This window comes from Dermacentor silvarum, chromosome 10 (assembly GCF_013339745.2).
Source record: "Dermacentor silvarum isolate Dsil-2018 chromosome 10, BIME_Dsil_1.4, whole genome shotgun sequence".
Classification (NCBI taxonomy): Eukaryota; Metazoa; Arthropoda; class Arachnida; order Ixodida; family Ixodidae; genus Dermacentor; species Dermacentor silvarum.
The window spans coordinates 34,846,216-34,918,099 of NC_051163.1; the positions used below are offsets into that span (position 1 = coordinate 34,846,216).

General features: G+C 45.8%; 4 protein-coding genes across 4 annotated transcripts in view; 1 reads left to right on the plus strand and 3 right to left on the minus strand.

Annotated features, from left to right (window-relative positions):
* The first annotated feature begins 11,973 nt into the window (after positions 1–11,973).
* LOC119465998 (mitochondrial import inner membrane translocase subunit Tim9) lies at positions 11,974–12,530 on the plus strand. Its single transcript, XM_037726478.2, has one exon. It carries the CDS (start codon positions 12,003–12,005, stop codon positions 12,276–12,278), a length of 276 nt encoding a protein of 91 aa, XP_037582406.1. The 5' UTR covers positions 11,974–12,002; the 3' UTR covers positions 12,279–12,530.
* Positions 12,531–22,682: 10,152 nt separating this feature from the next.
* On the minus strand, positions 22,683–51,134 carry LOC119465954 (regulator of chromosome condensation). The gene is made up of 8 exons (XM_037726435.2): positions 50,945–51,134; positions 47,003–47,105; positions 44,925–45,115; positions 35,760–36,023; positions 30,606–30,786; positions 29,016–29,208; positions 26,557–26,774; positions 22,683–23,008 (listed from the first exon to the last, which is right to left on the minus strand). The coding sequence occupies exons 1-8, from the start codon at positions 50,963–50,965 to the stop codon at positions 22,851–22,853; spliced, it is 1,329 nt and encodes a 442-aa protein (XP_037582363.1). The 5' UTR covers positions 50,966–51,134; the 3' UTR covers positions 22,683–22,850.
* A 5,370-nt stretch (positions 51,135–56,504) lies between these two features.
* On the minus strand, positions 56,505–66,732 carry LOC119431336 (glutathione S-transferase Mu 5). The gene is made up of 7 exons (XM_037698823.2): positions 66,575–66,732; positions 62,510–62,650; positions 61,518–61,599; positions 60,444–60,544; positions 59,211–59,306; positions 57,625–57,735; positions 56,505–56,671 (listed from the first exon to the last, which is right to left on the minus strand). Exons 1-7 carry the CDS (start codon positions 66,608–66,610, stop codon positions 56,567–56,569), a joined length of 672 nt encoding a protein of 223 aa, XP_037554751.1. The 5' UTR covers positions 66,611–66,732; the 3' UTR covers positions 56,505–56,566.
* Positions 66,733–70,004: 3,272 nt separating this feature from the next.
* The window catches only part of LOC119431281 (ethylmalonyl-CoA decarboxylase), a 26,958-nt gene continuing 25,078 nt past the window's right edge, over positions 70,005–71,884 (minus strand). Inside the window, exon 4 of the mRNA XM_037698748.2 lies at positions 70,005–71,884. This exon is cut by the window's right edge and continues 3,479 nt beyond it. The gene's annotated coding sequence lies outside the window, so the exon portion shown is untranslated.

Below are 71,884 nucleotides of genomic sequence, written 5' to 3' on the forward strand. Positions count from 1 at the left end.
TTGATACAGTTACCCACTCTAAACTTTTATGCAAGCTTGACTCGATATTTAACAATTCCTCTCTTGTTAACTGGATCACTAGTTTTCTCAGTGACCGTTCACAAAGCGTTCGTTTCAGGAACACCAACTCTGCCGCTGTTGACGTAACTTCCGGTGTGCCGCAGGGTTCTGTCCTGGGACCCTTACTCTTTTTGCTGTATATTAATGATTTACCTTCCAGCATACCTGTCAACATACGCTTATACGCGGACAACTGCGTGCTTTATCAAACTATAAACTCACCTAAAGATCATATTCTTCTTAATGATTCTTTTGACTATTTCTGCCAATGGTGTAAAACCTGGCAAATGACTATAAATTTCAAGAAATCTGTGTACATGTCATTCGGTAGGCGTTTGTTTCCATCCACATTTTCTTATGCATTTAACGGTTGCGCACTGGAAAGAGTGTCCGAATATAAATACCTGGGTCTTTATTTTACTAATAACATGTCTTGGTCTCATCATATAAATTATATTTGCAACAAAGCACTTAAGAAGCTGGTCTACTTACGGCGTACTTTGCGCACAGCTCCTTTAAATACTAAAGTAGTCGCTTACAAATCAGTTATCCGGCCACTTATGGAGTATGCTTGTGTGGTATGGAATCCGCATAAGAAATCAGCTGAAAACGAAAGTTTAGTCCCACCTGCGCTACGGTTCTGATTAAGTGGGGATGTTTTTCCGCTTCGGGTGTCTGCTTGAAAACACTCGAAAGCACTATAATATAGGTAGTGGCTACCTTTGAAGGCGTCTGACATCGTAGGCTATTGCTCGGTGCCGCAGTGTCGGGCGCGTACGCAAAGGATCCCGGTGTCAGCCTTCACACATACCCGCGGGCCAAGAAGCTGCGTGTAGCTTCGATTGTGAAACTTAGAAGCGCAAGTAGCCATCGGCTACAACTCGGGTGTGCAGCAAGTAATTCCGCGAGGAAGATTTCTGCTACGGCGTTGAGGCTGCGATGTTCGGTGAGTAGCAGAAAGCACGCACCGCGAGAAGCTCGCCTGCGCGGCTGCCCGGTTTATGTAATGAAGATTTGGTTATGAACTTGTTGATGCTAGCAAGTTCACCGGAATGAAAAGGGAACGGTAAAAAGCGCATTAAAAAAAAAAGACATGGCATATGCATGCTTACGTTTGTGTTAGCCCCAAACAACTAATATACTGTATTAAGAAAAGGAAGCAGTGGGAAATTGATCGCTGAGAAGACGAATAAACGTACGGTGCGACGCAACTTGAAAAATAAAGATATTTAAACTTTCGGGAATTTCGAAAAAAAAATTTAATCGTTGCGATGACACGTCACAAGTCGCCGTATAGGCGTCGAAGTCTCAGTTATAAGGAAATTATGTTCAACAGTTTTGAAGGCGTCCACACGAAAATGATTCCTTGTGTACTGTCAAATGCTCATATGCTGCTACCTAAAGCTCACGGCACGGTGCGAAAACGCGCCTGCAGCGAAAGCGAAGCATTGTGCGCGGACATGGATGCAGACATGGATGCTCAGCCAGTCATGCGCTCCGATGTTCCCGCAAAGTATTGCTCCCCCGGGGCAAAACAAGTTCTCCTAGAGTAGGAAATGCTCATAGACCGTTGACCAGTTGCTTACAACTTTCGGTAGATCGTCTTCCAGTTATAGGCATTCTGCATAACTAGGAAGACAAGGCGTATACAAAAAGGTTGAACAAACTAATGCACCAATGCTTTATTGACAAGTGAATAAGAAATGCAGGGATTATGATAATTGAGCTGTAAGAAACTGTTCAGTCCTTTCAGACAGCTGTTGAGAAAGCAGCATTACCAAACCTGTCACTTTAATAAAGCGGCAGTTAAAATAAGAATTTGGATTGTTAAATTTTTGTGCCATACTATCAGCATAAATCCTACAACAAAATGTAATGAGAGTTGACGCACATGAATTGAAACCGCTGTTTTGCGGAAAGAGTGCTGAAATTTGTTCCTGCAATAGCGTTGTGTGTAAGCATAAAAGTTATTACTTCCTTCCTTCCTTGCTCTTTTTTTTTTTTTTTTTTTTTTTTTGTTCAGACCACAGCTCCAGTACGGACAACTCTACCTCGTCTCTGGGTATGCGAAATGTGCTGTCTTCACTCTTTCAACTGGTCTCACTTAATGGTAATTTTGGCATGACTAATCACAGACAACTGTTGCGACAAATGATCTGCCTTGGTAGGATTGTCTCATGCAAAGTAAAAGAACATGACTTTTGCTAATCAGAAATTGTAAGAAGCTTTATGTATATGCGCCTACAGAATGTCCAGTTTGTATTGTTGATGCGAGATATTCATGTCTGAAATATTCTTTTGTGTATTCTATCTCTTGCTGTACAAACGTTGCTAATAAAATTGAAAAATTAAGCAAATTTTCCTGCCTGTTATTGCCGAAGCGCAGTAGCCGTACGCGCTTCGGCAAACCGTTGCCATAACAGCAGTAATTTTGTAATTTTTTTTTCTCAGAGGTATGGCCTACCAAGCACCAGGGGAGAAACTGGCACTCGCGGCCCAATTTCCGTTTACCTGGAGGGTATACCAGCTGACATAGCCGTGCCGCCGCGGTCACCGCACCTCCCATGCAACTGCCGCAGCTGCTGCTGCAGTCGCGCCGGCACCTATACGACCCTTTTCGCGGAGCAGTTTGTTCTCGAGAAACGAGACGGTGCTTTCGGCGGCGCGCCACACGTTGCCTCGGCGAATGCGCACGATTACGAAACCATTACCGCTTCTGCCCAGTTTCCGTGCAAACAGCTGTCGGAAATGCAACTGGGTTTTCGCTCACGCACTGTGCCCCATTCATGCTGCAAAATGTGGAGCGGTGGATAGAAGACATCTGCAGTAGCTGGCTGCCAAAATAGTGGCTGGCATATTAAGGAATAGAATGAATATGTGTGTCCAAGTTCATGGACCCTTGCTACATAATGATAACCCTCTATTGCCGGCCCTTCTCAATGCACGAAGTGGATAAAAAAAATCACTTTACACAAAAATTCCTGTCAGCCGTTGTATCGCTAACCTCCAAAGACTTCAACCTCCGGAACGTCGGCAAGAGTGAGTACCGCTCGTTAAACAATGACAAAGAGAGTAGCGCCACTTCATGGCATAGTAAGTTTCGCGCACGTTATCTACACACATCTACACCAACTCGCACGCAAACTTACGCACACTCTATCGCCATTGTATCAAGAATATGTGAATGGGCGCACACTTGGATCAATGCGCCAAAGCATGGGTAACAGCGACTATACCGACAGCACAAGAATGATCGAAGCTGAATGTTTCGTGACGGTTCACAGGAGTAAGCGAGTTACTAGCGACACTCCATATTTGCTACAAGCTATTGCAAACAGCGATGGAACGAAAAATGTTAGGCCTGACGTTAACAGACACAGAGCGGTGTGGATCAGAGAACAAATGGGGATAGCCGATATTCTAGTTGACATTAAGCGAAGGAAATGGAGCTGGGCAGGCCATGTAATGCGTAGCATGGATAACCGGTGGATCATTAGAGTTTGTGTACACAATGGATACCAAGAGAAGGGAAGCGCAGTCGAGAACGGCAGAAAACTATAGGTGGTGTGATGAAGTTAGGAAATTTGCAGGCGGAAGCTGGAATCAGCTAGCGCAAGACAGGGGTAATTGGAGACCACAGGGAGAGGCCTTCGTCCTGCAGTGGACAAAGATAGGGTGATTATTATTATTATTATTATTATTATTATTATTATTATTATTATTATTATTATTATTATTATTATTATTATTATTATTATTATTATTATTATTATTATTATTATTATTATTATTATTATTATTACAAAGAACAGAACAGCTACAGTTCCAAGCCTCATGCGCAGCAAGAACAAATCTATTGCAACTGATCGAGCACACCCGCGAGCGATTAGGCAGAAAATAACCAGATAGTGACCGCACCGACGAACTTCACTGAGTCAGAAACGTGACAAGCCGCTGCTTCTAAGTATTTGCCAAATAAAGAACGAAGAGCAAAACACACTGATCCTGATGCAATTCCAAAGCGGAAAGCTTGAAATACATTTTTAGCCTTATATACGCTGTGGCCAAAGCTTTGTGTCGACCGTCTACGATAGTCAGCGTCTACGATATCTCCCGAAACAGAGGTTTCCTGAGCCGCACCGGGCGTCATGTACTATCGGCCAAAAAAGTTTACGCACCAAGGGATCTGACAAAAAGCTGAATATCTCCGCAGCCTCAAAATGCAGCCATGGTATTGCCATTTCAGCCTCTACTGCGGTATATGCGAACAGCATTAAGATGTATGGTTTTACTGGCTACATTTAAATGCTGCGCGGATATTTAGCGTTTTCTGAGATCCCGTGGTCCGTAAACTTTTTTTGGTTGATAGTACATCCATTGTAAACACGGAGGCAACGGAGGCAGCTGAGGCAAGCAATGGACGCGGCACCACGTGATCAAACATGGCAGCACCCACGGGATCGCCGCGTAAAGGGCGGCGAACAACAGAAGCGCAGGCCACGTGCACAGGCGTCGTCGCCACTCTTTCCCCCTCAACCCTACCCGTCTCCATTTGTAGCGCCGTCGCCACACTTTCCCCCTCTCCCCTACCCTACCCATCCCCATTCCTGTTCACGTGCCGCGCCATGTCCCCGATACGGACGGGATGATGATGATGATGATGATGATGATTTAATTACATCTCCTTTGAAACGGGGCGGTGACAAATAGTCACCTAGCCTGCTTGATGATGATGATGAAATAAACTTTAATTTTCGAGACGGTGTTCCCGAGCGTTTGAGCTGTGGATCACTCTAGGTGGGAGGGTCCCTCATTCCAGGAATCCTCTGGCCGCGATAGCATCCCGGGCTCTGGCGACAAGACGTCGTTGTTCGTCCAGGGCCGGGGTGGAGATCTTGGCCTCCCACGTCTCGGCGAGGAGGTTCACGTCTTCGGACGTTGTATGTTTGCTAACGGCATCTTCGGGGCGCCACGGGCACTCGAGTAGCAAATGAGCCAGAGTGTCTGGCACGGCGCAGATCGGGCAGTTGTAGGTGTGTAGTGTCGGGTGGATGCGATGCATGAGGATCCCATGGGTGTACGTATTGCTCTGCAGTCTTCGGAATGCGGTACTTTCCTCTTTCGTCAGTTTTGGATGAGGTGGCGGGTACACCCTGCGTCCCAGTCGGTAGTGTTGAGGATGGCGTTATGCGTGGGGGGTATTGTCTCCGCTTCCGCTGCGTCACCAGGTGGTCGGGGGTCTCGCGAGGTGGCGAGAGAGGCCCGGTTGACGTGATCGCGGGCCGCGGCGTGTGCCGCTTCGTTTCCCTCGAGCCCCTCGTGCCCTGGTACCCACGTGACGCAGGTGTAAGGGAGCGGAGTGCTTCTTTTCTGCAGAATTTTGACTGCTTCCACCGATATTCGGCCTCTCGTGTAATTGCATACTGCGGATTGGGAGTCCGTGAAGACTGCGACCGCGTTCGTGCTCGTGGTGGTGGCGAGGGCGATCGCCGCTTCTTCCGCTGTCTCCGAGTTCCGCACCCTGACTGAGGCGGATGCCAGTTCTTTGCCTCTCGAGTCAACCACACTCAGGGCGTAAGCGGTTCTTCCCGGGTATTTGGACGCATCTACGTAGCGAGCATCTGGATCGTGTTTGTGGCGTCTTCGGATGGCGTCGACTCGAGCGAGCCGGCGTCCCCGATGATGCTCGGGATGCATGTTGCGCGGTAGTTTGTCGATGCTCAAGGATTCTTTTAAGCATGGTGGTATCTTGACCTTGCGGTCCGCGTCGGAGATGTAGCGTTCTCCGTAGCCGAGGCGCGCAAGGACCGATCTGCCCGTCGGCGTGAGCTTCAGCCTCTCGAGTTGGTTGATTTTCTGGGCTTCCACCAGCTCTTGCCAGGTGTTATGAGCACCCATTCTGAGAAGTCGGGTTGTAGATGCCACGGGTGGTAGACCCATGGCGAGCTTCGTAGCTTTGCGGATGATGACATTGAGCTTGTCGACTTCGCAATTCTTGAGAGCCAGGTACGGGGTTGCGTACGTTATTCTGCTGGTCAGTAGAGCTTGAACGACTCTCAGGGTGTCTTGCTCCTTGAGGCCACTGCGTCGATTGGCTACTCTCCTTACGAGGTGTGTGAGTTGGGAGATTGTGCGTTGGAGCCGTGGGAGCGTGGTGACTCCTGATCCATCTCGGTGCAGGTGCAAGCCTAGTACTTGACTTCATAAATTATGCTATACAGGCGAAAGCCTTCTCTGTCTCGTTTTGAGGTGACCTTGAAAAAGTTCCAAAAATCGGAAAAATATGTACAAAAGATCGATAGCTCCTTAACGCAATTACAAACCCCATAACATTATATATCAATCGATAGGCAATTAGATTATGAATATAAATATCAGTAAACAATTATGATAGTCCTTAAATTAATTATGATAATTAGCATGACAAAGCGGGAAAATGGGTCAAAAAATACGAAAAGTGGCAAGAAGAAGAACGTAAACTTTATTATCAAATCGATAAGATTTGAGTCTGGCGTATTTTAGTGGGTCTGGGCACCCACCGCGGACGCGGTTCCGAGACCTTGTCTCGAAGCGGCTTCCTCGGCTCGCTGGACGGCCCAGAGCTGTACTGTCAGGTTCGAGCTGAGCAGTGCGGTCTTCCAACGCGAGCGTAGGCTGGCGATGGAAGAGACGGAGGTGTCAGAACCGAGAATTATTTATAGTAATGGGTGTAAGTATCGTTATGATGGTAATGATAATGATAAAAATGGGTATACAGGGAGGTGAATTAAGAGTGAATTGATGGTGAATTAAAGGGGTTTGGATGGGTGGTAGGAGTCAAACGAAAGGTAACGATGAGATAGAGGGAGCTAAGATAATGAAGAGTAAATGAAAGTGAATTAGGAGTGAATGAAGGTCAATCAAGTGGTGATAGGTTGAATCAAGAGTGATGAAAATTGGAAATTTGGACTAATAGAGCAACCCAAGTGGGATGGAAGTAAAACCGAGATGATAGAGTGAAGAAGGTGAACCAAGCAGTGATAGGATGAATCAAGAGTGAAGGTTATGGAGTGGGGGAGTGACGTGCAAAAAAATAGCTAAAACAGAAAAACCGGTAAAAACAAAAAATGCAGCTCCACTAGCGTGAAACCTGACGAGGTGCAAAGCATGCAGTGATGCACCACTAATGGGCTCATAGTGCCTTAAGCAGTGGCTCATAACCCCGTAAACCCGGCCTCCCCATTACGATGACAGAAGTGAAATTCTACACTGGAGTATTGAGCGGCAACGCAGCCAGCTGTGGAAGACGACGACGATCGCGGAAGCAGTGGCGCGAGCGCGTGCCGAGCGCGAGCACGAACAGCTTGCTTCAACGCAGCCACCTGTGGACAACGACGACAATTACGACAGGATACGCTGACAGTCCAGGCGCATAAGGTGCTTCGCACCTAATATATGTGAGATTTGAGTGTCCAAGTGTTAGTGCCAACCACGGTGTAAGAAGATAGGTGCTCCGACGGCGCGCCCGCGCTGGGGCGAGAGAGCGGCCACTTTGTGTGACCGGAAGTGAGCGCCGTCGCTAGGGGCAGCACGTGTTCAGGAGGCCTTGCAGCAGCGGCACAAGAGTGGATTTAAACACCCATACCTAAAAATGTGCAAATTTTCGTTATTCAGACGCCAAATCCTGAGCAGGTAGAAGGTTTCATGCCACTTACTGTCAAAATACCGTCATTTCCAACACGAGAGAGACGCGTCGTCTGCTCGAGCAGACGGCGCGCTCCGCTTGCCGCTGCTCGCCGCATCGGAGTCAATCGGAATGTCGGCAGAAATATGAAGGGACGTTCCTCCAACCAAATAGAGTCGTTTTAAGCAGGCTAACGACATATATGCATCGAAATAAAGCACCTCTGCCGCGCGTGCCCATAAAAGCGCCAGCAAAGCGAGCGAAAAAGTGGCCCCCAGAACAGGTGCTGCCCCTTGCGGCAGCGGCGTGCGTAGAGACACACTAAGTGGCCGCGCCTCGCGCCGCCGTCGGATCACCTATCTTCTTCCACCGTGGTGCCAGCCTTTCAACGCTTGCACACCGTGTGCGCTTGCATCCAGCGGCCGTGGCTGAGTCACGGTCCGAGTTTGGTGAAATAAGGATGACTTGTAAAATAGACTTTGCAAAATATGGGTTCGGAGTGAAGATGATCCACTGAGCAAAAAAGTGGTCGTCATGTCATTCAGTTAGCGGCGCTTGGGCGGCGCTCAAGTCGTTTTAGTTGTAGCATAAGGGACCCCTACTAATTTTTAAGCTAAGCTTTATATGCTCAAAATTTAAGCGGCGGTGGTGGTGGTGTCACGCTGAAAAGTGGGCCGATCCTGGTGATAGTGCCGAAAGGGTCCAAGCTCAATGCTACATACCAAGGACAAAAAATAAAGAGAGAGAGAGAGAGGAAGAGGGAAAGAAAGCAAGAGAGAAAGAGAGAGAAAGAAAGAAAATCACCAGCCCTTCCCCTGTCGAGAAAATGGGGGTAAGCGAAGCTTGTCGTGTGTGTACTTCACCTACTACTTTCCGTTCCCTTTCTTACTACTTTCCGTTCCCTTTCGTGGTACTTTTCGTTCCGTTTCCTTCTACTTTTGTTTTCCTTTCGTGCAACTTTTCCTTCCGTTGCGTTGTACGTTTCCTTCCCTCGATGTATACATTTTATACACGTTTATGTTTTATTACCATGACATGTCGTGAACTTTACGTTACCCTGACGAAGGCCAGATAGACACAAGACAAGCTTCACTTACCCCCATTTTTTTGACAGGGGAAGAGCTGGTAATTTTTATCTAACATTTTTGTATACAAACGCCTTAAACTTTTTTTTTTCAAAACCTGCCTTGTACCGCTAGCTATGACTGAAGAGATCCGGTCATATCAATTCCTTCTCTGCTTTTTTTTTTTTTTTCCACCGATACTCTAACCGTCTCTTGCTTACCTCGACTGCTGACCGGTTGACGCTTCCGTCCACGTTAAACCCAAGCGCTTCTGGAAGGTTTATGTTACCTACGGTTCTCACTGGGTGAATCCCTTTGCATTCCATTAGGATGTGCTGAGTGGTGTCCGCATTTTTGCTGCAGCATACACACGCCTCATCTAGTTCAGAATATTTGCTCCGGTACGTTTTATTGCGATAGCAATTATATGGACACTCAAAAGCAGATTTCTGCCGTCGGCGTCGCCGTCGCCGTGAGGTTCCGTATGACGTCAATGGAGATGAAATTCTCGCCGTGCGCCGAACGCTGTATGTGCGAGTGAAAGGGCGCGAGGGGCGCGCGCTTTCACGGGGAGTGAACGCACGGCGGAGAACAAACGCGCGTTCTGCGCCGTGCTGCTGCAGAAGTAGGCGTCTCTTTCCTCCTTTACAATCACCATATATGTAGAGCAAACGCGCCTCTTCCTACGCGCGAAAGGCCATGGGGGAAGGGGGGGAGGGAAGGGAGGTGACGTTTAGCTGCGGCACCAAGTGCCTATTTATATCAGAGGCTCCGGCAACAGTCACCAACGCCGCACGCATTTTGAGCGAACGCGGGCATAACGCCGACGGCGTCAACAACAGTTCTGCGTGTTGCCGGTGCTGCTGCATGTTTAAGTTTACACAGCTGATAAAGCTAATATCATTACTCCGTATAGCTCTCTACAAATTTGCTATCGCAATTGATGCTTCGCCTTTCAGGTGAAACTGCGACAACTTTTTTGTCCTTAGGTAACCGGCTCGAGCTTCAAATAGCAAGGCACTGCCCTTTGATGATGATGATGATGATGATGATGCCTCAACACTTGGCACAACCCACTGAGGGGGATAGGCCACGAACCGGGTGGTATTATGATAGAAATTTGAAATAAATTAATTTATAAATGCATAAGTATAAGAATAAAAATAAATGACTAATTGAAAATGAGAAATAAAGCAATAATAAAAGAATTAAGTAGTGTTTACTAAGTTAGTCAGCCTTGCCTGAATAGGAATAGTAATATGAATTTAATAATAAATTGAATACAGCAAAGGAAATACGTAGATTTTGAATAATAATAATAATAATAATAATAATAATAATAATAATAATAATAATAATAATATCAATAATAATAATAATAATAATAATAATAATAATAATAATAATAATAATAATAATAATAATAATAATAATAATAATAATATAATTGTGGCTTTATGACTTTACTTTTTGAATTTGCTAAAGCTATAATTTATTGAAGGATAAATAAAGCAATCACGTAACAATGGGAAAATATTAATAAGGCAATCTTTTTGTGTCACATAAAAAGTTATAAATGGCTCGGCAAACATTCCCGTGGCCATATCCTAACACCGTGGCTCCAAGTGAGAGTAAAAGTGAAACTGCTTAACGGCAGTCCTAGATTACGAAGTGGGATTTCTAAACATGGTTGTCGATGATTAGAAAACCGCCGACAGGATAGTAAAAAGTGAGCAATAGATTCTGGTTCATTGCAGAAGTAGCATAATGGTGATGCCGCCAGACCACATCTGTGCAAGTAAAAATTTAGTTGTGGAATACGGCAACGCAGTCTTGTAAATGTTACTTCGAATTGCCGGTTGGGACACCACTGTCGATTCCAAGAATAATTTAGATGTATAAAGTCTGTTGATTTTGCTAGTGCGAGGCTTTTCTTGTCTTCAGTCAAAGCAAACTGCCTATATCTGGCTGCAGTGATATACGCAGTTGCCGGCAGCACAGATATCGCCGGACCCTTTAAAGAAGCTCGTGCTAAAGAATCAGCTAAGCTGCCCTTTGTGTTATAGTACGGATTTTCCCTTCTAACTTCTTTCTTCTCATTCTTGTAAATCGCTATGGTCCTTTTTGTTTCCATTCTTTGCATCCAATTAACTGTTTCTGTTTCTCTCACTTTCTTTCTGATGGCTCCTGGTTGTCTATTTACAGTTTCAATTAACCTATACTTAGTTGCCAACTTTCTTGACCTCTTCCTCCATTCTGTGTCCACACTTTTCAAGTACAGATACTTGTGCACTTTAGCCGCCCATTTATTTTCATCCATGTAACTGAATCTTTCTTCAAAACTAATTCTGGTATATGCTTCTCTGACTTTGCTCTGTGCTCCTCTGACGTAGGCCACCCAGAGTACTCCCCTGGTTAGGTTGGCTACCCTACTAACCCTACCCTGGTTACAGTGGCCATTCTAGCCACTGTACCCTGGTGGTCGTGCAAGGAAACCAGAGGCGCGCGCGGCGCACCTGCTCCGCTGTGATTGGTTGGCCTATTCGGCAAGAGCCAGGCTAGGCCGTAGCCAGGGCCACGAAACCCAGCGAGGTTCGCAAAGAAAAGCTTCGCTTTGAAAAATGTGAATGCTCTGGAAGATGAGTTATGCGACAAAGCTGTGACCATCAGAGCGATTTGTGACGCTCGTGATCGAGGTCCGACGCCCACGACGGTTGTTTGTAACTGGCGGGCATGAAACGGAAGATTTAGGCGCAAATAATGTTTTACGTCATTACGAAGGCAGTATTCAATGAAGCGAGTTTACAGCAGTGACGATAATAGGTGGTGTCCTAATCCACGCCTCATAGGGTGACGGCCTCTAAACTTAAAATGCAGATCTTAAAGGCTATGCTATTTCCGGTTTAATGCGGCGGAAGCGATTTTGAGCACCTAAAACCCGTCATACACATCGGGGTTTAGACACCAACTATTCGTGTTAATAGAACGCTAACCTTATTGAAGTGATTTACTTTACCAGTCACTATACACTTTCGTAGTTTTCCACAACGACGTCGTATGTTCACACCATCGTTAGAATCTAGTACACTCTACCATCGCGGTTCATAGCGCCGGCGGATGCTATCGAGCAACGCCTCCTAAATAAACGGAGAATGTGAAACTGAAGCTGAAACAAGCCAAGCCAAGCCAAGCAGAGCCAACACGGACATCTTAAAATGGCGGCGACCATGGCAACTGCGGACCCGCAAGCCGAACAGATCAAACAGTTCAAAGACTTTCTCGTCTCCTACAACAAGCTCTCGGAGCTTTGCTTCTCCGACTGCGTGCACGACTTCACGGTGCGGCACGTGAGGGACAAGGAGGACAAGTGCGCCATGAACTGTATGGAGAAGTACATGAAGATGAACCAGCGCATATCGCAGCGTTTCCAAGAGTTCCAGATTCAGACCAACGAAGCGGCGATGGCAGCGGCGCAAAAGGGACTGCACTAGCCGTCCTCACGACTCGGGGCAAAAGGACGCGTCGAGCGAGTGACATTCCCGACCGTGCGTCCGCCTGTGGATCGTGCTGTTCTCACGGCGTTCCTTTGCTGTGTTCCCTACACGTGAGCCGGTCTTCGGGTCAAGATGCGCGAGGGAACGTTTGCCAAGTTCCTTGATTTCACGGTCCTCCGACATCATGTGTCATCTTTCGACATAGGTTACTCGCTGCGGTAGTATGTAATAAAACGTGAAGTACTGTTTCGCGGAGACGTCATCTTTTGTTGCCTTGCGTGAAGGCCTGCTGCTAACCAGCCTTGTAAAGCGCCGGCCGCCCAGCGAGGTTGCATTTGCAGAGTTTATTATTTATTATTAATGGAGGCTTTCAAAAACGCTGAGGAGGACAAACAGCTAGTGCAGATGTCCTGCGGTCAACTTCTCATGGGGGTAGTGTAAATTCAAGAGCGCACCCTAAACCGAAATCTGAAATACTAGCCCGGTCGACATTTCACCCAGCTCGGCTGACAAAACGGGTAGACTAGGCAGACACAATGATTGCACTGGGTCCCCAAGAACTGTTACCTCAATCACTTTTTAAATAGCACTTACCATTTGTGCTTTATTTCAAACCCATATATTCTTCATTATACCAAAACATCAGGCTCATCAAATTTCCGTACATTGAGGAGAAACTCGAAATGACCAACAAACGCCATATAACAAGTCCAGTTGGTCACCGACGGAAAATAGCTTTGTTTTAAAAATACTAGGAGGAAATCTTGTGCTAGTGTCTGCAGCATGCACTGTATTCAGCATGGAAATTATGGGAAAAATCCATATAATTTTCTTTAAGCATCTTCTCCCTGGCTTCAAACAACCTTCCGGTTTGTTATATTAAGCTTCTTGAAGTTAATTTTTCATTCCATATTCTTTGCACGGCAATCATACGGCTTGCCATTACCATTGGGCTGCTTTAAGAATATGTCTCAGAAGGGTAAAATACAGTGGCGCACCGATGGGGGGGGGGGGGGGTTCGGGGGTTGTAACCCCCCCTGAGGCCGACTTAACCCCCCCTTTTCTCTAACCCCTTTTCTTTCCTTGCGCATTTGAGTACTGCAACTAAGATGTAAGACGCGCAATTGTCTGCACATTCGCAAAAAGCGCATTTCTTGACACTTTCCCGTGAAGAAATTGAAAATAGTGCTGTTTAGATGGTATCGGCAAACTGTGAACCCCCCCCTGGCAGAGATCCTGGGTGCGCTACTGGTAAAATATCAACAATAATTACCCCATGGTAGTGTTCACTGCCTATAAATATCTAGATGGAACTATATAAGAACACACAAATGTGCAGACACATATTTGTATACTGGAAATCGGTACAATGAAGTAGTTGTAAACATAAAACAATGAGACACTAATGATATGTTGTAAGACTAGGGCACAGCACAACTGAACTAGAAATATACTTGACCATGATCGTGCGTGTATCATTTTCTTTCTGGTGTCCTTGTCCACAACACGCTACATAATCTACCAATGGCATGCCAACAGGTGCAAACCGCACCCTTAGTCGAACTAGAAGGAAGCATAAAACATGTTTCAGTGTGCCTTTAGCAATGAGGCCGTGCCAGATCATATAAAAAAAAAACGGGCAACACTCGTTATTCCTGCAATGTTTGAATGACCGCAATGCTAGATATCCGATAGGAATTTTAGTGCAAAACTCCATGGGTTAAGACAACCGTATCTTGTCCCAACACTTTATTCTGTTTGAATCCTTATCCGAAGTAATATCTACAAAATTATGTCTTACAGAAAACTTGCCCAAGAAGTTATTTTGCAGTCCTTATTATGTTTCTTTCATTCTTGTTGAATGTAGACCAGTTTTTCCTGCTGGGTATCTGACCATTTCTGTGGGCTGATCCCAAAGGCAATGCAGTCTAACACAGTCTAACAATCCTAGTGACCTAGGATTTTATTTGACGTGCACAGCTGTTATCAAATGCCCAGATGAAACAATGTGCAATCACTTACCGCTTGACACATCTGCTCTCGGATTATAGGCACAGTGCACTTGGGTTCTTCCATAAGCACTTGCGCAATGAATTGGCAATGACACACACGGGGCTCGCTTCGCCCCAAATGGTGAATCTACCAGTGATGTCACCATTCGTCACACCGTCAGAACCACAATTAGTTAACCAATGGACATCGAGTAATCTCAAGATTGCGGCACGCAAGTGTACATGCTTGGCTGCTTGTCTGACCTGGTCACAATTTTTTCCACAGCTGCTCATGTGTTGAAATAGCTTTATTGTTATTGGGTGACATGCAGTGAAATCAAGTCCCCTGTCGTCTGCACAAGAAAAACAGATGTACGGTGTCGTTATGACAATACCATTATTAGGCACAATCAACAAGCTCTTGTACAAAAAAAGTTGTAAGCAGCAATGCCTGTGGAAGAAAGCATGTCGGGTAGTCTTTCATTAAAACGGAATGCGAGCTACTGGCCGATTGAACTAATACACTTGTTACTATGTTCAAAGAAATGCAAGACTGTCAGGATGATCTGGATAATCGCTGTGATCACAAGAATCTGGGGCCAAATTCACAAAGCTCTTCGTTCATAACTGCTCTTTGCCATTGGCTGGCAGCCTTCGATAATAACATGTCCAACATCAGGATTGGGTGGAATTTGTTCTTCCGAAAAATTATAGCGCAAGAACTTTTTGTAAATACGGGCCCTGATCTCTTAGAGGAAACATGGGTGGAATCAGATAAAAAGATTATTTCGTTTTGTTCAAATCACCTGTATACTGTCACTGAAACTTCCGCTTTAGAGTGAGCTCACAGACTTGGCAGATTCGCGTAAACGAAAACCCCGTCCTGTGATTGCTTAATTTCTCTCATTCAAAGATTAAAAAATGCGTGCTCAAAAATGCCACGAAACTCGAAGGTGCCCGTTTCGGTATAAGCGAAGATTACTCACCAAAAGCAAGACTCGAAAGGATACAACTAATAAAATATGCTCAAGAAAAGGGAGGAACCTAAGTTTGCTTTCAACAAGCTTATCATGGCTGGCCAAACCTCCTTCCAATATGCTAATGCAAAGAGTGCAGTGAAGATTGTGCTTCAATAGCCACCACCAGGGGCCATGCTGTGTCACATCTGCCAAGAAGCGCGAGCTTATGTCAATCATGGTTTACTGCGAAAACTTAAAAACAAGAAATTAGAATTCACCTCATTATTAGAAATGACTAACCCGCATATCATTTTTGGCAATGAATCTTGGCTTGGCAACGCTATAGGCAATCACAAATATAATTTCCATTGACCTACTCGGTGTATCGAAAGACCGTACGACACACGGCAGTGGTGTTTTTGTCATTGTACACAATAGCCTCAGCAGTGCGCATATGAACACCAAGAATGATTCATGCGAGGCTGTATGATGCAAGATTATATTGGAGAATGACGCCACATTGGCTGTTGGCTCTTCTTACAGGCCACCTGGGAGCAGTACACTGTTACTGCTCCTCAAATTAAGCACATTTTGTTAACTATATATACAACTCTAGTGGTAATAGCGGGTGATTTCAACCTGCCCGACATTACGTGGGCTTCCTTGAGGCCAGTATGCCACAGTACATCATTGCTCCATTTTGCCCTTCAAGAAACAACGAACGCTTACAATTTATATCATTTTGTGACTGCCCCTACAAGGGTAGCCTGCACTTCTGCAAACATATTGGACTTGTTCTTTTGCAACAGCCTGCAACTTTGTCTCGTCAGTGCCGACAGGACCAGGCATTAGTGATCATGATGTTGTTACGTATGTCTTGTGTTGTACTATGGAATCGAGTAGCAGAACCCCGCAGTCTTTTGATACGAAAGAGCGAACGAGGGGACTGTGGTTCAATTTCATGCAAGCTCAACCTGTACCTCTCGGAATTGCAATTGATAGACCTGTCTTAAATGCGAACATTTTGTGGAATGTTTTTAAAACAAAACTTCTGTCTTTAACTCGAACCTTGATCCCATCGCGAGTCTCATCAGTGGAACTACGAGAAGATAAACCCTGGTTAAATAAACAACTTTGAGCACAAATCAATAGAAAAAAAAAAAAACTGCTTATACCGAAAGCACTGTCATTTGCCAGATGCTCACAGGTACCATAAAATGAAGGAACTGGGAAAGAGAATCGCAAAAGGTATGCGTAAAGCGCAACATGCGTATTTGCACAACCTAGGTAAAAAGGTTCAAACACACTTAAAGGTTGTATGGAAATACGTCAAGAAAAATAAGAAAAGGGTAGTGACCATTCCAGACGTCATCGACAGTATCAGTTTTGCAGCAGATAACACGGACAAAGCTGCATATTTCAACCGATACTTCGAATCAGTGTTCTTGCCATCACCTAATGTTACAGAGAGAACCTTCAACGAAGGGATTCTCAGAGATGGTCAACATAAGCAATTTCAGAACAAGGATGTCGCTTCCCTTTTAAAATCAATTATTGTAAGTTCAGTTTTTGACCCTGAAAATATTTCCAACTTCGTGTTAAAAACTGTGCTCTTTCAATTAGCCTGTTCTTAACAGTTGCTTTCCAAAAATCTCTATCTTGAAGTGAATTACCTTTTGACTGGAAAACAGCGAATGTAGTCTTAGTTCACATAAGTGGCAACAAAGCAAGCTCCTCAAACTATCTGTCGAACATGCGGGTGCTGAAAAATTTGCTAACATATTATTTAGACAAACCTAACAAAACAACTTCTGGCTAACAACTTTTTTCGTCGGGCACGGCATGGTTTTCGAAAGGGTCTCTTGTGTGAAACGCAATTAACAGAATTTATCCATGACATTGCCACTGCATTGAATTCTGGTAGCCAAATTGAGTATATTCTTCGATCTTAGAAAGGCTTTTGACACTGTATCCTGTGTTCTCCGTTTACTAAAGCTATCTAATCATAAAATTCCTACCGACATACTTGCATGGCTCGAAGGCTATCTTACTAACCGACAGCTATGCATTGTTCTAGACAGTCGGTTTTTCGTCACATGTAACAGTTCTATCTGTAGTCCCAGAAGGCCCACTTCGTTATTGGTTCATATAAATGACCTTGTTGACCATACTTCCAGCCATGTCCGGCTATACACTGATGATTGCTGCATTTATCAGGAAATCAGCTCCACGACTGATCCAGAACAGTTACAGATCTCAACACTGTACTTTCGCAGTCTGCCATGTGGAACATGAAACCTAACTTCTCCAAATTGCAACATCATTAGGTGTACTAATAAAAGGACACCATTGGTTACTGACTATTACATGAATGGCTCGATTCTCTCAATTGTAACCGAATACAAACATTAAGGAGTGGTTCTCACGAACACTTTATTTTGGAATGCCCATTTGATAGCAAACGTGAGTTGACTACTGAACTTTCTGCAAAGAAACTATTTGTCAAACGTCCGCCCAGTCCTAGAATACGCTTGTGCAGTTTGGGACGTTGGTACTAAACCAAACACAGAGTGATTAGAATGCGTGCAGGAACGTACAACCCGTTTTGTGCACAATAATTATGACTTCAAGCTAAGATCCAGTGTTCTTGTCAAAGAGCTCAGATAGCCTTTACTATCCAAAAGACCTAGGCAACTTATGCTGTGCCTCTTCAACATCTTTCATGAAGTAACAGGGGTTTACAAAAACGTGTACATAAAAGCTCCAAGCTATATTTCACCTCATAATGACCACATCTTGAAATTGACTTTAACTTTATTTATTTATTTTTATTTATTACAAATACCTACAGCGCCCGAGTTGGGCATTATCGTAGGGTGGTTAATTACAAACATAAAGGTCATATATTGAACTTCAAGAAAAACAGCATCATATCATTTATGGTATTACAAATACAATAATCGTAATTACAGAGAAATACAACACATCGAAGAAAAAAAAAATCGACACATTCGATTATAAAATTTGCTACACAATGCATGAAACGGTACACTAGAAAATATTGTCTACAACAGATTCATATAAAGTTCTCTATGGCAGATGAAAAATTGGGTGCAGACACTATCTCATCCGGGAGCAAATTCCATTCCGCAATTGTTCGCAGAAAGAATGAAAATTTAAATACATTGATACGACTTTGGTAGGCCCTTATTTTCTTGGAATTGTCACATCTCTTAGACTGATAATGAGGTGGTTTTAAATATATGTTCTTATCGATTCCTGTGTTACCGCTGTTAATGTTGTGTAAAAGCTTTAACCTGATTATTTTTCTGCGCGTGGACAGCAACTTCCACCCCAGATTTTCCCTGATTTGCGAACCTCTAATTTTGTAGTCGTAGATGCCCGTGACGAATCTTGCAGCCCTTTTCTGAACACGCTCTAACTTATCTTCGAGAACTTTTGTGAAGGGGTCCCATGCTGTGCAAGCGTATTCTAACATCGGCCTAATATTTGTAAGATATAAAGTTTCCTTCAAAGGTTTGGGCGCATACTTGAAGTTCCTCTGGAAAAGGTGCAAAAGGCGGCACGCTTTAGCGCTTGTTATGTCAATGTGGGATGTCCAGTCCAATACCGCCGTTAAAGTGACGCCTAGGTATTTGACTTCATCAACGCATTGCACTAAAACATTATTTAGAGAGTATGAACTAGGCACTTTTTTCCTTTTGTTCGTAAATTGAACATGATAACACTTTGCTACGTTCAAATCCATCTTCCATTTAGCACACCAGGAACATAATTTTTCGACATCAAACTGAAACACACTCGTATGTTCGGCACATGACACAGGATGGTATACAACGCAATCATCCGCATACAGTCTGATATTTGAAACAACGCCGCCTTCACTTAAATCATTGATAAAAATAAGGAACAGCAACGGCCCAAGGACCGACCCTTGAGGCACACCTGATAAAACATTAACCGTTCTCGATGTTGCACCGTTCAGAACCACTTTTTGCTGCCGTTTATGCAAATAATCTTTAAGCCAACCATAAAGTGAATCGGGGAGGCCAAGAAATGACAGTTTGTACAAAAGTCATGCGGGACTACGTCAAACGCCTTTCGGAAATCAATGAAAACAGCATCTATCTGCGTACTATTGTTAAAGCCGAGTGCAACGTCATGTATGAATTCAGTAAGTTGAGTGGTACAGGATAATCCCATGCGAAATCCATGCTGGGTCGGGATGAAGAAATCATGGTTATGAAGATGCTTAATAAGACCAGAGTAAATAACACGTTCTAGTGTGCTGTACCAATGCCTTAAAACGGTCTTTTTTTTTTTCCAAGAACAATACACGCGTGGAACTGCTTGCCACCACACATCGGTTCTCCAGGCTTCTGCAGAAGTTCATTTTCTGCCATCTATGAAACTGCACTCGTTACCAAGCCTGTTTACGGCTGTATTTTGTTTCATGCTAATCCAACTTTTGTACTAGTGCTTTTCTTTTTTTCATGCTGTTGTAATGAATTATGGCCTATACGTATGATAGTAAACTGGCCTATTTCAAGTGTTTTGTGATGTCTTCGCATACTTTTGTGCAAACCATGTGAAATTATGCCTTGTACTTTGTAAAACTATTTTGTCTAACAATAATGCACCGTACGGACGATGTAGGATACCTGTATGTACATATATAAAGGTAATACACAATGCTCACTGACTGATACTTCAAACGCATGGTGATTGGCACTTTTTCCATCATCGGTGAGCGCTAGGTAATCGCCAAGGGGCCAAATGCAGTCATAACACATCGCAAACACTCTCACTTTCGTGCAATATAATACTGTATTGGCTCTGTGTCCCCCATGCCCTCCTGTGGGGTAAAAAGTGCTGGCAACCACGTGTTCGGAGTATTGCGTTTCAATCGCTGAGCACTGTACATAATTGTACTATCATGCTCATTTATGAAATACAACGCAAAAGCATGTGCCAATGCAGTCACGTGTTGTAGCTCAGACTGAGCACGACAGCACATATTCTAACAATGTAAAATTGTACACAATCATTACCTAACATTGCAATGTCATATTAATATTTCATCTGCACAATTTGCAGTGTAGATTTCGATTCAGAAGATTACCACAGTTAGCGAGTGCCCATCCGCTACCAAATAACAATGATTCACGTTTTGTAGCATTCAACTGGAGTTGTGGCTGCCAAATTCTTTGAAGGATACTTCCACTCTGGACTATTCGTCCTTTGCCGGAAGGTAGTGGGATGTCAGTGTTGGTTACCTAGGTGGTGGGAGAGTGATGCAGAAGTTGGAGTTGTGGCTACCAAATTCTTTGAAGGATACTTCCACTCTGGACTATTTGTCCTTTGCCGGAAGGTAGTGGGATGTCAGTGTCGGTTACCTAGGTGGTGGGAGAGTGATGCAGAAGTTGGGCTTTGCCGTTGCCTTGACAGTGACGGGACTACATATCTCCTTCCCAGCTAAAAGCCCCCCCCCCCCCCCGAGGGATACCCACACAGGAATCAGGATCTAACAGGATCTAAAATGTGGCCGCCATGGCCAGCATGCCACAGACTTCCCCCGTCCCATTCATTGGTGATGAAAGTAGTAGAGACTTACCTGTACACTCGATATCATTTATTTGAAACACCCTACACACGCATGCTCTCCAGACTCAATTTACTGATCCAAAGCTACACCTCAGCTGCAGAAAGCTTGAGGAATAGTGGATGCAAGTGCCGCGCAAGCATAGAAAGGATTTTGGTCCACCCAGAAAACTTACATCAGTGCCACAGAAAATAATTAGAAATCCCAATGTCACAATTCGCATACAGACACTGCACCTTCGATGTGAAATTCAAGAGCGAGAAGCTTGGCCTCCATTTTCTTCAGCAATAAATGTCCTTTTCTCCACCAAATGTAACAAACTTAAGAGTTCCGAGATTATTTTACTAGTCCAAACCGATTTAGGTTTTATTGGACAGCTGTCAACCTAGTAATTATGCTGTGGTACTTCAGTTCTCAGAAAGCACAACAAATTATGCAACCTGTTCAAAACGCATGCGAAGTGCAGCAGATCAGACATAAAAAAGGAGACTCGCGTCATAGAAACCCGTTGTGCCGGTGTAATCTCGTGGTACCGTTGCCACCGACACATACAAAAATATGACCGTGCTGCCAAAACCCACCTCCACTCAACACATGACATGAGAGGGAAGAGTGCATCCACTGCATTTCTAAGAAAAGCAAACACTTGGAAGGACCAACTTGGAAGCTTTCAGCGACACGATCACTGCATTGGCCCTCAACCACCAGGCTTGATTGGCATTCTTTCTGGGGTTTTACGTGCCAAAACCAGTTCTGATTATGAGGCACGCCGTAGTGGAGGGCTCCGGATTAATTTTGACCACCTGGGGTTCTTTAACGTGCACTACAACGCATGCACACGAGCGTTTTTGCATTTCGCCTTCATCGAAATGTGGCCGCCATGGCCGGGATTTGATCCCGCGATCTCGTGCTCAGCAGCGCAACGCCTTAGCTGATGCTCGTGAGCCACCCCAGCGGGTAGGCTTGATTGGCAGGCTAGTTAGTTCGCAATATTTACAATACCACAGGATTGCCACTTCCACCTTCAGTGATCTGAAGAGACTGCTTCACGTTTTGAGTGGGTTATATAAAAGTTATACATAAGCCCTATTCAAGTGCGCTTCTCTGCAATGCACATTTGCTCAACTAAAGGCGGCACTGGTCATTGTTCAAATGAAGACAGAGTGCAAGCTGCACATGCTGGTGCTTGCTTCTTGTGCAAAAAAGTTATGAATCTTAGTGGGCGGGAGTCGGGTGAATTCACACCATGTTATGCCGAAACCACGTCCGACACAAATACCTTCATTACATCCCTTATTCGCTGTAAGCATACATTCGTTACATGCTATATGGTGAGAAACATTTTAGCTTCATTTCATTACATAAAATAATTACCGAGGTTTGACTTGCATTTCAAAACTGCGACAAACTTTCTATACAGGAACACACAGGAGGAAAATAGCATTTTCTGTACTCGGACGGTTTTTCGCCTTCAAAGGTGGCTTGTGTTGCCAGAAGTGAGAACAATGCACAGCATACTACCGCCTTCGGGCACTAAGGTCATGCATCAAAAAGCAAAAGCACTCGTGAAAATATTTAAAATGAGTCGCAAGCACCTTGAAACTCTTCTGACTGGATCTGTGCTTCAAGACTGAATAACATGTGTAGAGTGTTTTAGTAAAACGAGTTGGAAGGTAGAAATCTGGGTGTTTGCTTTTCGCAGTACGTTCTCTCCAAAGATGTCGAGGAACCAGATCTACCACTCCAATGCCTACCTGGCATCTCCTTAACAAAAAATCAAACCCACAACCTTGTGCCGAGTAATAGGACACCACCGCAGACGCCAAGGTAATGGCAGTAAGTGAAGCAGATTTATTCAAAATGTGAACACTGCCTTGTGCTGTTGGGATGGTGGTGACATTTTGTGTAATAAACATGCCTTCTAGCATCAGTCGATAAAACTTTAAAATCTTTAAAACTTTCAATGTCAATGTGGTGCTGCCACGTACAAAAATGCTCATGTGGCGAGAATGACGGCATGTTGGCCACCTCCAGACACGACCAGCGCCTTCTTGCCTGCTAGCTTCCCTGCGACCACCTTTGGCTCGAAAAGATCGTCGTCGCCACCATGGCCCAGCTGGCCATTTGTGCCAAAGCCCCAGGAGTGCAGGCGTCCTGCAAGTTAGTAAACCATCGAGAGAGAGAGAGAGAGTTGGGTTACAATTCAGAAATGAGAGTCAAGCCTCAGTATAACTATGTACACTCCATTTCAGATATATCGGAAGAACAATTTTTACAAATCACCTTTGCAGGCGATTTGACCTGCAAAGGCGTTCATCTGGGTCCTGCTTTCGAAAGACCGGGGTACTGAGTGCGTGCATGTATATTTCTTCACTGTGTGTGCTACCGTAATACGCAGCGACAAGAAAAAGACCAAAATGTGCATGCAACTTTCTGGGTCTTTATTCGACGCGAAAGGAAAACAGAGCACTCAACAATAATTATGCGGGTCAAACAAGATGAAACAAACGATACGAATAAAGGAATGCTTTAGGTTAAGACAATGAGCTGGAAGCGATTCTTCTCGACAATAGTTCATTAACCAGACAGGTGTTAATCGTGTTTGACCCGCATGGTTATTATTGTTGAGTGCTTTGTTTTCGTACACGCAGTCAGTGCCCGGGCCTTTCGAAAGAACAAACGAAGGATGCTGTAAAAGAAGTTCGTAGAACCCCATTATCGCCAATGAAGGCTCAGAGGTTGGCGTCGCTCAACGTTGCTTAAGAATATCGGCTAAGTGCCCGCAGTAACAATGAAATCCGTGCACTGCCCTTGACAGAAGCACGCTTCCCGACCATGGGGCCAGCACGCGCCGCCGTAGCAGTCGACCCGGTTCAAGATAACACACCTCGAGCGTCTGTGCCTGCGTGAGCTGCTGCCGGCACCCTACTCCAGCGCTCGTGCGCTTCTAGTTTTCCCCTAAGTGTGAAATACTGTACATAACAGGTAACTTTTCTTCAAGGCCTAGTGCAACGGAACGTACAGTCAAGTCCCGCTACAAAAAAATTCACGGGACACACGAAAAATTTCGTTGTGGCAGAACTTCGTTGATGCGAAATTGGTATGTATATACGTACGCCAAACAGCAAAAGCCGCGAACGAAACCATCATCCGGGAGATCTTCACGATGGCGTGGGGGCAAAGGTTGAGACGTACCGAAGGCAGTCGATAAAGTGTCAACTTCACGAGAGAATGCATTTCGCGCCACTGTTACAGCATTTTTCGTATATTGTGGCCAATGCCAAACCAAATGCGGGTGCCCGGCCGATCGCGAAACACTCATTATGTGGCTCACATGTCGGCACCGTGCAGCGGTTTGAATTAGTATCACAATTTCACTGCATATTTATGACAAAGACGGCAAGCTTGCGCTTACCAGAAGTTATTTCCAGAAGTCGGTCAGCCTGGATTTCTTACGCTTTACGGCAAGCAAAGGTGTTACGCGAGTCTCACAGTCCGTTAAAAGAGCCATCACAATGTCATCATGGAGCGCGCGCCCGTCGCCGTGCCGACGCCGCCCGCTCCCCAAAGTTTCGTTTCCTGCAGTTATCGGGAAGCGAGCGTTGGCCCGCATGATAGCAGTGAGCAAAAACGAAACAGATACTTCAAATTTTAGGCTGAAAATTTTGGGATCCGCATATAACACGAGGCAGAAATTTTACATGGTAAAATTTAGAAAAAAAACCTTGTATTATACGCAGGTTTTCACGGTATAATTGAATTAAAGAAATTATGAATTAATAGAAATGAAAATGGATGAAAAAAACAACTGTCCGCAGGTGGGGAACGATCCCACGTCTTCGCATTAAGCGTGCGATGCTCTTGCCATACTGCGGCCCCACCCCAGAATGATGGAAGTACGTGATCGTTAGTGCCAATAAGCGTGTCGATGGTTGCCGAAAGTTAGCTTTGCATGCAATACAGTTGTGTCATGCAGTGAAGCATATTAAAATGGGAAGGGGCCACTGTCGCAGAACAGTAACGGAAAAAAGTAGTAAAAAAATAACATAGTACAGTATAGACTACTCATAACGTAACCACTTATAGTGCAGGACCGGATATAGTGCGGTCTTTTCAGGCTCCCGTTAATTTTCCCATAGCACTCCATGTATACACGTATCGCTTATAGTGCAGTTACGGGAAACGAAATGCCGGTTACAGTGCGGCTGCCTGGGAAGCACGGAAGTCGGCGAAGACAGCGAACGCTTCCCTCAAAAGGGCGCCCCAAGGAGTGCTCGAGGAAGAAAGAGAGACGAAGTGGAGGAGAAGGGCACGTGATGCGAACGAACAGCCAGTGAGGCTGAAACCAGAATCTTGAGTACGAGTCGTCAGATATCACGGCGCGCATAGCGAGCGACCGCCACGAAACTGCCAACGCCTGCTTCACGATAACGGCAGTAAACGAAACTTCAGGGAGCGGGCGGCGCCGGCACATCACGGTGAGGGGTGCACGCGGAGACCGTGGAATGTGAGGGAGAAGGGCGGCAGGGAAGCGGATTTCGCCTCGGCAACTACACGTGGCTACGGTAGCGTGGCTGAGACGTCTGCGCGTACACGCATGTTCCGGCGCAACGCAGAATCAGCGACCTTGCCATTTGAGAGAGGGTGAAATTTCAGCCGCATTTTTTTTTCTTTCTTTTCTGTTTTCCCGTTCGCGCGCAACATTGAGGGGTCTCTCCTAAGCTTTTACTCCATGGCGGTGCTGGAGCAATGCCGGTCGGAGGTGCCGCCGCGTGATTTGGTTTGAATTAACGAGATTCGACTAAATTGAATGCAAACGTTCTAGCCGCATTCCTCGACTGTCGCATACACGTGGCAGCTCGGTGCACATGTTTTGCATATGTGCGGGCCTTGAAAATTGTTGCTTTGGTTATAGTGCGGTACCGCTTATAGTGCGGATATTCGCGACTCCAGCGACTTGCGTTATAAGAGGTCTACACTGTACGTGTCGCTTAATTACAAATCAGCACACACGCCACCTCCGGTCACAATAAAAACACTGCAACAGTCTAATAATAGTGCCAGCCACTCTGAACTGTTTCCGACGTTGCTATGGCAATTCGGGGCCTTCCTGTTACTAATTAAATTAAATTATGGGGTTTTACGTGCCAAAACCACGACCTGATTATGAGGCACGTCGTAGTGGGGGACTCTGGAAATTTTGACCACCTGGGGTTTTTTAACGTGCACCTAAATCTAAGTACAGAGGTGTTTTCGCATTTCGCCCCCATCGCAATATGGCCAGCCATGGCCGCGATTCGATCCCGCGACCTCGTGCTCAGCAGCCCAACACCATAGCCACTGAGCAACCACGGCAGGTTCCAGTTACATTTTTTCGGCCGTTAAGCTTTTTTTTCCCGCGGTCCGTCGAAAAATAAAACTGGGTTCTACTGAAATTGTGGAAACTTGTGGCTTATTGCACGCTTCACCTGGTGACGAAAGTCTAGGTTTTGAATGAAGCAGAGAAGGGAAGCACAAGCAAGCTTGCAAAATTTGCTTTTAGCAGCACAATTTTGCAAGAAGAGGAAGGCCGAGACGACCACCTATTTTCCATAAGGAAGTGTCGATGTTGCAACTAATTAAGATGCTGTTTCTGTGCTTCTTGCTTAACTTAACACCCTCATGAAAATGATATATATATATATATTTCAACATAGACCAACCTTCACCATCAATGGCAAATGAAACTGCCTCGCCACATGAGACATCCACGCAGCCAGAGAGGCCAGGCACTTGGGCAGGGGTCTCCTGGTCTTCATTAGCTGCAGGCATGGACGCCCCAAGTCCAAGCCGACCGTAGTCCTTGCGGCCGAGGGTGAAAACTGAGCCTTCTTCGCTCAGGAGCAGTGTGTGGTGCTGGCCTCCGCTGACAAGCTGCCACCTGAGAGAACAGAAACATGTCACCAGTGGTGCACCGATGGGGGGGGAGGAGGGGGGAGGGTGTTGTAACCCCCCTGCGTCCAGCCCCACCAGTCCAACGTGTACCTTCAGTGCTCTGTTCACATTGTCATTACAATTCAGGAGATGGCTTGAGGTCGAATTTTCCTGATTAACAAAAAACACTATCACTGTCTTGTATTTATTCACGCCTAAATTACTTTGAGTAAAACGCTGAAGAAATAAACATAGTCATCATCCTTGGTTTCATTATATTATTATAATTATTTGGCATTTTTATTTGCTGTTGGATTCCTCTGGCTAAAAGCGAGGAAATTGCATATTATGCAAAGTGCTTGCTTCCCCCCCCCCACACACACACACAAAAATTCAGCCCTCCCCCTTGCAGAGATCCTGGGTGCGCTGCATGTCACATCAGGTTTGTTCGATTCACCTGCACCACTGTAAACTGGTTCACGGCGTTGCACAAGAGACAAGTGAGGAAATTCTGCAGCTCAACTTCAGCATTGCAGGTACAAAGCGACAAATGAAACAAACAATGAGGTGCAGACACGGTTGCTGGCATTATGTTTTGTCCACCTAAAGTGCGCCGCCTGTATCAGGTTGAGAGGTCCCGAACAGCAGGTAAGGTCAGGATTCCACACCTCGCGTTGCATAGACGCGGCAGAAGCAAGTAAGAGTGGTTTCAATGGCAATTAAGCATGCGAGCTGCATCGTTTTGCTGTGCTGCTGCTTAGCACCTGCACGTCTGCACCGTCAGTAGGGAGGATGCAGAAAAATCGTGAACCAGCCCAGCACCAAAACGACTATTTTCTTATTTCTGTGGCCAGATTGGCACACTGTCATGCAGGTGGAGTCCTAATCTAGAGAGGTGTGCTGCAAGGAGTCAGAAATTTCCAAAATTTGTGCCAAGACCGCATCCACCAGGACGGTGGCGTGTCAAAAGCGCACGTTGGTGGTGGTTGGAAGTGCGCACATATAGGGTGTCTAGCGCGGCACTCAGTGAACCGTCCCCGTCCGCTGTCAATGCCTTTTGCAGCCGCAGCATTTGAGAACATGTTTGCAGGCGACTGTGGCAAAGGCTAAATCAATCAAGAATAAATGCACTGGGACAGAAAATGATATTTGGGCCAATTTTCGAAGCCAAAGAGCAGGGTTTATTAAAATGTAAATGCATGTGCGTCATTGAAAAAGTAAACAAGCCTCCTAAAAAGTACATTTTCATAGATGCCTCGGATGGGATTAATTTTCTCAATAAATTTAAATGTGTCACTGAAAAACTAAATTTTCAGAAGGTTTAAAAAGGTGAAGGGGGGGGAGGGTGTCATGGTAGGCTTGGTACTACTAAATGGGGCCGTGTACTGGTAAAGTTTGGGAAACACTAGCTTAGACATCCCGTCGCCATGATTTCTAGCAGTGCCTTTCATGCTACATATTCCTTATTTATGCTTCATCGGTGGTCAGAGCAACGCTCTGCACGTGCCATCAACAGGATCAATCAGCCATGAACAAAGAGTGGCATGGAACCAAGCGGAAGGCGTTGATACAAAATCGAGGCCTTTATCTCGACTACTGTCACGCTGTCACTACAGAGATGCAAGCACAGTCAATGCATGCACCGAATCTTTATTGACAACTACTAGATCGACTAGGCTTCGCTAGTTTCAGTTTCGAGGAAGTGCTGGTGACACAGCGTCGACCATGCCGGCAACATATGAAAAAAGAAAGTGCTATTTCTTCTCAGCTCTGTGCCCAAATTAGCATGCGGTCGTGCAGTTGGAGTCTGAATTGTCGCACAGCGCGCTGGCAAGATGTCCAAAATTTTGGTCATCCTTACTCTTTGGGATTAGTGGCGGCGCCACAGAGCAGTCCAAACTATCAAGCATGACCATGTTATCGGTGTCTGAATTATTAGTCGGTGACTGTATCAAACTATTCTTTGCTTGAATTGAATTCTGGGGTTACATGCAGAAACCACGGTTTGATTATGAGGCACGGTGGGGGACTCCGGATTAATTTTGACCATCAGGGGATCTTTAACATACCCCCAATGCACAGGACAAGGGCGTTTTTGCCGAAATGTGGCCGCCATGGTCGGGATTAGATCCCGCGACGACACACTTAGCACAACTCCATAGAAGCTAAGCCACCGCTGCAGGTTATTCTTTGCCAATAAGCTTGTTCGTTGTAACCAGGCTTGACAGTACAGAAACAAATGACCTACCTATGTCCTTGACAGGAGGTGAGTGGTCGAGGCACAGGTATTATTTGGGAATTGTCGTTTGACCTCTGTGCCTGCACTCCCATCTGGTGGTAGTTGTTTAGACCGAACCCGTACAGCTGGCCAGTTTCACGAAGCCGTGCATATGTGGCATATGCACCAGCCCATATCCTGTCAAAGGATCGTGTCCTGCAGCCTGGACATTATGCAACAATAGATACCAGCGGTAAACAACACAGACAATCCAAGGCGAGGAAAACAAGCAAGGGTTAGGAACTCGGCTGGTGGCTAATTTATTTAATTATCTGCTTTATCTTCAATACTGCCAGTCTCTTGCAAGACCTGGGCAGGCAGACAGTCACATGTGCACGAAGAAATGATCAGCGCAAACTGAATGGGAAAAAATATTAAGTGGGTGCCACTAGGCGATCAAAAATGGCAACCAACTTTGCATACACCATTAAAAGATTTTATTGCACAAAGATTGAGCGATCTAAAATTGCACAAAACGACAATACGCATATACTTGAATCGCTTGTTTCTGTCGTGCGTTTAGTTTTTACACACAGCACTTTTGGTTTTATTTAAGATTTGCGTTAGACGGCTTTGTGTGATAATAATAATGCCTTAGTTTCATGTCGTTTTACAATTATTTTTACTTACATACATGATGATTATGTGTTATAGCTTACAATATTTTCAAAAGTATTGTTCGTTTTTTTTCTGCTGCAAATTAGACAAAAATACAGGCCTAAACTAGCTCCGGCTACTGGCCTAACATTTTTCTGCGCACTGTGTATGTGCACATTGAAGGAAATGAATTAAATGAAATATTAGAGCAACTAGATATAATTCAGTTCTGAACTGAATTTAATTACGGTGTTTTAAGTGCCAAAACCATGCTTTGATTATGACGCACATTTAGTGGGGGACTCCGGATTGATTTTGACCACCAGGGGATCTTCAACACGGGGAATGGCATGGGACACTGGCGTTTTGCATTTCGCCCCACTGGAATGCGGCCGCTGCGGCAGGGATTTGATCTCACGACCTCGTGCATAAAAGCACGACAGTACAGTTCCAGCGTAGTTAATGAAAACACTAGAAATTTAAGTCAATCAGTAAAACGCAATGATTCTTAATACAGTCGAACCCGTTTATAATGAACTCACTAGTTCCACGAAAAGTGGTTGTATCAGTAGTTCGTTATATATGGAATCGGCCTTGAAAACGCTAAGTGAACGCACTGATGCTAGCATCAGCAGTTACAAATTGGCAGCACTTTGGTCCGAAAAACAGATTTAAGTGTCACGTCCGTGGCCTAAGTGCAGCACGCGTACCATTTAGTTGAGCCTTTGCATGTAGCACAAGAGCACTGTTTTTACAGGAAAAAAGTTTATGGTGTTTTGCCTATAAATATTAGGTTACACAAACAACCAAACCTGTTGAAACAGCTTTGAACCATTATTTGTTTAGTTTGGAGTTGAAATAGAACTAAGTCATTTTTTTCTGAACAGGAATGAAAAAAAAAAAAAAAATTGATGGTAAAGTAATGGATATAACAAAGTAAATTCAGCTCGCATGTCTACTTACCACTAGGTTTCGATATGGAGACTTCGGTGGGCTTCAGCAGGTCTAGAGGAGCGGAGCATGCTCGACGCGAGGCACCAGGTCGCATAGGCACTCGTCCCAGCTGTCCTTGCTCACCGCATCCCATGGTGAGCATGTTGCCCTTGACCGTCAGCATCACTACGTGATCGCTGCCAGAGGCAATCTGCGTCAAGCAAGCAACGAATGCTTGAGACCGAGCGGCACAAATAAATAGCATGCTACCTCACTTCAGTTATGCCAGTGTCACACAGGCCTTTTTGAAAGCCTTTGAGCCAAGAATTTAGCGACTCAGCAGCGAAGTACATGCCACTTCACTGGTAGCTAGAAAAGCTGACCATCCTCTACCAATATTTCAAAGGCCTTCAAACAGCGGGCACTCTTGTTTTTATCTTGTTTACACAAGAAAGTACAGTCGATTTTCGTTAAAGGGGCCCTGAAACCCTTTGTTAACTAAGCACAGAATTACATTACGTCACCTCAAGAATCTCCTGCCGCAAAAATTTCCAAATCCTTCAAGCACAAGTGAAGTCAGACGCAGTTATTGGACAAGTCAGCGTCTTCCAGTCTCCTTTAATTTCCACCAGCAACTAGCACAGTGGAAGCTAGGCAAAGGGGTGAAAGGGACCAATGCCACCCCCCCCCCCCGCCCCCTCCAAAAGTTGAATGAGATACTGTTCGTGGTGGCACCCCGTGACAGTCGCGGTATCTATGCTGCACTTTTCATCTCCGAGACCACGCGCAGAAGATGCAGCAACACGCAACTGTCGTTACATCGGCAGTTTGAATATGAAATGGGTTATTCTGTCCGAGATCGCAGACATACATTTCATTTATTTAACTCAAGTGAGCAATAAGCTTATTACAGAGAATGTTCTCACAATCACGAAATCAGCCAATAGCAGTTGTGGGTCCAGCTGCTTGCAGCGACACCGCACGACGACACTGCGGAAGCCAAGCAAGCCATTTTTCGTTGCTTTTGACCCAAGATTGTAAATTCCCTGCTGCATCATCAGCCTATATTTTATGTCCACTGCAAGACGAAGGTCTCTTTTCTCTTTATGTGATCTCCAATTACAGTAAAAGCTGATGATACGAATCTCACGGGGTCACGAAAAATATTCGTATTAGTCGAAATTCGTATCATTGAAACACAATTAAAACTACTGTCGAATCTCGATAATCCGAACTCGAGCCCGAAAATTTGTTCGAATTAAAAGGACGTATTTTTGAAGTATTTGTGCACCATAGCACGATGCACGAACGGTGCGAGTCGTGAAATATCACGGCGCGCAAGCGCATAGCAAGCGCGAGCCACGAAACTGCCCACGCCGGCTAACGGTCGCTTCCCGATAACGACAGAAAACGAAGTTTCAGGGAGCGAGCGGGCGGCGCCGGCACACGGGTGCCCGCGGAGACCGTCGAAGGTGAGGGAGGAGGGCGCGCCAGGGAAGCGGATTTGGCCGCGTCAACTCCGCCGCTTCGGTGGCTCCCCTCGCCCTCCCTCTCAACTCCCTCGTAGCTCTCCCACCTTCGACTCTGTGCGCACATCTCCGTGCGCGCCCGCCGCCGTGCTGGCGCCAGCTTATTTTAGCCGCCCCCTGAAGTTTCGTTTTCTGCCGTTATCGGGAAGCGAGCGTTTGCGGGCGTGGCAGTTTCGTTGGCCCGACTGTGCCTCCGCCGCTGCTTCTCTCTGCGCTGCTGCCGCAGCGTGCAAGGTCAACATGTGACTAGAAAATAAAGAAGGGTTCACTGCCATTTTATCCGCGTGGCTGAGACGTCGGCACTAGTGTGTGCTAGAATACGGTTGTCTAGAACACTCTAGTCGTACACGTACACGCTTGTTCCGGCGCGATGCAGAAACGGCGACCTTGCAATTTGAGAGAGGGGGAAATTTCCGCCGCGGGTTCTTTTTTTCCCCCGTTCCTTCGCGCGCGGCATTGAGGGGTCTCTCCTGAGCTTTTGCTCTACGGCGGTGTCGGAGCAATGCCGGTCGGAGGCGCCGCCGCGTTATTTGGCGCGCTGCTAAGAGCATTGTCAGTGCGCGGTAGGTTCGAAATAAGCGTGTTCGAATTAACGAGATTCGACTGTAGCTAAATTAAAGAGTCAGAGGTGAACTCACTCAGGCACATGTACGTAAAAAGCATTTATTTCTTGAAGCGCCACCGCTTCAAACTCTTCGCGCCCAGTCGCGGAGTCCGCGCTATCCGGCGCCGCGCCTCCGCACCAAAAGAGAGAAAGCGCATGACTGCGCGCTGTTCTCTTTCGCGGCCGTCGGTGGGGCGGCGTTTATTCGTATCAACCGATGCAGGCTGAAAATCGATTCATAACAACCGTTCTCTAGCACGTTGCAAAGTAATGGGGCTCGGCCGGGACCACAGAAAACTTCGTATCATCCGGAAATTCGTATTAGCCGTGATCGTATCATCGAGCTTTTACTGTACCCGTCTTGCGCTAGCCGATTCCAACTTGCGCCTGCAAATTTTCTAACTTCGTCAGCCCACCTAGTTTCCTGCCGTCCTCGACTGCGCTTCCCTTCTCTTGGTATCCAATCTGTAACTCTAATGGTCTACCGGTTATCCATCCTACGCATTACATCGCCTGCCCAGCTCAATTTTTTTTTCTTAATGTCAAAGAATATCGGCTATACCCGTTTGCTCTCTGATCCACACCGCTCTCTTCCTGTCTCTTAACGTTACTCCAAAGATTTTTCGTTCCATTGCTCTTTGTGCGGTCCTTAACTTGTCCTCAAGCTTCTTTGTTAACCTCCAAGTTTCTGCCCCATATGTTAGCACCGGTAGAATGCAATGATTGTACACTTTTCTGCGACAGTGGTAAGCTCCCAGTCAGGATTTGGCAATGCCTGCCGTATGCACTCCAACCCAATTTTATTCTTCCGTAAATTTCCTTATTATCAGGGTCCCCTGTGAGTAATTGGCCTAATCGTTGTCCTTTAGAGACTCTAGAGGCTGACTGGCGATCCTGAATTTCAGTTCCCTTGCCAGGCTATTGAACATTATCTTTGTCTTCTGCATATTAATCTTCAACCCCACGCTTACACTTTCTTGGTTAAAGTCCTCAATCATGTGTTGTAATTCGTTCCCGTTGTTGCTGAATAGGACAATATCATCTGAAAATCGAAGGTTGCTGAGATATTCGCCGTTGATCCTCACTCCTAAGCCTTCCCAGTCTAAGAACTTGAATACTTCTAAGCATGCAGTGAATAGCATTGGAGAGATTGTGTCTCCTTGCCTGACCCCTTTCTTGATAGGTAACTTTCTACTTTTCTTGTGGAGAACCAAGGTAGCTGTGGAATCCTTGTAGATATTTGCCAAGCTATTCACATATGCCTCCTGTACTTGATTACGCAATGCCTCTATGACTGATTCAATGCGCCGGATAATTGGATAAATTTTGTCGGTCTCGTCAGACGAACTAAAGGAGTCCTGAAACAGTTTGGACATAGTAGAAAAACGTTGCCATTCTATTAACAAGGCTCCTGTAAACATGCGAGCCCAATATTATTGGACTGCATGCAGCAGGGAGGCCTCATACTTGAAAATCTTGTGGCCCTTTATACGCAATGCCTCACAACTTCAAGTGTACCAGAGAACTGGAAGAATGCCAACATTATACTAATCCATAAGAAGGGAGACGTTAGAAAATTGAAAAATTATAGGCCCATTAGCTTGCTTTCAGGCTTCAGGAAGGGATATTCTACGATGGATCACATCCATGTCATCAATCAGGTAATCGAGAAACTGACTTCACATTTAAAGCGCATGCACAGCGACCCTGTCGGCACCACGATGACAGTAGTACATGCTTCTTTCCTTCTACTGAAGTGAATTCGAAAAAAAAATGCCATTGCACATTTTTCCAAAAAATTGCAGGGGGAAGTTATAGGTAGTGCGTGTGCTAAACTCAACTCCTACCAAATGTTACTACTCTCGCATCTCTGCTTTTTGATCTTAAGAGGTTTATCATTGTTATGGTACAAACACATGCTTCATACCATAGTTGCCCTTTGACCCGCTAAAGAATACAACTACAGTCGAATCTCGTTAATTCAAACACGCTCAATTCGAACTTCCGGTTTATTCGAACTGACGCTGTGGTCCCATCAAAGTTGTGTGTATTCCAATGGGCGAAAATGCCCGGTGATTCGAACACGAATGCATTTGCGACAGTTAATTCGAACATACCGCGCACCAACAAGGCTCTCAGCAGCGCACCAAATCACGTGGCAGCGCCTCCGACCGGCCTTGCTCCAAAAAGCTGAGGCAAACCCCTCAACGCCGCGCGGAGAAAAAGAACCGCGGCGGAAATTTCACGCTCTCGCCGTTTCTGCGTCGCAATGGCGGAGGCCCAGTCCGGCCAATGAAACTAACCACGCCGGCCAACGCGCTCGCTTCAACGGCAGAAAACGAAACTTTAGGGAGCAGGCTAAGCTGGCACCGTGGCGGCGGCACCATTCCCGCCGGCCCAGCGCCAGCTTAGCCTGCTCCCTAAAGTTTCATTTTCGCAGGCTAAGTTTCGCGGGCTAAGCTGGCGCCGGGCCGGCGGCGGGCACGCACGGAGACTGTCGAAGGTGAGGGAGCTATGAGGGAGTTCAGAGGGAGTGCGAGGGGAGCCCCCGAAGTGCCACCGAAGCAACGGGGTTGCCGAGGCCTAATCCGCCTCTCTGCCGCCCTACTTTCTCACCTTCGACGGTCCCCACGCACGCTTATCGCCGGGCCGGCGCCGCCCGCTCCCTGAAGTTTCGTTTTCTGTCGTTATCGGGAAGCGAGCGTTGGCCAACGTGGGCCGTTTCGTGGCCCTCGGCCGCTATGTGTTTGCGCGCCGCGATATTTCACGACTCGCACCGTTCGTACGTCGTGCTGTGGTGCATGAATACTTCAAAAATAAGTCCTTCCTTTAATTCGGTCTTTTTTTAATTCGAACAAATTTTCGGGCCCCTTCGAGTTCGAATTATCGAGATTCAACTGTACAGACAATGATTTTACTGCATCGCTTGCACAGTGAAACTAGTTAAATCGGTCTATTCTGAAGTGCAAGCAATTTTTGAACCCTCTTTTTGTGTAAAATGGGCCGAACTTCAGAATTCGGTAAATACGGGGCACCAGAAATAAATCCTGCCTGGAGAATGTCCGAGACGACCAGCTTTGGCGCCTGTTCGGCCTTGCCCTCGGTGACAAGGCCCATCTGTCCTCGGGAGTCTCTGAAGTTGCCCCACAGGTACACTTTTCCAGAAACGGTGAGAGCGGCTGAGTGGGAGTCGCCTGCTGTCAGTTGGGCAACCGGCTCTGGGAGCTCCACGATTCCCGGCGTCGTCTCGCTGCCATCCAGGCTTGATGTCTGGCGTCCCAGAGCACCCTCATCGTTGCACCCAAACGACCACACCTGTGTCAAATGGGGAAGAAACCACTGACTCGGACGCTGCTTGGATAGCGTGCTGAAGTGCAAGCATTGACATGAGAGCCAGTAAGGAAACGCAAAAAAAAAATATCCTTACATAATGTGGCCTCAGTGTACTGAACGCTGCCACTGTTATTTGACTATCATGCATCCCCATTTATTGAACCTCACGGCTCAATGCAGGAAATTTACTAAGGAGAGGTGATGTGGATTAGTACAAGAAAACGGAGCAAACAAAAAATTAAGCACAAAAATTGGGGAAGAAAGGAAATGAGGAGTGCAAACTATGACATAAACTAAGAAAATGGTCTTGAGCAATGTCGGAAGATGGTGAAAAGAAGGTTTCAATGCAAGGGTGCCCTTTATTACCGTTTTTAATTCAGCGTCATTCGCAGACGTTTAGACGTGAAAGACTAGTACTTCCATTGAATAGACCACAAAAATTAAGCTTAAGGTAAAGCGAATGTCCAGCTTACCTCAAGTACCTTCATTTTATTTCTGAGAAAAACCTATCACTACCGAAGATCACTTTGGAGAAGGCACTACAGTGTTTGGCGGGAGGTGTAACATGAGACATTTCAGTAGCAGTTGCGAAATATTTTTTTAGATGCGAAGCAGCTTAAGATGGGGGCTTTGTCCGTCCCTCCCGCGGCGTCCCGCACCCCCCACAGCGCATGTGCGTCCCTTCTCCGTCTCTCTCTCCTACGCTCCCCCTTTCTCTCCTCTAAGAATTTGGAGCGGCGCGCACGACAGGTGGTGCGACAGCTGCATACTCCGCTGGGGGCGCCACGGTAGTTCCGTGGCATGAAAATGACGGAGCACGCACGCCTCATTCTCTCTCCTGTGCAGCGCCGCGATGAGCGCTCGGGCCGCTGCCACGAAACCATCTCCCCACTGCTTCGCATCAGTAACAACTTGATGAGGGCTAGTTGGTTCATAGTTGAGCGAAGGTATGAAGTAACAGCGCGTAATGAACAAGGACGAGAAAGGAACGAAGACCACAGGACAAGCGCTGACTGCCAACTGAATGTTTATTGCAAGAAAACCCGCCTTTTTTATGCATACTCAAAATACATGCGCACATCACACATGGTTCGCATCCACACATGGTTCCCTTTAGCGGGAGATGGAGTAATTTTTTTTTCTAGTAATGCTTGCTACCAATAAACTTGTACAAGTAATTTGTGCTAGTGATTCAATTCATTTTTACGAGGAAACGTATCATTACTGAGTGCACCATAATTAGATACCTAATCACTTTGTAATTATAGTGACTCATCATAAAAAGTTGTCGCAGTTTCACCTGAAAGGCGAAGCATCAATTGCGATAGCAAATTTGTAGAGAGCTATACGGAGTAATGATATTAGCTTTATCAGCTGTATAAACTTGCACATGCAGCAGCACCGGCAACACGCAGAACTGTTGTCGACGCCGTCGGCGTTTTGCCCGCGTTCGCTCAAAATGCGTGCGGCGTTGGTGACAGTTGCCGGAGCCTCTGATATAAATAGGCACTTGGTGCCGCAGCTAAACGTCGCCTCCCTTCCCTCCCCCACGCGCGTCGGAAGAAGGCGCGTTTGCTCTACATATATGGTGATTGTAAAGGAGGAAAGAGACGCCTACTTCTGCAGCCTTTAAGCGAGCACGACGCAGAATGCGCGTTTGTTCTCCGCCGTGCGTTCACTCCCCATGAAAGCGCGCGCCCCTCGCGCTCTTTCACTCGCACATACAGCGTTCGGCGCGCGGCGACGATTTCATCTCCATTGACGTCATACGGAACCTCACGGTGACGGCGACGACAGAAATCTGCTTTTGAGTGTCCATATAATTGCTATCGCAATAAAATGCAATCATTCTACGACCTTGACTTGCTCTTAAGGGAGTCAGCAGCCCCTTGGCATAAAGTTATGTAAATTGCATAAATTTATCGACAGTCTATCATAATTCGTGACTGAAGGGGACATATCTTTGTTTTTGAATGCCGTCGAATCGAGACGCCGAGCGCCCTAGTTTCTAACAGACGGCCCCCAGTCACCACACGCTGCCTTGCCGGGTATGCGCTGTCGCCGACCTCTACCTGTAGCGCATCCACACAAGGAAGCAAGCTGTTAAACAATTGCCTCACGCCTCGGCAGACTGCACTATGCAAAGGGAAAATTCTGCCAGGTACCGAAGGGGAGCCGGAGGGGAAGAGAGCAAAGAGATAAGCTAAGCGCACCGTGTCTGTGTTTCAGAAGTTCTCCCAAGCGAATGCATTGCACAGTGGTGGACTTGGCACTCCTGTCAATCTTGCTCTGAGGTCAACACACCTTGAAGGCAAACACTGACTATCTATATTGTTAGGTTATAATGTTTGAACAACCTCGCAACATGTGCGTTACGCCAAAAGACTAATCAGTTAAAGAGAAAATTGTAACTAATGGTACACATGAAGGAACACTGCCAGAGATGATCGCATTCTCTTGCACAAGAGCATGTCCCGATTTCACCGCACTCTGCAGCCCACTCCCTCATGACCGGAAATGACACTAATGACACAGACCACAACAGCACTGACCAACCACGGACATATCTGATGCAATTGGAAGTTCGGATAGTGCAGGCCCTGGTGTCAAGAAGCTACATTATGAAATGTGGCATACTTCAACAGTGTGCTAATTCGGCCTAGTTGGTACACAGGTGGGTGAAGAAGCAGCGCTTTCGTACAGGGCAAGAGGAGACGACATGCACAAGTGCTAACTGACTAACTGCCAAGTGCTAACTGAGTTGAGAAGGAGGGCCAGGGAAGCCACCGAAGCGACAGAGTTGCCGAGGCCAAGTCCGCTTCCCTGCCGCCCTCCTCCCTCACCTGCGAGGGTCCCTGCACGCGCCTGTCGCCTCTTCCTCTTCACAACTACAATCTCTCTCTCTCTCGCCGTGCCTGCGCCGCCGTTATCGGGAAGCGAGCGTTGGCCGACGTGGGCAGTTGTGGCCCTCGCTCGATATGTGCTTGCGCGCCACGATATTTCACAAATCGCACCGTTCGTATGCCGGGCTATGGTGCACGAATAGTTAAAAATAAGTTCTTTTAATTCGGACAAAATATTTGGGCCCCTTCGAGTTCGAATTATTGAGATATGACTATACATGCAAGTCAATGGGATTTAGGTCGGGACCGCGAAAACGCGACGTAGCAGCCAGGAAAACGCAGCAGCGAGGAAGGTATCAATGGGATTCCACTATTAGAAATGTTTTCTGGTAAAAATAAATTCATTTTTCTTGATATTGTGCATGTTTTGACAATACGAATTTCAGGTGATACGAATATTTCACGCGACCCCGCGAGATTCGTATCACCGAGATTTTACTGTACAGTTAAACCTGCTTATAACAAACCTCCATATAACGAATTCCTGGATATAATGAAGTTTTTCTATTCCCCGCCGTTACTCCATAGAAGCACCTGTATTTGATACCTCTACCTAACGAAGTGCCAGCGGGAGACCCCCCTCGAAATTACGAATTTTCCCCGACAACAACCTAGAGATTTCACCCCAAATTTTGTCATTTTGGCGTGAGCAGCAACCGAAAGCACCTTCTCCGCCGCGACGGAATGCGAAGCGGCAGTGCCGCGCTTGGCGCGCTCGAATTCACGGTGGCTGCGAGGCGAGAACGAGCACACCTGTGCGTGCGAGCGAGGCAGGCCTGCATCCCTCAACCCGGCTAACTTGCCGCCGTGGGCGTGACCTTCCCCCTCCCTTCATTCAAACCTGATCCCACCGCTTGCTGCAGCTGGCCTAGCCCGCCAAGCCGGCACTCTCCTTTTCCAGTTGATGTAGCTGAAGGGGAAAAAAATTTTTTTTTCAACGCACTGGCAGCACCACTCTTTGGTTACTGTGCCTCTGCGCTTCACTTCACTAACCTGACACTAGGCGAGACTATACGACGCTACAACCCAGGGAGCCTACATTAAAGCTCCCTACTACAACGCCATTGTGTCACTCGCTCTTCGTTTCCGACGCCTCGTGCTTGTGCAAAACGAGACGTGTCCACGCATCCAGTACCTGGTGTGACATTCCAAGGATGAGCGATTCTAAAGCATGAGGTGCACGGTACTGTAAAGGATTTTCTTCCTTTCTTTTGGTCACGGAAAATGGGTGCGCGTTACAATCCAGGGCGCGTTCGAATCGAGTAAATACGGTAAGCGTTTTTTTTTCTTCGAACTTTCGTGCTGAACTTAGATATAACGAAATCCTCTTTATAACGAAGTTTTTCGGGAATTTTTTACTTTTGTTATGTCCAGGTTTAACTGTATATGAACACTCCAAGTGCATCTCGCCTTCGGCACCGACAATCGCGCCTCAATCTCCCACGTTCGAAGGAGGAAACACCGTATTCCGTCACGCGCATGGCGCCAGGGTGAGGGGAGGGGGCCACGCATCAACCACGCATGGCGCGGCCTTGTGTGCCCCATCTTAAAGGCAATCTGCATCGGGAGCCGAGCCTAAGTGGGATGGCGGCTTACACCTTTGTGCGTGCTTCGTTCTCGCCGCTTAGTTTGTGTTGAAGCAATACACAGTACGAAGGTCACTTCACATGTTGTTGCTGCCGCACTTCCTCACGCCAACGTTTTAACAGTGAGTGTCCGTGGTCATAGAGTGTGATGTGTTCAAGTTGTGGGGATGCGCGACTCTCGCGCATCCCCTGATGTTGTCCCCGCATAGCTCCCGTCTCCTGTAATCCTGCTTCGCTGCGTGGCTATACGGCGACAAAGGTCGGTGTGGTTGCAGCAGATAGCGCGAGTGTTGCGCTGCTAACGCCACCTAACAGCGGGGTTACTTGGGCGCAAAAGAAGAGCCTTCGCAAAAGGAAGAAGGCGCTTCCTTTTGCCGTTGGGGTCGGCAATCAGCAGGACACCGATATGGACGAACACGGATTGTTCGAACTCGCCACCGTTCGCGTGACCTTACGCGTGAACGACTAGGTGTTTGTGTGATAGCATGGGGCGAACATATTCACTCGCTATCCGTTCGCGGCGAGTTGCACTTCCTTGATTTGTCTCAAGCCCATGTGAATGTTCTATGGGTAGCAATCCAGCCAGCATGCATTAGTGTATGAAAAATGCAATAAATGCCCTTGTGATTGTTTGCACTACTGTGTTGTCGTTCCTTTGTCCCAAGAGCATGTGTGAGATCTCGCAATGTTTGCCTCTGTGTAATGACACCACGTTTGTTGATATACATAGTTAGCGAATGTTTGCAAGTTTATACGGCCAATAAAACTATTATCCTTACTTCATGTAGCTGTCTATGCATTTGGTATCGCAATCGATGGTTCGCCTTTTGGATGAAACTGCAACGTTTTTAGAGGTGGCAGCAAAAAAGAAAAAAGAACACTAAAAATTTTACCCCACATAATGAATGCACCCTCCAACCTTGCGCATAATTTTTGGGGAAAAAAGTCCGTTCATTATACGAGTAAATACGGTATTATGAAAGAGCAGGCAGAGGGGAGCAAATGCTTCGTCTGCCTCTCACTTTAATACACCTCCAAAACTAGAGATTATGCGACCTCTAGCACTAAACTTACAGGTAGACAGCACACATGAAGCGTTGATCATCTCAGCTTTGCACCTGCCACAGATAACCTCCAAGAAAGGGCAAGCAGGTGGTGTTTGCGCTTCGCCGGGCTGACATCCATGCGCAGCTATGGCCGGACTAGGAGAGATGACGCGCGTGCTCACAAACATGAATTATGTGTCAGCAGTTGTGCAACAGCTTAAATAGGATTTGGAGCAATTTTTGGACCACTAAATCCCAAATTTGGAGCAGTTCCACAAAGAATGCTTACTCATAAAACGCCATAAAATTTACCCCACATAATAAATGCACCCGCCAACTTTGCATTGGATTTCTGGGGGAAAAAAAGTGTGTCCTTTACGCGAGTATATACGGTAATTCACATCAGCAGCGTAGGTGATGGCAGGAGCGCCATCGGAGATGGTTGTTCGGAGTGCACGTTTAGTTTCGTCGTGCACGGTTGACCTAGGCTGCGCCCGGCAAAATTGAATGCGCGCTCCGAACAACGACCTCAATCGCGCCTCAGCAGTGCACTGCACGCAACTTTTTCCGTCAAACATGTGGAAACTACACATGCATTTCTTCGCGAGTGGTTGCCTTTCGTTTTTTTTTTTCCCCCGACGATGCGTCGTGACGTTCCCGTGATAGTCGAAACATGCAGCGACTGTTTGACGATCTTTTGGCGTTTCGGCGGTGTACAGCGAAAATCCGCACCATTTCATTAATGTGGTGCCTGTTGCCGCATGGAACTGAACCCTTGCAAGTTTTGTGCATTGCGTCGCCTACAAAGCTCACGCCGTCAGTGCCGGGTCGCTTGCTGTACCGTACAAGTGAGTTTCCCCGTGGAACATTCGTAACCGCTCCACTCGGGACAGCGTGCACGGATACGGCGAGATCTTGTTGAGTCAACGTGGCAATGGTGAAGTAGCTTTCGTTACTGCAAGCAACGCGCACTCCTTGTCTCCGCGAGATTTTACTGCATATACAGTAGAACCTCGTTCATGTTTTCAAAAAATATGCAGAAAATAAACGTATGATCCGGGAAAACGTACGATCCGAATCCAGTAAAAATTGAAGCTGACAAGCCCATATTGAGGTGCAAGGGCAGAAAACATTTATTTCTTGCAAAACATAGTTGCAGTTGAATCTCGTTAATTCGAACTGACGCTGTGGTCCCGTCACAGTTATGTGTATTTCAATGGGCGAGAACGCTCGGTAATTCGAAGGCGAAAGCATTTGGGACAGTTAATCCGAACATAACCACGCACCGACAATGCTCTCAGCAGCCTGCCAAATCATATGGCGGCGCCTCCGACTGGCATTGCTCCGACACCGCCATAAAGCAAAAGCTTAGGAGAGACCCCTCAATGCCGCGCGGAGAAATAAAAAAGAAAGAAAAAATAGCGTGGCGAAAATTTCCTCTCAAATGGTAAGGTCGCCATTTCTGCGTCACTCCGCAACACGCGTGTGCGTGCCGACGTCTCAGCCAACGCTGCGGCGCAGAGGGAAGCAACGCGGAGGCCCAGTCCAGCCAACGAAACTGCCCACGCCAGCCAACGCTCGCTTCAACGGCAGAAAACGAAACTGCGGGGAGCGGGAGCGGCGGCCGGCTGGCGCGCACGGAGACAATCGAAGGTGAGGGAGCTACAAGAGAGTTGAGAGGGAAGGCGAGGGGAGCCACCGAAGCGACGGGGTTGCTGAAGCCAACGCGCTTCCCTGCCGCCCTCCTCCCTCACCTTCGACGATCTCCGCGCGCGCGCATCTCCGTGTCGGCGCCGCCCGCTCCCTGAAGTTTCGTTTACTGCCGTTATCGGGATGCGAGAGAGAGAGAGATTGTGGTTGTGAAGAGGAAGAGGCGCTATCGGGATGCAAGCGTTGGCCGGCGTGGGCAGTTTCGTGGCCCTCGCTCGCTATGTGCTTGCACGCCGCGATATTTCACGACTCGCACCGTTCGTACGTAGCGCTATGGTGCACAAATACGTCAAAAATAACTCCTTTAATTTCGAACAAATTTTCGGGCCCCTTCGAGTTCGAATTATCGAGATTTGGCTGTATTTTCTGCTGGGGTGTCACACCCTTGGACAGGAACAACTCCTTTTGCACACATTGCAGACCCTTGTCCGCATTTTCGTACTCTTTCGTGCGAAAGAAGCTTTGTAAGGCTTCCAGGCCATCAAGGGCTTCGGCGAAGCCGTAGCGCCGCACGCGCGGCGTCCGCCTGTTTTGGCCGCTTAGTAGTACGCGTTGAAGCAAGGGGCGAGGTAGCGCGAAGGTCAATTCGCTTGCCGCTGCTGCCGCGCTTCACTTCGGGCGAACGAGCAATGCAGAGAAGTTGTGGAGGGGGAATTGAGCACTGCAGAGAAGCCGCACGACGGCCGTCTGCCATTTAGCACTTCACAAGCACATGAGAGCGGCCTTTTCGCACACCTGAATGATAATTTTTCGCTGCAAAACGTATCATACGACTGCAGTTTGTCACAATGCTGAACGTTGCTGCCGAATAATCACATTTTCCGGGAACGTATTAACCGGAACGTATTAACACATTCCTCTATGGGGTTATGTTTATTTTTCAATTGGAAACGTAGGAGCCAGGTAATCGTATTAAGCGGGAACGTATCATCGAGGTTCTACTGTAAAACATGCCACACTGCAACCAGCAGCGAAAATATTTTTCGGCACGCACCACCAAACACGCCAACGTCTTGTCTGGGCATGTGTTTGGATCTCGTTAGGTTGGCTAGAATGGACGAGAAGGGTGGCCAGTAATCTCGTCTGCGCTACTGGATCGGATGGAGATGCCCAAGCTGCAGGTTGCCAACGCGGCCTTTGTTTCCCGCTAAAACTAGTGTAACCGAGAAATTTCGCGGCTGGTCGGGCGTTTTGGCGCAGCGTGACGCAATTTTAACATATTGTAACGGATACGAAAGGCAGGCACAAATGGGCCTGAATATTGTGCCAAAAGCTCTTGTCACAATATTCAGGCCCATTTGTAGTTGTGGACCGCCTGGGCGAACTCACTTACGTAATAGCTCGCCTCCTGTGCGATCGGAGCGTGATCGTAGCGCAATCCGGCCTCTTGAGCTCTTTGTTCTCTTCGTCTTCTCTCTCTTTGTGCCTGCCTTTCGTATCTGTTACAATATATCACGGTTTTGGCGCGGCTCAGCGCAAAAATACTAAATTGTATCAAAATGGCGCAATTGCCGCAGCTGTTGCGCCCCTGCGTGAGTGAAGTGTCCGCAACTTTGCTAACAAAAAAGTTTCCGCATCCTGAATGTGATGCCCAAAAATGTACCTCCACTTCCGCAGCATCATCTGAACAAATCTCACCTTGCCGTCAGCTGTAAGGCACAAGGTGTGCATCCCGCCGGCCACAACATCGACGACATCCTTCAAGTCAGCAACCAGAGCGGGCCGCGCTACCTCCATGACATCTGGACCCAGTCCGAGCTGGCCAACATCGCCTTGGCCAACGGTGTAGACGTGTCCAGGGCTATCACGGCGTCTAACGGACACCTCCACTGCAAAGGGCATTTATGCAATTATATCGTAAGGCTCTCGTGGTCCAGCCGCATTTACGCTCTTAATCTTGCTCCACATAAGCTCCACTAAGGAAATTAGACATTTATGCTAATATGTGTTGCACTTTGTCAAACTTGTGTGGATTGATGTTACCTTTTTTAATGGTAACATCATACCTACCCCCGCATTATAAAACGATCCTTGGCTATGCTCTTCCTCCATTCCACCAAGTTGAGCACAGCACTACCCTTTGACTGATGAACACCCTACACTTTTGAAGAATCGGCGTGGATGACCATAAAAGCGCATCGACCACTAATGTCAAGGGGTGGTGCTGCTATCTACAGTGCAGAGAGAAGGAACATTCTAGAATATGGGGGCTAGCCCTTATTTCTACACGTCAGCAAATGCAGATCTGTACAATGCCTTCAGATGACGTCGACGATGCCAGGCCTGTTGTCCCGAGGCCAATTTTAGCATAAAATGAAGATATCTCATATTTACCAACCATTAAACTTTCCAAGTGTCTTACGCATAAAAAAGCCTGTGGCACAATTCCTATAATATTGAAATTGTTGGTCAGTATTCCTCCAAAACCAGGTCATACGTATCACGCTGTAGGGGAACGTGAAATAAAGCAATGTAAGGCCATGTCAGCAAAAAGTCACAGGCAACTAAGCCGTCCTAGCAGGCAGATTCACGTTTATAGAAAAGGTGCCAGTGGGTGCAAATGCATTGGCAAACCGGAAGCAAACCACAAAATTGAAATGGCAAAAATACAAGCTTATTGTAACACAATCAAAGAATTGATGTTCAGTGCTACGAAATCCACAGGTGTATCGCTGATACAAACGTGTATTTTTTACATTATATGCATCCATTAACTTGCATGGCAAAGCGTCCTTGCTTCTACCGGATACGTGGATGTTAGAAAGATTTGACGCATATGCAGGAACTATAGTGTATAGGAAAATGTGTACCAGTCTTGCTCTTGACAGAAAGCTTGTGCTCCTGAGCCCCGTCATTAACCCCTTCCGGCCCCCAATTCTGTCTACTGAAAATTTAGTATCGCCGCATTTATTGCATCTTCATAACCACAAAAAGCCCGCAGCGTCTGAACGGATTAGGAATTTTCAATTCTTCAGCGAGTTTTGTCAAGCTTACAGTGCGTGAATTCCATGCAATAACTGGCTACAGGCACATTAGACAAAGGATCAACTCTTCCCATGTCTAGCGTATTTGGTAAGTACTTATCCAGCCCCTCGAAAAAGATGCCCGATGTAAAACACTGAAAGACGATTAAAGTGAATCTACTACACGACAGGAAACCTACTCCGAGAGCAAGCATTCAGCCGTCTACATTCCAATTTGTTTCACTAAAACGCTGAACACATTCAAATTTGTAGTGCAGGTCCAATGAGAAGTGTTTCAAGAAGTATCCGAGATGTTTTAAATATCAATGTTGTCATCAGTGCTTTTGATGCAGTATCCTGGCATACACAACTGCATGCAGAAGCACCTTAAGGGGCAAACACAGTAGCCTGTCTGGACCATTTGCACCCAACAGCAAGCGAGTGGAATTTTCTACACCACGCGACGCCGCAGGCAACGTATGGCCTAGCAGGCTTTTTCGCACACAGGGCAGCTTCTTCTGTGCTGCAATGCATAGGCACAAGCCAGCCAAATTCTGCGTTGCCAAGAAAACAGGTACCTTGCACCTGTTAGCCACTCCAGGTTGCCAGCGTCTCCTGGTTTTACTTAACTTTATCCTGGATCCCGTTACACCATGGTAAGTATGAACCAACTAACCAAGCAACATGTAGTGATGAGAGTAAGTGATTGGCCCCATAAGAAAGCAGCACACAAACAAGATTTGAACTTGTCACCTTTCTCAGTCTTTAGTTTCTTGAGAGAAGGCGCCGAGCTAGCGACACTTGCATTGCTCTTTTTCCTCTTGGCGGGTGCCATCTTCTGTGGGGCCTGAGGCTTCTAATAAACAAAAAAAAAAAAAAAAGCAAGCAATACTCAAGTAAATCCAAGGCAAGGAACTACTCACGTATAATGCCAACTAGTCATCACTTGAACACGTGTTCTTCTTCTTCTTCTTTCTGGGGTTTTACGTGCCAAAACCAGTTCTGATTATGAGGCACGCCGTAGTGGAGGGCTCCGGAATAATTTCGACCACCTGGGGTTCTTTAACGTGCACTACAACGCAAGCACACGAGCGTTTTTGCATTTCGCCTCCATCGAAATGCGGCCGCCGCGGCCGGGATTCGATCCCGCGATCTCGAGCTCAGCAGCGCAACGCCTTAGCTGACTGAGCTACCCCGGCGGGTCACTTGAACACGTGTTGAAGTTCTAATTTGTTACCAGCCCTAGCTTAAGTGAATCCAGGAATGGTCAATCACTTGTGGTCAATCAGCAGATGCTGACTGGCTGCTACCCGTGCCACAGTTGAGGGTTATATGTGAAGTCACAGCTAAAACTGTTTTTAAAATATAGTAAGTGCCACGATTATGATTGCTGCAGCAAACACAGTTTGCCCATCGTAATGTCAAAAAATTTAGTAGGCAACATCTTAAGGAATGTCACTAATAAAATTATGAGTTTTTATTCATTCAGACTACTTATTAGGTGGAGAAGCCTTGACCGTATTTAGCATGTGCCGATACCACCCTGGAAGCTACCTTGGATCCACCCAATTCCGGGGAGTCAATAAGTTGGCAAGCTAGATAAGTCACGTCTACACTATCGATGAAACTGCTTTTATGACTGCGGTCCAATAACACGCGAGCCAAAACAGCAAGGTTCAAAGGCAACTGACCATTTACAAAAGTGTTCTGTGCATGAGCAAAAAATATTTTCCAATCAAACGTGCTTAAGATGGTTCATTTTGCCGTCTAATTAGTCGACATGTGCCTGTGTTACTGGTTTTAAAACCTGAACATCATGGCAACTTCTCTTGCAAATCACGTCAGCAATACTCGGAAAGTAACACTTGCGTCAGGAACACGGAGTAAGATAAGACAGGAGCGCCGACTCCGCTCGTCTGGAAGGGACACATTCTGCAACGCCGGCTCCTGCTTCACAGCGTGTTCGCCAGACGGTGCTACGAATTAAGAAAAACTCTGCAGCGGAGAGGAGCAAAGGCGCGGGAACTCTGCTTGCCTATCCGTTTTGTCGTCTGTTCCGCGCACGCCCTGACGACTGTAGTACTTGCGCTTTATTATTTGTGCGCATATATTTTTTGTGTTTGATTGCTGTCAAATTGAGACGGCCGACGGTCCACGTTTGTAGCAGACGACACGCTCAGCGGGTGCCGCGCTGCCCGTTCTGCGCCACCGTCGTCGCCGGTCTCCGCCACTCAGCGCATGCGCACATGAAAGCAAGCTGTTGAGTGTTTTCCACGCGCCTCGACAGATAGCGCTACGAGATGTATAATTTGCGTTGCACGTTTTGTCCCGAGCGAATGCGTTGCGCGGCGGCGGAGTCGGCGCTCCTGTCTTATCTTACTCCGTGGTCAGGAACAACCAACCAGCTTTTAAACTGGGGATATGACATGTTTTCCAACCAGATTTTGTAGTGCAGCCGCAGCACCAAAGAGGATGCGCACCATGTCACAAGTCGTAGTAGGGAGTTCAATTTTGAGTACACTCTTAAAAGACTGCACCCTTTAGGCTTATCTTGGCCCAAAATGATAATCGTCACCTTGCACGTCTTTCCATTCTTTGATGCTGCGCGCCCAGTACAGGGGTTTATCCAGAATTTTGATTTTGTGGGGGGTGTCGGGGTCCTCCTAGGGGGGGGGGGGGGGGGGGGCGTGTACAAATCCCTGGCCTGGGAAATCATTCCAGGCCATGAATGACATGCGCATCATCAGCGTGGCATAGCATTCTCGACAGGAACGTAGCGAGTGCCGAGTTTTCAAAAAAGGAAACTTTTACAGCGAAGCTGTTAAGGGCTCCGTCTCCGATGGGCGTGTCCGCATGTAGAAAAAAACTCTCATTGGCTCAAGCATTTTATGTTGTGAGAGGGTGCAGATGAAACCGAGAACGGGGGATGGGGGGTTGACATAAGTCGCGCCGTCCAATACTCGCGTTGGCGGGGGAGAGCATGAGGCGCACTAACCATTGGCGGTGTACGAAAGAAAGTCGGTCAATGGAGTGGGGAGTTCGCGTTAGCGTCAGTTGTCTATACGAAGCTTTTGTCAAGGACTCTTGTCTGGGAACGTCGTAGAAAAGCACGGAGGCAGAAAAATATAGGAGGGAACATTACGTCACGCAGCTAGCATTGGCAAGCGAATGCTTCGTGTAGCCAGCAGTGGTGGCCCAACACGTGACCTCTTGCAATGAGATCACGGAGAATCGAGATTGGCCGAGACATTTGGTTACCGGTAGTTTTTATTCGGTACACGCTCAGCCGGCAGCTGCTCACATGCAGGAAGGAAAAATATTGTTCCTTGTTTTTGGTTTTTTTTCCTTGGTTTTGTTTTTGTTTATTTCAAGGAAACAACAATAGTTTCGAATGGGGACTGAAAAAAAAAAAAATCAACGAGGAGTACTAAAACCTACCGCACGCTCTGACGTATCCTCCGTGCTGTGACGTTTTTATCACGTGTTGGGCCACCACAGCCGGCGACAATCGCGTTGCGGTACGAAAAGCGCGAGGAACGCGCTAGGAACGCCGAGCCAGTTCTTTCAGAGTCGGGCATTTTATAGCCATCGTCTAAGTGTTCAAAAATGCCCCATTATGCTACTCGGAGCCGGCAACGTAGCGACCCTTAAGGGTCGGTTTACCATTGTGTAGCCAAATTCAACATAGCAAATCCCACCATAACGCCAGCTTTGCTGAACTTCCCTCTTTACAGGGCTGACAGTTTTTTAAGAGTGTACAGAAAACGCCACGTCCAGCTTGCGTTCTTTGGCACTCCTTTTGGGGTTCTTCTGTACGTCCGACGGGCTGCGTACCCTAGCTTCGCGTACGCAAAATGTAAAGCTCCCTCACTGCAAAGGCGGTTGACGTGCTAGGTTAATGAACAGCGAGCGCGCCTGATGGTCTGAACATCAGACACAAGCGAATGAAAACGTCAGTGTTTATATCAAAACGTGAGCGGAAAGTCACAGCGCAATCTCGTATAAAACCGGTAATTAATTTCTGCTCACGGAAACCACAAAAATACTTCGCGCTGTCTTACACGCTCCGAACCCTGGTGGCCCCCACGCGAAGGACAACGACCTCCCGAAACGCGGGAAACGGCCGTGCCACCTTTGTGCTAGTAGAAAATATAATGGGTTATTACGTGCCGAAACCACGATCTGGGGACGTATTCTGAAAGGTTCCACTTCGGCGATAGTTCGCCTTTTGCCTTAAGACAGTGGTTGAGCAAAATCGTCGGGCTCAACCAATCAATCAGCTCCCATCCAATTTTGCTAAAACCGCCAATGGTTCGCCTTTTAACGTGCACCTAATGCACGGTGCACGGTAGTGCTCGTGGCGACCGGCCAGCAAAGTTCATAGTAAAAACCCCAGGCTGCCAAAGCATGGCAAAGTTGTGCGATATCGCCGCGTTCCAGGCAAGATTTGCAAATTCCATTTTCGAACCACGCGCTCAAATTTTTGGACGATTCCCAAAGCAAGAACATACGACAGCACTAACTTGTCGGTCCATGAAGTAGATTTCCACGACGAATAAGCCGCTTGTTTTTGCCTCTGTACTCACAGCATCGAAAACGCTTATGCGGCGCGAGCATCGATGCCGGCGTGACCACGAGAAAGCACACCACGCGTCTCTTCTTTTACACCGCGTGGTACAAAAAAAAATCACTTACCGTGGGCTTTGGGCGGGGCATTTCAAAGCTTGCAAATTGAAGAGGTTGCCCCTTATGTTTCCCACCGGTTTACCTCTCCAAATGTGACACAACTTGAAGTCTAGACCGCCTAGATTTCAAGCAGCTTGAAAGTTGAGCAGGCGGCGCGTTTCTCCCATGGAATCGGCCGGCAGGTCACGTGGCAAGTAGCGCCCTCGATGACGATGCAACCATTCAAGGGACGAACAGTTGCTGCCACTGGCTGCCCTCTGTGGCTATGCTTTCGCTATAGTTAAATGCGTCGAAGGTAATAGCCGGTGTCTAGTCTACTAGAATAGTGGTGTCTAAAACCCGAGGTCTATGACGTGTATTCGGCTCCTAAAATCGCTTCTGCCGCATTCAATCACCAAAACTATAGCCTTCAAGACCCGCACTTTAACGCCAGAGGACGCCACCCTATATAACTGAATGAATGAATGAATGAATGAACAACTTTAGCCATCCTTCAATAAATAGATTTTATCATCATCATTTATCAGGAATAAAACTCCGCAGGATCTGCAGGGGTGGAAGGCGCCATAGACATCTTCATGATTTGAACACCTAAACTTTGATGTCTATGACGTATGTCTGGCTCCCAAAATCACTTTCGTCGCATTCAACGAACATAAGCATAGCCTTTAAGATTTGTATTCAGAGGACGTCACTTTCTGAAGCGTAGATTTGGAACGTGGTGCATAGGATGGCTTCCTCTGAATTTAAAATGCGGGTCTTAAAGGCTATGCTTCTGCTGGTTGAAGGTGACAGAAGCGATATTGGGAGCCGAAAGCACGTCACACAGCGGTGTCCCTAAATTTACCGGTAGAGCAGGTGCACTGCACAGAACACCCACACAAACTTGCACGGCACCTACGCGCACTTTAAAGACAGATAATTTTGCCCTTGTTTGTATTACGTTAATAATTATAATTTATATTCTTGTCCACTTCTTCGCCGCGTAATATACAGGGTAGCCACCATAACAGGGTGTTCAGATTTCATTTTTACGGAATTTTTAAAAATTCGCCCGTGGCAGGTAGCATAGTTCTTATCGTTGAGCTGGGTTATTCGAAGAGGCGGACAATAGTAGCACGAGAAATCGAAACACATATTCAACTAATTAACAAAAATTGACTAATGAACTTCTCAGTTAATTTCTTTACGACATACATTGCAATTTACGAATTGTAGCCGGTAAGTTTGCAAGACGCGTCCACTTGAAATGAATTTCCAGGATGACACCAGTTTCGAGATATTATTTCCCAAAGTGTAGGACGAAATACATGGTCGTTCCAGTTACTTTTGTGCTTCAATGTATAAAAGAGCCACTTCGGTAAAAAAGTAAGTGGAACAACAGTGCATTTTTACGGAGATTTTGATGGCGCATATCTCCAAACTGGTGTCATTCTGGAAATTCATCCCAAGTGGATACACCTGACAAGCTCACCGGCTACAATTAGTAAATTTCATTATGTGTCGTAAAGTAATTAACTAAGAAGTTAATTAGCGAGTTTTTATTAATTAGCTAAATATGTGGTTCGATTTCTCGCGCTACTATTGTCCGCCTCATCGAATAACCCAGCTCAATGACAATAATTATGCTACCTGCCACAGGTGATTTCTAAAAATTCCGTAAAACTTAAAAATGAGCACCCTGTATATTGCCTGCAGTAAACGCGTCCTCGTCATATTCTAGAAGGTATCGATGTTCATAAGAATACCCATACAAACTTCAATTTACTAAATAAACACACGGTTACAATTTTATGAGCGTAAATTGTTGTGAATAAAATATAGCACCCCATGCTGTTAATCGTACAGAAAGTCCAATGAATCCAACAAGGCTGCAAAAAATATCAACAATGAAAAACTTGAACTTACATGTAATAAAATAAATATAATTCTTGCCGCTTAATTTATTACAAGTTTCTTTAAAATTTGATAGCGTCATCCTTGACTTACAGCATCAATATCCAAGCTAAATCCCTTAATGTGCTTCTTTTCATGTAAAGTTTTCTTTTGCGTAGGCTTTAAGAGCTCGACTGAAGCAGAAAAGATATCTTCTTGTTCCTCTGAGGATTGCTGCTTCTGTCTCTAGTTCTTCGAACACATCTGGCCCCACATTATGTCTATCAAACGTTGTCATAAATAATTAAGGCATAAACCACCCTAAAAGATTATCTATGTGCCTCGAAGCATTTCTGAAAAATATAGAGACCGCAAATGTGTGCAAGACGTTGCGACAGTATGGTATGACGATATTGTAACGACATCTACACGACCATGGGACGACCATGGGACGACAATGCTGGAGTGACGACGATAGCGTGATGAAGGTAGTGTGATGAGGGCATAACGGCCATAGTATGATTATGGGTGTTCTGTGGTATGATGGCGATGTTGTGAGGACGCCTTCATCACGACGCTGAGATGATGACGCTCGAGTGACGACAATTGTGTGATGCCGACGGGATTATGTTAAAATTATTACATTAGTACGATGATAGCGGTATGAGGAGAATGATAAAGACAATGGTGGCGTGTCGATGATGGAATGGCAACAAAGGGATGCCGAAGGGGGAATCACTATGACGACGTGACGGCAGTGAGTTGACACTGAAATCACTATCAACAACTGATGACAATGGAACAAGCACTACGTCATAACGGCGATTTTGTGATGACAATGTGACGTCAACTATGACAATGATGAAATGACGTCGACGCTATGACGACGATGGCTCGAAGACTACGTAATGGCAGCGAAGTGACAGCAACAATGTAAACACGTGAAAATATGACGACGAGGTGACAGCAAAAAAATGGCCGATGTCACGAAAGCAATGAAATGACGACGACAGCATGAAAACGACGGCATCTTGGTGTTGGAGCTCACATCTGCACGTTCCATGCATCACCTGTCGCTGTGGGCTGCCGAAATTTGCAGTCTCTGGTACGGCTTTACAGTCGTATGTGGGTCGACGAAGCACAAAAACAGTTTCCGAGTGATTTGTGGTCACGCTGGCAATGACACACGCTTCCGTGCATTACTTTGATAGTGCTTGCTCCCTTTCTTTTGCTTTCTCTTTACTTATTTTTGTGATGCGAGAGCGTCAAATAGCTCATATGGCGAAAAAGCCGGCGTCCAGCGTCTGAAGCAGCGAAACAGCACCTAAATTCCCATTGGCTGCGACGCCAGGTCACGAGTGCACCTTGACAGAGCAGAACGGGCGAAAGGGAACACCTGCTTCCGCAGTAGCACACCAGGTGTTGTGCTAGGGGAGAGGGCATCACCACGACGCCAAATCACCACCGTTCTCGCAAGCCTGTGTTATCCACATGTTCCTTGTCCAAGCAAGCTCTCGACTGCACTGAATGCACTCGCTTGCCCGCAAGTTAACTCGAAGGACCACTCAGCGGACATTAAAGCTTTTGCATTCACAACTTGTGTAAGAAGTGCTTAGGTGTCCTCGGATTTTTTTTTTACTGGGAACTTTTTTGCAACGCTTAAGTGATAAAGTGCATGCTGACCAAAGCTGTCCATCAGGTATATTTCTCAAATTACTTAAGTGCACCGATTGCCTGAAAGGATGCACTGCAGGAATAAAAGAGCAACTGCTTCGTTCAAGTTGTGCCCAATAAGCGAGGGTGTGTGTTCGCATGCTTGCTATAACTGTGCAAGCTACAAATTAGTTGGTTTATTCTAATTTAGATTAATTTGAAAGTTACTCTATTTAAAATAAATCCTTTATATATGTATAGTAGTGTCCACAGTCTATTGAATGTTAACACTGTGCACTGGGGCTAAAAGAAAACAAGCCCAATGCAACAATATTTTTGCATCGTGGAGCCCTACACCCAAATTAGAAATCTGTATGCCCCTCCCAGATACCTCAGCCCTACAGAGTGGAGAACTCCGAACGTCGACAAGCCCATTTGCTTTCGTTGCCACCGCATTGGCCACGTCGCTCGCCACTGCCGCACATCCTGGACATCGCCGTTTTCGAGCTACTTTTCCCCCGTCTCCTCGCCCATATGCCGACCCTCGCCTCGCCGTATGCCTTCTACCTCTCACGTATCCGTGGATGACAGTCGTCCCACTCACTCGCCGTCACCTCAGCGCCGTCGGTACCCGTCGCCCCAGCCACGCCGCTATTCGTCGCCGACCAATTATGGACCCTCCTGGACGGAAAACTAGACCATGCAGCTCCTGGGGGTAGCGCTGCATTATCTTCGTCGTGTCAAAATCCTCCATAGACGCTCCCAACGCACAAGAACTTACTTGATGTCGACTGTGCTCTTTGAGATGCATGACGCACCCACTGCAGGACATCTTGGTGTAACTCGCACGTACGACCGCGAAAGTCAAGGTTTTGGGCGGCAGGCGGACGAAGGTGGTCGTACTAAAGTTGTCCGGCTGTTCAGCACGAATATGCGCGAGTAGAGGAAGTTCGAGGCAAACAGTACCGGTAGAACAGTCGACTGGATAGCGTGATAAGCAGTCTGCGTCTTGATGTAGGCGGCCCGACTGTTGTCTTCCTTGAGGACGACTGGCCTATGTGAACGCCTTTGGATTGCTCAGGTCCTCCGTGTGCGTGCGCAAGCTCACCGTGTCCTTCCTCCCCTCCCCCTCTCGCTATCTCATCTTTCTATTCCCTCTTTCCCGTCCCCTAGAGTAGGGTAGCCAACCAGACGCATTTCTGGTTAACATCCCTGCCTTCCCTTTCTCTCCTCCTGTATGCCCAAACCTGAACATGCGCACGGCATCCACCGTAACCACCTGCACACCGACGCATCGTGGCAACAGTGTAGCCAATTTTCACCCGACACACAACACATCCAGACAGGCACAGGCGGAAAACTTTCTGGAAAGCACAAAGACGCTCTACGATACAAAGTTGTGTGGATACTTAAGTATTCAACAGGGGGAGTACACATGCAGGAACAGCAGAGAAGCATTGGGAAGGCAAACAGAAATAGCACCAAGTGTGTTTAGTCCCTTCTTGTGCCCTCATCTTTCACTTATAGCCATGCCTGTGCCACCATTACATTAACAAACCTGTGGAGTCAGCCATACTGTAGCAACACCGCCTAGAAGACTGCAGCCACTTCCTATACCATTTTTGAGGGTATAGCTTCTGTCTGTCATAGAACTTTATTTCCTTTCAAAGAAAGAGGAATACGAGACCAAAGGCGAATAAGAGTGACACGGCCCTGTCTCTTTGGATGTTCATCAGGTAAGCCAGTGGAGGATGCCCATTGCTCCAATGAGGCACGCATTTGACGTTACATTGTGCAAAAGTATCACCAGAAGTAATCAACCATGCGAGAATGCAGCCCCGACGATTCTGGCAAGCAAGAATGCTCGCTACCTATTCTTAATGCAATGGCGTGACAAAGCAAATCTTTCAATGTGCAATAGCAATGTGCTCTCAAGCAGTGCAATAACTAGTTAGGGATGCACAACTCTCTTTGCGTCGAGCAATAAATGCCAGATATTTCGACTGTACACATGCAAAAACTTAGCAAAACCAAATACAAGTAAAATTAAATGCTTATTTTATTGCTCAAACCATGTTCGAAATGAAAGAAATGAAAATCTGTTCATGGCTTCTTTTGCAGCCTGCTGCCAAAGCTGGCCATGTCACCGTTGAGAGGCCATTTGATGCATTTGTCCGACTTCAGGTAGGCCGCAACGTGAGGAAGAGCCTGTTGGAAAGGAAAGCGGTTTACACTCACACATACATTGTCTACTGCACTCGTCACAGTTCCTACAGCAAATCAATAGCAAAAGACCTTAGAGTTAGAGAGTAACACTGAGAAGTAGCACAGTCGTCTGCAGGAACATTGTAGTGAAGTGCTCTTGGCTCTATAATTACGGTTAATAAACTCAATAAGCGTTTAGTTTCTTTATCTTTAACATGCAACTAGCTACAGTTGAACCTCGAAATAGCGAACACTAATATAATGACACAAATATAATATTTCGTTGGCCATGCTTTATTTCAATGACTATTCTACTGCTTAACTAAACTGAAAACTGGCTACAGTGAAGCAAATATTTATTCGCCTTGCAGCTCAAAATATGTATTTCAGTAGCAAAAATATCAACACTCGGCAAAAGCAATTAAATGAAAACAGCACATTTAGATGCACATGTGTGTTTTGGCCAGCAGCTTGGCTCAGCAATCGAGAAGAATTATTGTGATTTAGCGTTCCTGTGTACATGTATTGGCACAGCAAACTGCTGACAAGCCACCAAAATTGACAGGAGACCCCTTTCGCTGGCCCTATGGAGGCATCACACTTGCATTTTTTTCACATGGACCCGTTTACAATCTTTTTGACAACATCAGTGTCAAACACTTATCAGGCATAATGAAAATGTTTTCGTGTCGGACACGGCTTTCTAATAACACGGCTTGACTGTGACTCCATTGTGCCCCATCAGAATGTGGCCACCATGGCCAACCCCAGTCATTCTGGTCCCATTCCCAGCCAGGCAATGGCCAACTAGATAACAGCACATAGATGCCTTTCACTGTATACAGCATATTTGCAATGTAAAACCGTATAGTTGTTCACCTCCCTTGTCTTGCAAAACAGTTACCACACATGAGCGCAATTGCACATTCTTTAGTGTTTCAGTCAATGCTTTGTACCTCAACACGATCAACGAAGGCCTTGAGGTTGGCAAACTCCTTCAGGCAGTCGGGCGCGAAGATGAGATGTTGGGCAAGCATCTCATAGGCAATGAAGTCAACGTAAGTGAGCTGAAAAAAAGAAAAATGCACACACGTAGAAGTTGATGTCATCAGCTGAAGTCACTGCACTGCAAGTTAAAATTAAATCTTTTCTCACAGCACTCTTACCCTTGAAAGGTAAATAATTTGCCTAGTAAGCTATTATACTAAAAGGTTCTGTATTTGAATCAGGTTAACTTGGAAAATTGGGCAATTCCCACTGGCTGTCAGGTTCTCGCCAACCTGCACCTTATTATATAGCACCAAATGCCCGTAAACTCAGAGGCACTTTACCCTGTGCCAGGTGTCACTCATCGCATTTGCTGTCAAGCAAAAAGCTCAGGATTGGGGGGCGGCAACGCTAGAGTAACAAACGAGCAAGGCAAAAGCTGTACTCACACCCAATCAAAACAAACTGGTGCTGCACTGTTTGCTATGACTGTTGCTCAGAAAAGAACTGCAAGAACACTTGTCTTCTCCTTTTCCTATGTGTTGTGCCACATGCAAGTACGACTTCTGCGGCACAACTTGTGCAGCAGAAGTCTTCTGTTTTCCTTCAGTGTGAGACATCCGACAAAATTTTGTCGAGGTACTGCATTTTCAAGAATATTGTGCAACCACCAATATGATACAATGTACACTACATTATACTACAGGAAGAAGGAAGAGGGCACTTTCAATTGCATGAAAAAAAAAAAAAAGTTCCGATTGTAAGTCAAAGTAGGCATGTGTAATGCATTCATACTCGTTTAGAATAGCACCATTTAGCAAACCATGCATTTAAGAAAACCATGCGCTTATTTTGGCTCATTTTGAGTGGGCTATTTTTGCTTGTTTGCCAACGTTAACCTGATCATCCAGATTACACACCACACCACACATACCACACGCACACCACAGCACAAATGACGTCGGTTTAAAAAATGGTTCACAATAAGCAATCAATAAGCAGCAGAGCTGACACATAAATAACTACTATATTATAACGCATTTTCGTTAACATAGACAGTGCCACATCTTTATCTTGACAGCTACAGCCCATGCTAATTCCAATTTTCAGTACAACACAGTGAGTTGTATCTACTAAAGGTTCCCAGACTTAAAAAAAAAAAGGTGGTGCATTTCTTGTTTGTTTAAGATCAGAGAACATTAAGGGGCAATGACACCAAATTTTCAAAACATGAATTCAGCACTGTACTGCATGCATACCACAGCAAGCTGGGAAAATTTTTCCGCATTCAGTACGGTATAAATATTGTACTTGAAATTTTTTATATTGCAGCGGAACCGTACAGCAGTCTGCCAACATTGAGTGGTGATGAAATATAACGACCCCACGCTTCCCGGCACCACACAATTCATGCCAAAATGGCAGTCGCTGGGAGGGGCGTAGAGGCAGTGACTTCCCTATTACCCATTTACTCTCAGTTACAAAGATTAACTGAGAATTGTTGAGCGACTGTGTTGGGGCCCCCCTTAAGTTTTTTGAAATGTGCCCCACTTACATTGTCACCAGCAAAGAACTTGTGGCTTCCCAAATAGTCGGAGAAAGCTTTGAGGGACGCCGGCAGGTTCTTCAGGTAGTCGCCCTTCAGCTTCTCCTGAAAGAACATCGGAACCAATGTTGAAATTAACAGCAAGTAACAGCGACTGTTACGCGTCTATTTCATTCAGCTTTCATGGCTTCTGCAACAGACACCCTGTCATCGCTTTACTCGACGCAAGATGCCGGGCCATACAAAGAAAAGTTAGTTGTACCAGAGAATATAAATTTGGGTCCGCGATTTGCAAGCTATCACTCTGCGATACTTTAAGCTTGCAGAGTAGTGCTTAAGTGTACCACATATTGCACATTCTTAAAACCCCAAAATTCTCTACATTGCCAAATATTTTCGCGTCTCATAAAGGCCAACGACAGCAAAATTTCATTTCGGTAGGTTCGGTTATAAACGGGTGATATTGAAAAGTCTGTAACACTGCAAGGTTGGTAAATGATTCATTATTTTTATTAACCGCTTTTGAATGGCAGTGTAACTAACTACATGGGCATCTGGTGGTTCAAAGGTCACGACACAGTATTCTAGGAGGTCCCACGCTCGGGTGCCTGTTCTCAACAGTTAGGGTTCTGCATCATGACCAGTGACTTGTAATGCTAAGTTTCAATATCTAAAATGTCTATTTTTTTGCTGGCTTCTCATGATGCATTGACTCATTTTTTTATGCGGTATAAAATTACATCACAGTTGGCCTTTGAAAGCACAAGTGACCAGAGAGGGAAAAAAACACAAACAAAAAAACTTAAGACTTGGGAAACTATTCCCAAGAGTAATCCTGCAATACACATCTTATACAAGACTCTTCCACCCTTAACTTTTTCCACTCATTCATGAAGTTCGTTTTCTCGTGGCCTGTATTAGTGGCATTGTGAACAGCAGTGCCAGCTTTCTCGGCTAACACACCTTTAAGCTATGCTGTTTACACAAGTGTCATAATTGCGACTTATAGCATTAAAGCCACACACATGTGAAGACGTTCATGAGTACGTAAACAAGGTCTGCTCAGTTTATACAACATCTCCAAATGCCACATTGCCTTCCTGTAGCCGCTATTTGAAATCGCTCAAACACGTACAAGCGTGCACGCCCCGAATGAATAGGATGGGTATGTCCAGCAACACCAGTTAACTAATGATGCTGCTAAATCAGTGTCAAGGACCAAAACAAAAGCACTATACTCACGAAGTCAGGGTTGTAGCAGAGACGAACCCAGTTCATGCGGAAGTCCGCAAACTGCTGCTCAACAATGTCAACTCGCTGCTTCTCGGCCTCAGTCTTGCCCTCTGCGTAACAAATCAATGTCAAAACCGCTCAAATGAGCTGTTTCCAACAATAGCATTAGGCGAGACTACAGCAACATGGTGCTATTGTGACCCAGGGTTCAGCTATGATGGGCGGTGGGGGAAATACCGCCTACCGCTCTTGGTTGACTGCCCAACTAGGTGATTAGAACGGCCAATTTGAGATGCCATCATACCATAGATTCGCGCGGCTTTCCATCAATGAAAAGTCGCCATATTGTTATTGTCGTAAAACCACTGTTTTGAATGCTTAATAACGTTGTTAAGAGGACAGATTGGAGTTTCAGATAGCAGGAGCGCCATATTTTTCCACGCAAAAACAAAAACAAGAGAAGCAAGAGAAACGGGGAAAGATTAGTGTCACAATGTCGTTACTGCTGCTGGGCGAGTACAGAAAGCCCTCCTATTGGCTGAAACAGATTTGAATTACTGGCACAAGTTTTGAGAATACTTTGACAGCAGCAAGTTGTGCATTTATTTGTCCTGTCAACATTTGGCGATCATGGTTGGTTGCATCGCTGTCTCGCATAAATGTCTCTTTCATTAATGTGTCGAAAATGCAAAACTGTTTATTGTACCATTTAAAAACGGCAGAATCAGTTCTGCAAAGTGGAGGAGATCTTAAGGTTTGCACATGCCTGAATATAGAGCAAAGCTATGCAGCTGGTGATACAGCTTTATACAGCCCATACAGCTGTACGCTCTGGAACCTCCTCCAGGATATTCCATTATGAATGTACAACACTGACTAACCTCAATAAATGGAAAGTGAACCTGCAATTGGCTGCTTTAAAATTCAGGTGGAACAAGCAGCCTTCCCTCTCATGAACATTCTCCACGTTGTGAATTTCTACAGAACTTATTTGAATCGAGCAACACATCGAAGTGCTTCATGGAATACAAAGAATTTTGCACCAATTGAGCTTGAGCAAAAGAAGGGCTTGAGCAGTCTTACCCAAACCATGCTTCCTGGCGAGGTAACGCAGGATGGCCATGCTCTGGGTGAGCTTGACGTCACCGTCAATGTAATAGGGCAGCTGCAATTGGAGATTGGACACGGCACAGCATACTGAGAAGAATGTCACTTCTAGAATCAAATCCCTCTGATGCCACACATAAAAAGAACATCAAATGAATTCTCAACTTCCCCGATTTTTTAATACAGGAAGCAAAGGCTTCGCTCCTGTCAATAATGCTGAGCATACGCATGGTACCTACGGGTAAGCACTGGATGTACAGTCTGCCACAAAAGCTTACAGGACCCAAGTTTCACGACAAATGTTAATTCCTGCTCTGTTAAGGCATGGCTCTTCTAATTTAATAAGTCACTGTGCAGTTTGCAAGGGCTATTACACACTAGAACTTTGAATTAAAGGCTATTACCCGGGCCCCCGCCCCCCCCCCTGTCGGGGAATCCATCTTTTTCACATAAATTGTGTCCTGTAAGCTCTAGTGACTGCAATGCTAGAGAGAGGAAGAGCACACAAGCAAAATAAAATTTGTCGCCAATATCAGAGTATACGCTCATAATGAAAACCGGATACTATAATAAACGTAGTATTTTTGTGTTGGATGCGACCTTGGTGTAACGAGGTTGCACTGTTGAGCTGGCAGTTAAGCGACAAAAGTACACCCATAAAAAGGAATCACTCTTTTCCCACTCAATGTTAAATTCTGAGGTTTTAGGCGTCAAAACCACGATCTGATTATGAGGCATGCCATAAGTGGGAGAATCCGAATTCATTTTGACTACAATAAGGTTTTTTTTAATGTGAACCTAAATCTACGCACATGAGCATTTTTGCGTTTCACTCCCATCGAAATGTGGTCGCCACAGCCAGAAATGAACTCGCGTGGAGCTCAGCAGTGCAATGCTTCAGCCACTAGCTACTGCGATGTGTTTTTCCTTACAATGTGAAATTTGTAACGAGCGAGAAGTCATCGTACATTGGGGAATTCAAGGCCAAGCGTGGTCTTCTCCTTGAGCCAGGCACTGCGGTCGAAGTCCGGAGGGGGTCCGCACGAGTAGCGCTTGTCCTCCACCTTGGCATCGACATGTGCAAGCAGCAGCCGGATAGGCTGTGCCAACTGGGATAGAAAAATAAGACAAAATGTTCATATTATGTTCAACAATGAGAGAGCCTGCACTCAGAAATAACCCGAGAATTCAGTACAAGCTCTGCCCAGAAAACTACAGTGCAATGGCCGCCACCAGACGGCGCTGCTACCCATCAATGACACTGGTCAGCAGTCGATAAGCAAGAGACTGAACAAGTACTGGCAAAAAAAAAAAAAAAAAAAGCCGCACATCTGCTTGCTTCGCTGCAAATGACGTCGAAAGATGATAGTCTTCTGCCGCCCCTAATACGTAACACCCTCTCTTGTCCCCCCTCCCACCCCTCATGCTCTTCCCCTCCCCTCTCACTCCTCCCATGATGGATGCAATGGGGGTTTTGCTGAATTCAATTCAAATTTCCCGCGTTCGCCCTGCTCTCTCGCCATCTTTTCGGACCTTTTATTACTGTTGGCTTAAAGCCAGCTACAGAGCCGCGGCTTCAGTCAGCTTTCTTTTAACCCGTAGCGTCTCTTCGACACCATTTCTAACGCGTTTATTTTTAATTTACTAACGTAAAAACCAGTCCAATGTGTATTCTTAATTAAATGAACGCTGCCAATCACGGTTATGTACATTTATTTTGCCTCGAATAGGCCTGAGGTTTTCTTTGCGCTGTATAATGTTGACGTGTATGACCCCGTGCCACCAGTGCTAGTAGCTCGCTTGGTTTTGGCCGGGCGGTTGAATCGAGTGACAGACAGGCGGAGTTTTGAGGAAGAGAAAAAAAGATTAGGGAGATGCATACAAAAACGCTAGAATGAAAATCATGTATTAGGAGTTGTTAGGTGTTGCCAAGAGTTTGTGAGCGACGTGTCGCAGCCCAGCCGCAACAGCGCTACACCTTGGCGATGCTTTGGGACAAGCGCTGGCACCTCTGCTAACTGTTATGGAGCTTGTTTGAAGGCACTGCTTTTTGATGCAGGAAGACGGTTAGTCACGTGATATTTTCATTTTTGCAGGCTTTCTTTATCAACTGAAAAAAAAAAAAAAAAACTGGCAATAAGGCTGGAAACATGCCAGCCGTAAGTTTCTTTCAATTTCCTACAATTTCTTCATTGACAGCATGGCCTGCCTTCAGAGCAGCAATTAAAAAAATGCTAATTGCAATTATTATTAAACACAATGGCATGAACAAAAAAAATTACTGGCAGCTACTCTACTCGACTGAATATGCACATGGTTATCTTTGCATAGAGTGGTACGTCTTTTTTAAAAATGAAATGCATGACAGCTGGGACACCCTATATGTATATATACCGAGTGTTTCTGCGAGACTAAGTAATCTTGAAAAATCTGCGGCAGATAGCACAATTGCACTCCTTCAGCAAGATTACCCCAAACAAGCGGGCATTATTTAGAAATTGAAATGCATAACCGACTAATTACGAAAAAAGACTAATAAGTCATTAACTAATTGCTTTAAGACACCAATTGCAATTTACAAATTGTAAACTGGGAGTTCACAAGGTAGATACAATTGGAAGGAATTCTCAGTATGACACATCGGTTTCAAGATATTAGTTCCCGAACTTTGCGAAGAAATTGGGAGTCCAGTTCATTTTGTGCTTCAATACATTGAACAGTCAGTGCATTTTTACAGCAAGTTTGATGGTGTATATCTCGAAAATGACTGTCACCCATAGAATTATATTCAAGTGGACATGCCTTGCACTCTCACGAACTGCAATTTGTAAATTGCAATGTTACATAAGGTAATTAGTTATGAACTTAATTATTGAAATTTTGTCAATTAGTAGATTATGCATTTCGATTTCACGTGCCAGTAATGTAAAATTAATTATCCCCAAACTAGCAAACTTACCTAAAATATAAATTTCAAGGAACCTAAAGAAACTGCTTGAAATTCAAATGCAACTATAAATACGTAGATTTCATAACGGCTGTTTGTTTGACTCGGAAGTTTATTCAAGCATGCAAGTTATGCTTGATCGAGTAGCACACACAGTATAGCGTTCGTTATTTATAAAACACATTCTAAGTTAGCAAATACATCCTCCATGGTTTCTGAAGAAAGCATTTCTCAGAGGCCATTCAGATTTTCGAAAATGTCCACTATCTATCGAACAGACTAAATATAGCGTTGTTGACAAGGGTCCAACAGAATGAAATTAAAACCTTGAGCACGTTCTAGATGGGTGTTTTCGAAGAATGCCGCAACTCTAACGGCACACCAACCGCACTAAAACACGGCGCCGATTGTCGATATCGACGCGATATGCCCTTCATCTCGCGCACTTAGGCATTCCCGTACCGACAGAGGAGGAAATTGGCAGGTGGGCAGCTTCACTCCCTCCCACATCAGGCGCCTTCCTCCTCTCCCGCAAGCGCAAGCAGCCGTTGCCATGGTTACGCGAAGCCGTGATAAAACAGGCGCGCACGCCGCGTTCCTCCAGGTGCGCTCAGTTCCGAGAATAAAAGTGGCCTAAATAGCAGCTCAACACTAGCGCAAAAGTAAATTAAATGTATCTTCAATGCTGCTGAATAAATGACACGAAGTCAAAGAACTTCGGCAGCGCGGTCTAGCAAATTCGATATTTCAAGCACCGACCGGACGCATTCAGCTATTCTAGCCACCTAGAACAGCTTCGATAAGGTGAACGCGTCGAAGGAGAGGTGTACGTGCACACAAATTTTGCTATAATCGCCCCCACGTGGTTGCAGCTGGAACTAAGCAAACTTCAGTATAGAAACGAAACAAGGTTTGCCAATGCATGCAGCTGTGCTGGTTTCGCTGCACTCTAAAAAAAATCCACACGCTCGGTATCTGCATAACGGCAAAAAAAAAAAAAAGAAAGAAAAAAAAAACGCTCAAGTTACACTGCATTCGTTCAAAATGAATTGACATCTGCAGCAGTTTCGTCGTTCGTGCACTCCCGAAATTCAGGCGCCGTCGGCCTGCGTGCACAATTACAGTACGCAAGTTACCTCCTCCTCCTCCTCAGTCGTCGTACGAGCTACTCAACAGTTTTTATCTTTCCCGCGCGAAAGAACTGTCCACCCCAGCGGAACCGCGTTCCCGCCGGGGCTTATCTCGAACCGGAGACCGAACAAAGTAGCCTTCGCTCTCTCCGGCTCTCTCGCTACCGCAAAACCGTTACGCCTGAGCGTTCTCAAACGCGGGCAGCTTTGTGTCGCGATAAAGAAGCCATTTACTTTACAGCGGCCACAAAGGAGGCGCCTTTCTGAACTGCGACCTGTTGCTAACGTCCGAAGACAAGCACGAGGCAGGGCCTGCACTTTGAGGTGCACGCATGGGCGTGCCGCGTCGGCCGGCCTCCACCGGATATGTGTCCGGCAATGCAACGTCGCGACCCCGCCTTTAAAAAAAAAAGCTCGTGACCAGTTTGGCCACTGCCACAGAATACATGCTTTATGCGTGCACGGCGCGCTCATCCAACGTGTGTATGTGAGCTAGGTTGATACCGGCCGGCTTGCAGAGCGAAAATGTCCGCTACAGCGATATAAAGAAACATTATCTAAACGTTTAACCGTTTATGCGCGGCACGTTTTAAAATCAACAAAATATGCCTCAAGATGTCATGCATCGACTATCATCCAAAAGCGAAGTTCAAGTGTGAGTAAGTAGAAAGCAAAGCGGCACAAGTGGAACTTCTCAAAGACAGCAATGACACATAAAAGCTGAACAAAGACTGTAGATGACCCGATTTCGAACGCCACGGTATCGCTGACTTGAATAAAAGAAGATGGCGCGCCTCCGGCCGGCGTGCAGCCCCGGGCCGGCTTTTAACGGGACTTTGGGAAAGAAAAAGAAAACATCAAAAGTACCATCGAGAAGCAGGAACACTGAAAAGCAATGTTGTAAAATCATGCAGTAGTTGTAATGTTAGCTGATCGCACGCGGCAGTCTCGCTTACCCCGCGAATGTCCCAGTAGCCGAGAACGGGAGCCATGGTTGATCAAAAGAGCCGCGCACGGAAAAGTACCACAACCGTTCGCAAGGCGCACCAAGAAGCGAATGTTGCAGACAGACCGATTTTCCCGGTTGTCTCCCGTCCACTCAAACTGCCTCAAACCTGTTGCGGAAACGAAACATAAACCATTCGCATCGGCCCTTACGCGGCACTTGCCAAAGCTGGCGTAATTTACGAAGTTGCCGTTGCAAATACCTTTTGCTTCAATAGCATGGGATACTGGCGCTACACGTGCACTCCAATGAACGTCTAAGAATTGGTTGACTTACAGCGCCATTATTCTGCTTGGATGAACGTCCCTGCGTGCAGCGGCAAGGTTGGTAACTAACGTAGACATAAAAAACCTCGGTGAGGCCGTGCGCAGGGAATTGCCTTTCCAATTCAGTAGGAACGAGAAGGAGGGCTGCCTAAGCGCAGCGCTGAACAAGCTGAGTTTAGCAAGACAATAGTTGCAAAACCCAGCTTCAAGAACTAACACATTATAGACCATACTAGCAGACACTGGTTAACCGTTCTGCTATCTTTGAGCAACAAAAATGAACTATTTCTTAAAGTTTACGGTAAAAAAATGCGTAAAGTAGTTTATTTGACTGTCCATAGATGTCGCAAATATCTGTGTGTACTTATCTGTGCATTGTTTTTTGTGCAATTTGAGACGTAATGTGCGCGGCAGTTTTTTTACCGGACAAGTAAAAGGTCTGGGAAAGGAGGGTTGCGGCCTCGAGCACGCCTCGAGCGGAAATGGGTCGTGTGGACACGAGACTAGAGGAAAGAAGCATCTAACAAAAAATAAAGTTGTTTCCCCGGCATAATAGCCGGTCTTGGACGGTGGGCAGTGCCGGAAAAGGCAGCTGAATCCCGTCAATGGCACGGCGACGGCGTATGTCCTTCGCAGCTCTATGTACGCCGCTTTAATTAGGTGCTGCATTGAGTGAAGTCCGTGAAGGCTGTCTAGAGCCTGTCTCGCGTCTTCACACCCTCCTCTCAGTGCGGCACGGCGGTTACAAAACGCTGAAAGAACAAGAATAACAATATGTAATTTTGGTATGCGTGGGTGACTCACTGACGTCCTTGCACGGTCTGAGCGCAGTGTCTCTTGTCCTCCGTGCACGCAGGCATATTCTGGGCGTGCCGCGTGCCTGTCCTAGTGAAGCATATAAGCAGAGATGCCACGTACGCGCGGTCTTTTAATTATAACTTATGCGGTCCGCATAAGCCTGTGTGTGTCAATGCGACATATATATGACATACACAGGTTGTTCGCACTGTTTCGCTCGCACATATTTGTCGGAATGTATCTCATCGATTGACACTCTATGATGGCACGCATAGGATCATGGCACGCATAGAATTGTAGCACTGAACATTGAGTTTTTGCGGCTTCCGAATTAAGTATGCAATGAATTTCTTTATGCAATTCCGCTATACGAAAAGATATGAACTCGTTAATTAATGTAAAAACGCTCAAACCCTCAATCAACTCGTTTAAAAAGGTATTTTATTAATTCAAAGTACTATCATCAATTTTTCTTCTTGCGCCATGGGCTGCTTATAGGGTGAGATGCATTTTTCTCCTTCTTGCAAAACATCCCCCCCCCCCTTTTTTTTTTTTTTTAATTTCGCACATAGACGGAGCTGATATGCCAGTCTCGCTTAAAGCCCCTATATTTATAATATAGGGGCTTTAAGTCTCGCTCACCAGAGTTGTACGGTACTAACCCGTGACCTTTTCTTTCTTTTCTTTTTCGTGTGCAGAGTAACTTACAAAAGTTGACACGTTGGGTCTGCTCACTTTTACACCATGTACTCGTTTTTTACCGGCAGGTATCAGTGGCAAGCAATCCCTCGGAGACACGTGCTCGGAGGTATCCAGAGCGGATTACGGCAACGACCAAACAGGTCGTTGTCGTAATCTGTGGTTGCGTTGTTGTTTCGAGCTGGGGAGGGTATCCTCTCAAAACTCGAATTTTATTGATTTGCAGGAAAAAAGTTTGATTGCTAGTGGAGAAAAAAATGAAGGCTGTACTTTCTCTTTTTGAACTTCGCGCCGCAAACCCGTAGCTGGTATACGTCAGCGTGACGAAAAATTATTTTCTTGAATATTTGGGTGATTTCGGCGCAGGGAAAATTTTTTTTTTAATTGTCAAAGCCGATTTTTTCCCCTTATTTCAAATGAAGTTCACCAATATACGATTAACCAGAACCGTGCCAACGCTGTCAAAAAGTGTACAACGTCGCAGCAAGGCATCAGAGATTAAGCGCAAGTTCACCTGCGTGCACCCGATCTCAGAGGCAAGCTGATGCAGGAAGTTTAGAGCGGCGTCACCACCCATCTTGGTTTTGCATATTTTATAGGTTACCAAGCCTTTGCTTGGTAACCTAGTGCTTTTGCTATTGCAGAAACGTAATTTAACTCAAACAAGAAAACAACAAAAAAAGTACAACAAATTGACTGCACAATACATATCCTTTATTTTTTACAATTCGCAAGTTCCTTTACACACAACAGTATACTGAGAAGCGCAAGGTGTGTTTGACAAAAGGGCCATGGGCCCAATTCTTACTTCTTTTAACAAGTTTGAATATCAATATATATATATAATATATTTATAATATAATATATATATATAATATATATTAGCCAAAAATATGATAGATCAATTGCTCGATAAGAAAGGCCATCGTATGCTCAAATGCAATTCAGTGCTCGCCACTACTTTGGCTATACAGGACTAGTTGAATCCACAAGTGACAAGCACTATATATACAGCCCATATCACATACCTCCTAAATGTCCTAAATGTGCCACACAAATACACGTCATATCTGTGCATGATCCTGCCAACTTAGGAGTATGTATTATACATTTTTGCTATCGCTATCCTCTTTTCACAGCTGTGCTCAGATTGAATATCAAGTATAACAATGCCATAAATAATTCTGAAAATCCGTATAAAATATTGCAAACGAAGAGATGGAACATAGTCTCGTGAAACGAGCAGGTGGAACCAACTAAATGCTCACATGCAGAGCTTTAATTAGCATAAGCACCAATCGCTTCAAATCTAATTCGAACTAACAACATATTCCTTGATTAAAGAACAGGATCGAGGTTTACTAAGCACTTCAACAACTCGCATTAACAATGAAAAATTGCCGAATTAAGCTGCACGGATTGACTGTATGGATGGCAAGAGCATATCGAGGACTAAGGAAGCAGACTAAAAAATAACTGCGTCCCTCAGTCCGTAGCGAATGCTGAGAGCTTGGACAATATAAATATAACCTGGAGGTTGCTCCAAGAAACTGCACTTTTTGTTTGCAGTTAGTACAGTGGTATTGTGATGCAAAGCTGTTTTTTTTCTATCACTGCTTAGATTCATTGCAAGTGGAGCTTTAATACAGTGCAGAGTAAGTGCAATTAGCACATTTTTTGTGACTAGAACGTCATGCTAAATGTGCAAACGCTGAATGGCCTCATTAATGAAGCTGTGTGAACACAAAAAATGGTGCCTGGATCAAGGCACACAGGACAACCAGGTAAGTATATTAAGGCACAAAGCACAGACTACAATTTTATTGTAAGGAATATCACGCAAGCTCTTTTGTGTGTTTGCATAATTATAATGCTGAGAAAGTACTTCAACGTTTCTGTTTCCCATCTTTGCACTTTACAGATGGCCCCCCAAGCTCATATCACAAGTTAACTCCATTGCTATTGAATAATAATAATAAAAAAAACTATATTTTATAAATTTAAGGTTCATGATAGGACCTGGTGAAAATAAACTGGTTTAACTAAAAATAATTATTGCCCAAATCTAAAATTGAATTCTCGGTGTTTTGCTGGTAATAGCTCTAACGCTCTAACTAATAGCTCTAACAGAGCTTTAAGTGGCAAAAAAAAAAAAAAAATGATCCAGTTGGACAAGTTGACCATTTTCTTTTTGGGCAAGTACATATTGCGCTATTTAATAAATTACACAACCAATGTGACAGAGGTTTCACGGCCTCTATTGCAACACTATTTCATGACATATGCTAAATATAATGCAGCTATAAAGAACACCAAAGCAACGGCCTTGACATGCCGGCAAAAGATGGATTCCAACTAAATTCTAACACACGCACATTCGGTATATGTACAGTTCATTTGTCTCACCGCAACATGCTAACATCAGCTATTAACCCACGCATAACAAACGTCTGCGGGCGGTTTATGCGCCACCTGCTCAGTCCAGTAATGTGCACAATTGAAGATGACCGCCAAATACTCGGAAAACTGTTAACAATATCACACTCGGAGAGAGTTATTACAACTGCACATTCCATACATCACTACAAAAATAGGAAAGTATGACCAATCGATTGAAAGTATTCAGCATTAACCCTCTATTGAAACTATGTAAACATAACACACAAACAATGCAAACTGCCACTTCTGTGTGGAAAGCTAATGTTAACTGCGATTTACGTCACAACAAAAGCGTGTCAAACACGTTCATCCATGCAGTCACCGACAGATTCAATCAATAGGGTTCAACAATTCTCAACAATTCAAAGTAACAGTTAGGCTACAAGATACACCATAGTCAAGGGTTCTGGATCAATTTTGATTGCCTGGGTGTACCTAAGAAGTGCACAAGTTTTCCTGCAACCAGGTCCCTGTGAGAATGTGACTGCTGTGGCTTGGAACCTAACATGTGACCTCCTGTTCAGTAGCGGAACAACACAGCCATTGACCCACCTTGGCAAGTCTACAAAACAGCAGAACAGCGGCACACTCCAAACCGCCCACAGCAAGCAGTATGCGTTGAACACAGGAGTCTGAGAGAGACAGGATCATATGCTTAAATACAGTTTACTATATGTGCTTTGAAAATAAGCTCGGCATTTGTATTATGTATCCAAAGTCCGTCCAAGTTGAAAAAGGGCTCTTGCACTGGATTTATGCTTGCTTGCCACCTCAACAACTACAAACCTCTTCAGATGTCCTGAAGTGGAACACTCGGAAAAGGTTTTTCATGTGGCTCTTCACACCATACATTTAGGAACATGAACCTATCAAAAGGAAGTAAATTGAATGGCTCGATTTATAGCCCCCACAGAAACGTTTCTGGTCGGTATATTTATTAAGAATTGCTATGCCACGACACCGACAAGCAACAAACTCATTTTGGGCATATGTATTGTCTACACTATGATCAAGAGTGTGTTACGCAGAACTGATGGCTCTTGCATAGTAGTGTCCTT

Coding starts and splice junctions, on each gene's coding strand:
- LOC119465998 (XM_037726478.2), top strand. CDS start 12,003: ATGGCGGCGACCATGGCAACTGCGGACCCGCAAGCCGAACAGATCAAA.
- LOC119465954 (XM_037726435.2), bottom strand. CDS start 50,965: ATGCCCCGCCCAAAGCCCACG. Junction 29,209..30,605: donor CTCCATATCGAAACCTAGTG/GTAAGTAGACAT, acceptor CATAATGTCCAG/GCTGCAGGACACGATCCTTT. Junction 26,775..29,015: donor ACCTCCTGTCAAGGACATAG/GTAGGTCATTTG, acceptor CTGTTCTCTCAG/GTGGCAGCTTGTCAGCGGAG.
- LOC119431336 (XM_037698823.2), bottom strand. CDS start 66,610: ATGGCTCCCGTTCTCGGCTACTGGGACATTCGCGGG. Junction 61,600..62,509: donor TTGGCCTTGAATTCCCCAAT/GTACGATGACTT, acceptor CTCCAATTGCAG/CTGCCCTATTACATTGACGG. Junction 59,307..60,443: donor TCTGCTACAACCCTGACTTC/GTGAGTATAGTG, acceptor ATGTTCTTTCAG/GAGAAGCTGAAGGGCGACTA.